General features: G+C 37.8%; 1 protein-coding gene and 1 long non-coding RNA gene across 4 annotated transcripts in view; both read left to right on the forward strand.

Annotated features, from left to right (window-relative positions):
- Positions 1–20,194: 20,194 nt before the first annotated feature.
- LOC149780945 (inositol monophosphatase 1-like) lies at positions 20,195–56,833 on the forward strand. 3 transcript variants are annotated; one of them, XM_089938047.1, is made up of 10 exons: positions 20,195–20,321; positions 21,967–22,059; positions 25,839–25,910; positions 31,764–31,897; positions 37,227–37,331; positions 41,005–41,050; positions 47,621–47,729; positions 48,924–49,029; positions 55,374–55,525; positions 56,433–56,833. In XM_089938047.1, exons 2-10 carry the CDS (start codon positions 21,997–21,999, stop codon positions 56,537–56,539), a joined length of 894 nt encoding a protein of 297 aa, XP_089794173.1. In that variant the 5' UTR covers positions 20,195–20,321; positions 21,967–21,996; the 3' UTR covers positions 56,540–56,833. The 3 variants fall into 3 exon arrangements, with proteins under 3 accessions (XP_089794173.1, XP_089794175.1, XP_089794174.1); XM_089938049.1 differs by lacking the exon at positions 25,839–25,910; XM_089938048.1 differs by lacking the exon at positions 20,195–20,321 and having other exon boundaries at positions 21,977–22,059; positions 25,839–25,875.
- A 13,016-nt stretch (positions 56,834–69,849) lies between these two features.
- Positions 69,850–72,089, forward strand: part of LOC149780946 (uncharacterized) — a 7,064-nt gene continuing 4,824 nt past the window's right edge. Inside the window, exons 1-3 of the long non-coding RNA XR_016415182.1 lie at positions 69,850–70,604; positions 71,127–71,199; positions 71,987–72,089. The exon at positions 71,987–72,089 is cut by the window's right edge and continues 59 nt beyond it. This is a non-coding gene — a long non-coding RNA (uncharacterized LOC149780946). The remainder of the gene's footprint in view (positions 70,605–71,126; positions 71,200–71,986) is intronic.

A 72,089-nucleotide genomic window follows, 5' to 3' on the forward strand; every position in this document is an offset into this window, starting at 1 on the left:
TTCTAAACTTGTGTCGGCTCCCGTGATTCTCTTTCTTCGTTCTACAAATCCATCATTGTTGTCTTTCTTTTCATCAGTTTCCAATATTTCAAACTTGGTAGGTTCGTCAGCTTCCCATACCACACAGGCATTGAGATGAGTGTTCTTGGCATCTATTCCGTACGTCAAGAGATTTTCCAGGTAGGCACGATAAGGGTAAGTATCCATGCTGCTACTGACCAGTTTGTTATTCAAGTACAAGTCCACTCCACTGAACAAGGAATGCATGAAATTGTTGACGGGAGCTACTGCTTCATCGTCTATAGCACCTCCAGTCTTATCTAGAATTTTGACTTTCAGGTACAAGTAACTGCTATTCAGATCGATGTAATCTTCGGGCTGTCCTTTGATTTCAAACTCGATGGGAGCGGAATCGGTCAGTGAGGAGACGGGGTGAAATTCCACCCACTGGGATTCTTGCATCGTAATCATCGTGGGGGGCATGGCAAACAGATCCAGTTCCGTCTTGGAACAAGCGCAAGATTCTCGGTGCATCATTTTTTTTTTGTTGTCTCTTTTCTCAATAATCGAAAACGTCTAAGTCTCGAACGGTTCTTCTTTTCTTGGCCTTTCTCGCTTGAAGTCTGGTGAAAGGGTGTTTTCTTCGTCGTCTCTTTCTGCCTTGTCCTTGCTGAATGCCTGACTCGGTAGCGTGCAGGGCATTTATAGGTGTTTCTCGTTGGCCTAAAATGTCTTTTCCCGTTTGCAGCAAGACATTTTTGCCTGCCCTAATGAAGGCTTCTTTAGGGTTTTGTTTGTCGATGATGACATTTTGGAGAAATTCTTTGCCTTGCGTCAGTGCCGCATCTTTCAAGGCGTGCAATCCGCGTGTCACCATCGGTTTCAACACCGGGGCCACCGAACGAAAGGCCGATTTTAACATGTCTCCTAAACCGTGTCCTCGCTGTCGAGCAACCCCTCGGTACACTGGATACATGACTTACTTACGAGTCGTGAGAGAACCGTTTTCGAAAATGGAGTTTCACCGTGACTTTTCCTTTGGTGAATGAAATATTTTGTCCCAGATCTCCTTTTATAGCAATGTTGACCGTGTCCAAATACGACTTACTGACAGGCAAATAGTGAGGATGGACAAATTCGCGGTGGACGTGGTAAGTGTTTCCACCTTCCTCGTCAGCGTTCGTGGCAGAATCCACTTTGAAAGGAATGACACGCAGTAACGGTACGGAGGTGTGTCCCACCACGTTGTACTCCACCACATCGGAATACACGAACATCAAATTCAGTCCTTGGTTCAGTTCTACCGGGGCACGAAATAACTTGCTAAAAGACTCGTTGTCGTAAACGATGGGTAATTCGTTTTTCTTGATCATGGTCTTTCTCATGTCCATGTCTCCGCCCAACATGTCATACAATTCAGGACAAAATAAAATGGACAGGATTTTACTCCGTTCAAATTTCATCAAGAAGCGACGAGCTGCTTTGTGGTACTCCATGGTGACATTTTTGTTGACATGCTCCAAAGCTTTCAGAAACATGACATTAAACCTGGAGGTTATGGTGCTGACCAAATGTTGACCACTAAAATAATAGCCTGGGGGAATGAACAAGTGATAGGTGGTGTACTTTTGATTTTGTGTACGGGTTTTCTTGTCATATTTGACATTGCTATCCATCCACTGTTGCATTTGCTCGTCATGAACTTCCACATCAAAAAAATTTTGATTGGGAAGGACATTGAGGACTTGGGTCGGGTGAATCATTTCTACTAAAGCCACTTCCCAATGGGCTTCGTGATCTAACTGGATGGCTTGAGGTAATTTGGCCGTGTAACAGCACAACGTGTTCTTGGGAAACACCTCCATGGAACTGTCACTGGGTAAGGTTAAGTAAAATTGGTTTTGGTGACTCATAATTCCAGAGTTCTGTGGCTGTCCGAAGGGTTAGTGGACGTCAGAGGCGTGTCCCCGCCCAAAATGGGGTTCTGGTTGTGATTGAAGTGGTGACTGGCACTGGCACTGGACACAAGGTTCCCGGGGTTCCCGTTCGAGGTGAATTTCAGGGAGGGATTAGGAAGCAGGTAACCGATGCAACTGCTCAATAAAATGGTCCACAATTGTTTGTCTCCTTGTTGCAAACTGAAATTGGCAATGGCTGCCCCGATGACACAATATACCACGAAGATTTGGCAGAAAAAGACGATTTGCGTTTTAGGCACACGTTCTCCACACCACACCCACAAGGGTTGTTTTTGTAAATCTTGCACAGAAGAACTAGGTGAAGGAGGAGTGGTCGACGTAGCTGCGTCTGCTGTGTGAAAGGGCATGATGGTCACTTCTTTTTATAGTCGATGACTTGCGAAGCGTCGATCCAAGAATCGAAACTGGGTGGATATCCTTTCCAACGTACTTTGACTTCTTTGACACGTCGTTTGCCCACTTTACGGGTTCTGCGTTCGAGAATGCTTTCGATGTCGTACACGTCGTCTTCTTTTTTGGTGACACGTTGTAACTCGGGCAAATAGAACGTTCCTTTGAGCACTTCTCCGTTCATGTCTTCCAATTTATAGACGGCAGGATGACGGCCATGCACTCGTCCAGTGACGCGAAACAATTCGGTCGTCCAGTTAGGTAAGTAACCTTTGTCGAAAGTGCGTTTGGTTTTGCCAATGCGCACCCAATCTCCTGCGGCCAACTCTCCACTTTTCTTGGGGACAGCCCTCGTCGGGGACGTACCAAACAGGCGCTCAAACACCAGCACTTCGTTGTCGGGAGTCACGTCTTGCGGGGCACGTCCGATGCTTCGATGGTAAGATTGGTTGTACGCTTGCACCAGGTGCGGTAAGATGTCGATGTACTTCAGAGTGTGGTGATTCTTAAAATATTTCCACATGCGTTCTTTCAAAGTGCGTTGAAAACGTTCCACGATGCTGGCTTTGGTTTCGGGATTCTCGGTGGTAAAAAAATGAATGTCACGTTTCTTTAATTCTTTTTGGAAAGCTTGGTTCAGAAATTCGGTGCCTTTGTCCGTTTGCCATCGAAGAGGGTGACGACCGCTTTGTTTCAACACCCGTTGCAGGGCTCGCACTAACTCGCTGCTCGATTTGGAAGTCAAGGGCACGACCCAGGCAAATTTGGAGAAGACGTCGATGACACAAAACAAATATTTGTAGCCACGATTGTAGCTGGCCAAATGAGAGACGTCGGCTAAATCGGCTTGCCATTGATGATCGATGCCTTCCACTCGGGTGCGACTTCTGGCAAACTTGCGTCGAATGGGTTTGTGTAAAGTGTAGGTAGCTTGTTCTTGTAACCATCGTTGCACTTGAGGTAAACGGAGATTTTTCAGTCGCGTTTTGGCAGCACGATACAATTTTTGAACTCCTGCGTAACCTGCAGGATGGGAGGGATCGTAGTAAATGCTGGCTAAGACTTTTTCCATTTTTTTTGTGTTGGTTGGTGTGTTAATAAGACACCCACTCTTGGAGGATGCTACTCTTTTTCTCTTGGGGTACTTTCTTGGATTGTAATGCTTTGCGTGTGCGGCCAGCAATAGGTGTCGAAGAGGAGAAGGATGTCTGAGCGGGGGATATCGGTTCTTGTTTCACTTCTGTCTTCACTTCTGTCTTCACTTTCTTTTTCTCTTGTGAGGAAGAAGGGGTGGCCATCATCTTTTTAATCCATCCAATTCTGGAGGTAGGTGGTGTTGTTAACTTGCGTACTTTTTCTGGTGGAGTTTGAAACCCTTCTTCTTCTTCTTCTTTTCCTTTTTCTGTCTTGGTCACTGGTGATGGTGCTGGTGATGGTGCTGGACTTTTCATCAAGGTCTTAAAATCTTTCAAAGTGGGTAGAGCTGTTTCGTCTAAAGCTTTCTGGTGAAAGAGTTGTAGTCGTTGCAAGAGTTGACCGTACTTTTGCGATTTTTCTGTTTCGGACAAATCTTGGCGATCCATCAAGGACTGCAATTCGTGTTGTAACTGGGACATTTCGCTCAAATTGGGATTGGGAGGTAAATGCGGGGTGCGTTGTTCTTGCCACCGATGGTATTCCATCCATCGTTTGTAAGGCACTAAAGCTAGTTTTCGTCCTTCCATGGGGTTGTCAGGGGTCGATTCTGAGATCTTGGGACTTCCGAAGGCCTTTTTATCTTGCTCCCACCAGTCCTCCCAACATGGTTCCCAAGACTCCTTTCAGTATGGGGCCTAACAAGAGAGGTAAAATGCCTCCACGTTGGACCAACATCTTCTTTTCTTGACGAATGGGAATTTTCTTTCGAACCATTTGGCGAAGAACGTGACGATGTTTGCTTAAGCATTGTTTCTGGTGTTTGGACAAAGGGATCGTGCCTTTCAAAACGTTCAAACAACATTCGCACACGGTATCGATGACCTCTTTGGAGGCCGTTTGAATGAGTTTTTTTCGTAGGGGTGGAGAAGCTTTGGACAGGACAGATAACAGGTCCCCATGTTTGGCTAAACGTGGTGGCAGTCCTTTCCTTTTCTTTCCTTGGGGTTTTCTGGAGGGTGACATCTTTGAGTCTTTAGGAGCACCTAAAAACACTGATACTCTACTCGGTCACAGGCCTTTTTTATACTGGAACGCGTCGCCACTGATTGTCTTTACGGCGTATCAGTTTGAGGACAGGCATGACACGTCGTGCAGGGGTACGTAACGGACTAAATCGAGCCAGTTCTTGCTTGGACAAATCCAGTAAACTTTGTAACATGCCCGATCTTTCATGGACTTTGATTTTGGGAGAAGGTACTTTGTGAGCAGCAGCCACTACCGCTAAATGGGAAGGTCCTGCCACTGGGGAAGTTCTTTTGGGGGTCATCAACGGAGAAGTTCTTGGTGTAATCAACGTCTCCAAGTACTCTTCAGTTCCTGGTGACATCAACGGAGAAGTGGACAAACGTGAGGCTGCCGGAGACGCAGTCACCGCTGTGGCAGGTCGTGGTTTGCGAGTGTAAGGTTGCGTCCTGGCCGAAGTGCCTCTCTTGCGACTAGTTTTCTTCTGTGGACTTTTCTTTTTCTGAGGACTTTTTCTCTGTTTCTTTTTCTGGGGGCTTCTTTTCTTTTTCCGGGGTGGTGGTGTCTGGTAAGAGGAGGGCCCTGCCACTGGAGAAGTAATTCTTCTTGGGGACCTGGTCTTTTTCTTTTTCTTCTTGGGGCTTCGTTGAACTTTTGTCTTGGGGATAACTTTGGGGGCATTAGGATCCCATCTTAAGAGTGAGCGAATGATGACCCCTCCTAGAGTACCGCTCCCTCCAGGTTTCAAAATGATTTGTTTTTTGGTTTGAGTGTCGATGCGGGGATCGGCCAGTTGGACCAAAGCGACTTTGTTTCGATCGAAAAAGCGTTGGGTTTGATGAGGAATCTGAATGATTCCTTGGAGTATTTGACGTGCCGTCACCGTGAACCATCGTAAGACTTCTTTGAGACTAGCTTCTAAGACACGAGCTCGTGTTTGTGGATCTTTTTCTCGACTGATGCCATACAAGGCACGAATCAATTTGACGGGAAGATGCGACTGAAGGGACGTCATGTTCACACTGTGTGAGACAGACGAAAAAGGGTCCGAGGTTTTTATAGATTTTTTTCATGGGAGGAGTGAAATGAAGTCGAGGACGGAGACGTGTACAGGACAGGCCCTCCGTCTTGGCACCAGTGGTGAAACAAGTGGGTACGAAATCGCAAATCCTCGGGGGTCGTAGGTTTCAAATCGACGAGTAAATAGGCGTGTGGCGTTTGAGTGGCATCGTCGTACGCCTGAGTCAGCCAAGGCGTTCCTAACTGTTTGGCTAAGACTTGCACTTGCGATTTATCTCGAGGGCTTTTAAACAAGACCACGTAATGCGCATTGAGACTGATGGTGCGATGGGCTTTACTTTGTTGAAACAAATTTTGGGTGATGTAAACGACACTGGCATTACGGTGATGCCCTTTGCGCGTGAACCACAATTTAATTTCTTCTTCGTCTTCTCCTAACATGTCGTCGAAAATGACCAAATGGGTTAGACGGGAGTCAGAGACGATGCCGTCGTCTTCTTTAGGAATGCCTTCCACAAACACGATGGAATCGCCTTGACTTTCTCGCAAGAGGCTGTACGCCGATTGCCACTCTTTGTAACACCACACGATCCGTTGAGGGGGCCGATCGATCAAATGATGTTTATGTTCGATCAAACGTTTGACGAATTCGGTTTTGCCTGAACCGCTAGGTCCAGCAATGAGCATGTTAAAGGGATGGCGAAGATACAAAGCCTCCCAACTGGCACGATCTAAGTGTTCGTCGATGACTTTGACAGTAGAGGAAGAGGGAGCAGAGACAGCAGAGGTAGCCATGGTGTGAGAAATGTCACTTGTGACACGAAAAAACAAACAAGACAAGAGTTTATATACTTTTTTTTTCAGAACACGTTTATTGAATGTTTCAAATATGAACACGAAAGACAAAAATGCATACAACCCAAATAGTGATGTACAGGAATAAAAAACACATCAAAACAATCAAAGTGGAATATAAACAAGTGTCTGTACAACATGTTTTGGGTAACGAAGATGTCCTAGGGACAGTGTGTAATGTTCTTACAGTCTCTACATGAGGTATTGTCACACAAGTGTCCTCCCGGACTGACCTTTCAGGCCTGTCCATGACAGTCCTGTCCTGAAGCGAGTGGTTGTTGTCGGTGACGGGTTCTTCTGGCACCGTCACTAACACAGGTTGAAAAGTAACTTTTTTCCTTGAACAACTCTTGTGCATACTGGGCCACTTCTTGGGTCCAAGCTTCAAAACCCCCTTTTTTCCAATCACGAACATCTGTCCAATGGGGATGTAAGTCACAAGCTACACACACATCGTCATACACGTCTTGGGTAGCTAAAAGTTGACGAATCTTTTTTTCCTGTTGAGGTCGAGAAGTATCCAGATGAAAACGCAAGGCTTTGAGCAAAAGGAGTTTTTCGTGACCATTTAAGGCCATGGAGGTGGTAAGTACAGATCGTAAAGAGTCCACAAAGAATCGGCTGGTAAACGAAATCCCAGAAAACAAGTCACTAAGACACACACCACTTGTCGTCCCAAATTGAATGGATACAGTTCTTGTAATAATCGATGGTAATGATCCACGGTTTGAATATGGTCATTGAGTTCCTTCCAGGGAATCTGTTGAATGATATGTGACATAATCCGTGGCATGGCAACTTGATTTTATAGTGTCTTTGTTTCGGAAGCAATAAAGGTAATTTCTAACCAAACACGTTCGTTCTCCAGTAGGGAATTTAAATGTTACATACTGTAACTGAAACGCCAGAGTTTGTCTAGATGTTTCGTCTTTTTCTAAGCAGATTCCATGTAACAAATGTTGGTAATCCTTTAACTCGTCTTCCTCAATACGTTGCAGTAAGTGAATCTCCAAGTAACCAAAATTACGTACGTCTAGCCCATCATCATTCATATACTGAAAGTATTCAACAAGGTCTGACCAGTGAAAAAATTTCTGACGAATCAGTCCTCTTATACCATTCAGGTACCAGTGGTTAAAGATCCGGTGACGTAACGGATGCAATTGTTCTTTACGTTTCACTTGTATTTTCACCAACTCTCGATAAATCCTTTCTCTCAACTCCTCAGGCAAGCCCAAAATGTTCTCTTGTAAAGTATCCATAAGTATATACACTGTTTTTGGAATCGCTGGGTGGTGTCCAATAGCCTCGTTTAACTTTGTGCCTAATGTAATATCCACTCATAATCAGTCTTCTTGTACTTTGGAACAGAGCATAATTTAAAAACGGTTCAATCACTTCGAGTTTGCGTTTCACTTGTATTTTGATCAGTTCTCGGTAAATGCGTTCTCTCAACTCCACAGGCAAAGCACGAATGTTCTCTAGCAAAGTATCCATGAACAGCTCAATCCGTACAATTCACAATCTTCTCCTAGAGCAAAAGTAATCCACATAGTAAGTAATTTCTGACCACTGCCATTCAGGGTAACGTCCAAGAATCTCACTGAACTCTTTTGATGTAAAAGGTCTAGAGTGATATAATAGGACGAATGCACACTTGATCCAAAGAAATCTAACACACTGGTTGACTTTTTTCACTTTCCTCTTGTGAATTTCACGGCACAAAAGTTCTACAGTGACCCATTGAGAGTTCACTCTGGCAAGTCCCTGCCAAACTTCCTTGTAAATCTTCTCTTGCAGTTCTTTAGGTAATGATTCAATATCGTTTTTGAAATCAAGTTTAAATACTGGTCTCGGTGATGTCCAACATTTGACTCCTAGCCAATCTGGTTTCTTCGTCAACGACATGGTAAGTTACTTCAATGTCTCGGTCCCACTAAGGGTAAGTAATGACAATTCGGTGACCATCGAGCATGTTCTACGTAGGCTGAATCTTGCGGTTCCCAGTGGTGAAGTGACACACCGCAACTGAAGCACTTGACTTTATCTCCTTCGCCCAAGTAGAAAAATCCGGCTCTGGCTAATTCTTCGGGGGTCGGTCCTCCCAGATACTTAGGCCATTTTCCTTTGAACGATTGAAGACGATTTTCAAAGTCGCAGTATTCCGACAAACGCACAGGAAACAAATATTCGTTTTTCACAGGTTCGTTTCGATGAGGGTTGGGTGACAGGAACAGGAGTTTGCTCAGGGCTGGATGACATCCGTAGGGGGGTAGACGTGAAGGTGAACATTCCCCTTTAAACCCGGTAAAATGTCTAAGAGGACGAGCGGCATCGCTTTCGCATCCCTCAGGTTTGACACGCACAGCATCACTTTCCATGACAGGGGCAGTGAGAACAAAGTTCCCATGATGCTTTACGGCATCGCTCAGGTCACAACGTGCAGCATCGTACCCATCGCAAGGCTCACAATCGCACTCGTCTGCAAACTCCGTTACGCAATTACAATGGTAACCACATGGACAATCGCAGTTTCCTTCCGGACATTTTCCGTCGCAATGCATGGGTCTTATCCATCCAATATTAGTCACACTAGAGGAAGATACAACTTTTTTACAATCCCCAAACTGGAACGATGTCTCTTTCAAAGTATTCATCTTGTTCGCTTGGTCTTGGTAGTCACAATGAACTATCGATCTTGCCTAGGGTTCCTTTTTATATACAGACCAATACCGACGTGACCGTACGGTAAGGTGAAATGATTGGGAAGTCGAACTCGCTTCTGGTATACAATTTGATAGATTTTTTCCAAGGGTCGACTGACGATGTGGTGAGTGGGTAAACGTACAATCTTGTTCGGTTGATAGGTGGTCACTTTAAAGTTTCCATCCTCTCCCGATTGCAAGGCTTCTTTCAATACCCCAAAGTTGACCACTCGACTGGTACGATAATTCAGAGTCAGTCCTTTCACTTTGCACGTCGTGTGCACTTCTCCTTGTTTGTCCCGGTATTCGTAGCCGTAATTTTTGGGACCGCCACTGACGAAACTTAGAATCTTGTCGTCGGGATGCTCGTCTGTCCAGGCTCCTAAACGGTCTCCTTCGATGTCAGGGTGATGTTGAATCGGGTGATGGATGTAAATGCAGCTGTCCGTGTCAAAGTACAGGACGCGTTCCCCTAAAAGTTCTAAAGCTTCGTACAATTTTAAGCGAGCATGGGCTGTCACGTAAGCCGCAATGATGACGTTTCCAAAAGGGTCGTCTTGTACAAAGTCCAGATCTTCTTCGTAATTGACCAAGATCAAATTCTCTCGAACGACGTCCACGTGTTTCATGTATTTGGTTTTGTCGTGAATCATCTGGAAGTAGCGGGAAGGTTCTGTCAAATATTCCGTCTTGGGTAAACACGGTCGTTGTGCCATTTTACCCCACAAGCAATTTAACATCACTTTGGCAAACGATCGCCTGCCTTCGTTTTTCTCGATGTGGTCTAAAGTGATGCCTTCTTGTGCGTAGTATTTCTCTTTGAATTGTATTTGGTCTTCGGGAGTGTGACACCAGGAAGGATAGCCGCTGGCTTCTTGCTTCAGTTTCAAAAAGGCATCCACGTAGTCGGCGAAAATGCCTTTCTGACTGGGGTCACCCTTGCTGTATTGTTGTGTCTTGGGAAAGTGGCAAATTTCGTACACTTCTAACAGTTGGTATCCCATGTCCAAAGCTTTGAACAATTCTACGCTGACCCAGGTTCCCGTCAAGGCCCGTTCTTCCTGGCTGTGCTGACAAGCTTGGTCTTGGTTGCACGTTTCGGCACAAGTACGGCACAAGGGAAACATCAGTTTGCCTTGACAATGGTGAGGTAAGACGGGATGGTATAGGTTCGTGGGAGGCAAAACTTTACACTTGATCAAGCCTTCGTACTGTCGAATATTTTTCAGGTCGATGTGTTCCGTCAGCAATTGTGGGTGCCCTACGGGAAAACGACAATATTTGCACACGTAGAGATACAGCGAACACACGTCCAAGTATTTGATTTCTTCTCCTTTCTCTTCGTCGGCTTGGTACAGCAAACAAGTGGCATTGGTCCTTCCTCCGTACAAACTATCCCTCGGGTTCAGCGGGTCCATGAACTGGTAACTTTCCACGGCACGTTTAAACTCGGGATCGGTTTTCATACGGTGATCGTACTCGTGTTCCCACATTTCCACCACTTGGTATCCTTGCTGTTCTAACTTTAGGCGTCGCTGACAAGTGTCCTGGTACAAGTCTTCCATGGTTCGTTGCAAAAACTGATTTTTAGTGCCACGGTCAGGGTAACAGACGGGACATCCGTGAAATAAGCAACCGTTAAACTCGTACACGATCTTGGGGTTTTCTAAGTCCCAGCCATCGACCGAATACGTTCCGATGGTCTTTTCGCCCCCTCCGTTGCGGGCATGCTGAATCCACTTGTCTTCCTTGTCGCACAAGTAATGTAACCAGCGTAAGGCTTTGACCGAGTATTGACGTTTGACAAAGTGGGTCGTTTGAGGGCTGATGACAGCCACGGTGTTTTCAGGCATGAATCGTTGTCGATACACTAAGGAACACGCTTTGGCAATGGTGCAAGCTTCTTTCAAAGGATCGACCCCTCCGTGTTCCATGAACAGTTCTCGAAATTTTCCACAGCAACGCCGTAAAATGTCCACGTCGGAACGACAATACTTTAGCATTTCTTCCTGAAAGTCGAAAGGGTCCGAAGCGTGAGCCTGGTACCAAGCGTAGAAAGCTTCTCGTTGTTCGGTACGCATGTTGTCGGGGTCGTAATAGTGAGCCTCGGGCAAATGGGGTAGAACGGCGTGTTGATTGGCTTCCGTATTGAAAAAGTGTGGAAAGTACCCTTTAACCATTTCTGTCATTCCAAACGTTTTAGGCATTCGACTCAAAGGCATGGCCAAATAGCTCATCGAATCTTTAAACTGTACTTGTCCCACTTGCATGAAAATGATTTTGGCTCCGTTCAAAGTCACTTTAGGACGCTCGGTGCCTTGTTCCGTATAGTACCTCAAAAGAAACTGTCCATCGTATCCGGAGAAATTGTGAGCCATCACCGTGGCATGACGATGACAATCTCCGTAACGTTCGATGTCCTCTTGGCTCCACGTCTTGTCGACGGGGTCTAAGACCCATTGGGCAAAATCGGCTAACGTGTTTGGCCCCCGAAAGATTTTTTCACGCCCTCCGGGAATCTTGCTGCAGTGAGGGCAATGACTGAAGATAGGTTCTTGAATGCACTTCTCGCACGCTCGATGAGCCACGCAGAAATTAGGAATGTGAATGCCGGTCTCTTGCATGCATTCGAAATCGAAAAAGATGAAATTGCCTTTCTTCTTGTGACCGTCCTCTTTCTCTGGTGGGGGTTGGTATTTTTGCACGTAACATTGGTGTTCCAAGTCCACGATGTGGTGACAAATGTGACATTTTTTCTTTCCTCGACATACGTGTGCCTTGGCAGCATTGGTACATATGACTTGTTCACACGTAGGGCACAATCTCAGGAGTTGACAAGCACATTTCTTCTGTGAACCTTGCGTTTTCAGATGTTGTTGGTAACAGGTAGGGCTGACAAACGTGCGCAGACAAGTGGAACAAGGCACTGGTTCTTCGCTCAGACAGGGTGAAGAGGCCAAACATCCTGAGCATTTCAATCCACAATGCTTGTGTTGCTCTCGATTGTTATAACCATGGTCACATTTCTCACAGTAATAACGGTATCCCAGGAATCCAGTGATAGTGGTAATCGTATCGAAATGGTCATCGTGATAATAGACATGAATGTATTTTCCATCCTTAAAGTCTTGCCCTCGAAACAATAGAGGTCCGCGCACTTCTTGAGGGTGCACTTTCAAGGTGTATCGTGGAGCTAGGACATCTTGCAATTTTTGCATCTCAGGAATGCCACAGGGTGTGTCTTTGGACAGTCCGGCTTGTTGTAACAGGAGTTCTGCTTCATTTCGTTGTTTGGCTCGGTCGGAACGTTGAATAGTGTCCCAGGTTCTTTTCCATTCTACCGTGTCGTTCTTGTTGGCATAGGTTCGTCCCACCACGATGGCACGGGCTAAGCACATCTGGTCATGAGGGTTGTCAATTCGGACGAGACTCTTTTTGGTGTTGCGAAGGTCGTCCACCAATAACATCTTTTTGTGTCCTGTCCCTTGAGGAGGAGAGACGTGGGTCATGTCCAGTGTGGCTTTACCATCGGTGATGTCAAACTGATCATTAGATTGTTGTACGTGTTGAATCTTGTCCATGACTTTGGAAGCAGTCAATTCTGCAGGGGTGCTAAACTCGATCCAAACAGGGGATTTCAAACCGTCGTGTTGTATGGAAAGTCTCAAGCGATCGTCTTCTTTGGGTTGACATTGTCGCTTGAGTGAGGTGAGCAAAGAATCCCACACCTCGGTGATGAACACTTCTGCTTTCTCTAACGGTACTTCAGCCTTGAAATCTTTAAACTTCACCGTGTATTTGTAAGCCGTGGTTCTAAATTTTCTAGAGGAGCGCTTTTCCGTCTCTCGAATGGAATAGTACTTTTCAGGGTTGACAAAGGGTGGTGGACTTGGTTTAGAGGGTTTGGATTCTGGTTCACTCATGTCCTCTTCAAAATCACTGGCATGAATTTGTGCCAAGATTTCAGCCCTGGTACGAGGCGATAGATCACGTTTCTGCCTCTTACTTCTTTCTTCTTCTTCTTTCTTCTCGAATGAATGGGATCGTTTCATCTTGAAAGCAAAAAGTCAAATGACTCAAGTTCAAACACCATAAGCTACTTTATAGTCATAGCAGACCAGCGTATATAAAAGGGTGTGTGTCTTGTCCTTTCACTATTCATTTCACTCTCAAGCCGAGCACAACGATGGAAGAGACTAACCAGATGGAACGTTTCGTCAGAGCTTTGCGAGGGATCATTAGAAAATTCTCTTCAGACCAGCCTACGGACTACTCTCCTTCCTTTCGAGATAAAAGTCAAGATACTTGCTATATCTGTCAGAAGAAAGGGCATTGGTCTTCAGAGTGTCCAGACCGTGAAAAAAGAACAAAAACAGGGACTAAAAAAGACAAAAGTCAAGATACCTGTTATTATTGTCAAGAAAAAGGACATTGGTCTCCAGATTGCCCAAAAAAGAAACAAGAGGAGTCAGAAGAAAAGAAGGATTCTTCAGAAGAAGAGAGGGATTCTTTAGAGGAAGAAGAGGAAGAAAAAAGACAATTCTATTTACAAGAGGCAAAGAAACAGGAGAAACAGGAGAAGAAGAAAAGAAGAAGGGAAGAAAATGAGGAAAAGACGGTGAAGAAATTTAAAAAACAGAGAGAGTAAACAAGGAGAAAGAAGAAGTCAATGAACTTTATATTAAAGTGTTGTGAATTGTCAATTGGATTGTAAAAAAATGGAGAAAAGAATAAATGAATGATATAAGGTAAGTGTCTTTGAGTTGTGATTTTAAAATAAGAACGTACACTCACGCACTCATACACAGACACGTACTATAAGGGTAAAATGGGTGGGGTTTATATTTTTTTGAGTTATTGGCAAATTGAAATTGTATTTCTTTTCGAGAAATGTGGGTGGCCCTGAAAAGGGCCTTTTTTCTTCATGGTGAAAGGGTGAGTTTAAGCAATCAACTTTAACTGCCTTATGCCTTTGCCACGGCCAAGGCCTACTTCTGGACTGCGTAATGTTGATAATGATTGGGTTGAAATCACTAAGGGTGGTACGGTAGGCTTAGTCACAGGGTTGACGTGTTTAGCTCGGGAAGGTCGTATTCTCTTCGGTCGTGATAAAGAAGTCTGATACATTTGTTTCAGACTTCTTAACTCCGCTAAAATGTCCAACAGTACCGTGACCGTTTGATTTTCACCCTCTTGTTTCTTTGCTGCTACTTCTTCTTGCTGTTGCTGCTGTTGTTTTTTTCTTACCTCTTCTTCTTGTTGCTGTTGCTGTAGGAGAAAAGCCTGTTCCGCTTCCTTTTGTCGTTGTATAAATTTCTCCAATTCTTCTTTTTGTCTCTGTCTAAAATTTTCCACTTGCGGTAATGAAGAAGGTAACGAAGGTTCCGGAACAAATTCTTGCGAGGAGAGAAAATCCACAAAATCCCAATTCACCTCTTCTGAAAGTAAGTCCGAGTTCCCTTGGGCAGTCTCCCCTGCTGGTGCACCCCAATGGATCGTTTTCTGAGTTTCCGTCATGTTGAATCACTGTCGCATAGATTGACTGCACACAAGCGCTAGCGAATCTATATAGACTACGTGACGTCACAGACTGCTCTCTTCGGATTGGATGCGGGCTGACTGAATTCTGTAACGCGTGTTCGGATTGGTGAATGAACTCAATCCGTTTCAATCCTTCCTGTCCCTATAAATAAGCACCGTTCACTGCATTGATTCACCTATTCTCGGAGCCTCAACATGTGGACCGACGTTGAATCTTCAACCCTTGTGTCTTCCATGATGTTCAGGACGGACATGCTCATGTATGTCCGATCCAAGTGGACCGTTGTCCACAGGACCAACAGCAGCCTGTGGATAAGAAGAGTCTATATAGAGAGACAAGGTTGCCTCAAGAGAACTCTGATGTATGGCCCTGCTGTAAGACGAAGTTTGAGGAAAAGAAGATGTCGCAAATGCCCTTTATGTTAAGGGCATATTAACATAAACCAAAGGCCCTTTTCCGGGCCAGCCATATTTCTCGAAAAGAGATAGTCTTTGAATTGCCTACCCTTTTTTTTAAAAAAAATTTAAAAAAAAAAATCCCATGTTAAATTCCCCTTGTCCGTAGAGTGACCCACGATTTATAGCCATGTTAAATTCCCCTTGTCCGTAAAGTGACCCACGATTTTTTGCCATGTTAATTCCCCTTGTCCGTAATCTAACCCACGATTTTTCGCCATGTTAAATTTCCATTGTCCGTAATCTGACCCAAGGGTGTTTTTAATGCTAATTCCCATTGTCCGTAAACTACCCCTATTCACTACTCAAAGATGTAGATAACCTTGATCTGATGATTGATTGATTGTTGATTTAGTGTGAGCGAGATGGCTAACACAAATGCTAACGTCCTTGTGTTTTTCGTAGGAAGCTTTTGGGGACAGAATAGTCAAGTCCCGAGTCTCAGAGAGACAGGATAGAAGTAGGCGGAGAATAAGCTTCGTTGAAAGAGAAATAGAGAATAGAAGTAGGCGGAGAACAAGCCTCGTTGAAGGAGAAGAAGAGAAGAAAGGAGGAGGAGAAAATATGACAAAAGGGGAAGAGGACAGGAAGAATCGGAGAACGCCGGAAGGAGGAAAGCAATTGGCGTAGTAAACTCAGATGAGTAGAAACCAAGTACAGGGTAAAGCCATCTCACACTAAAATCACGTGATGAAATAGGTTGTCACATGGTCGAGAGGAAGCAGATTGGTTGAGAACTTAATATCGTTTAATTTGTATTAAATTGTTATTCTTTTGGATTTCACCTTTGTGTTCTTAATAATTTAATTGTCGGTATTGCTGACTGGGGGCTAGGAGCTTTACCTCTCTCTATCACTAATTTCACTTCCTACAAAACGAGCCAGGGTGGGAATTCCACAGTAATTCAAATAAATATTGGGAGCACCCCACCCCAACGCATAACAGGGGGTCACATAGAACTTCACAATCTGGATGACATAATTATTTTCGGCAAAACTTTCGACGAGGAGCTAAGCCGTCTACAGGAAGTTTTCACTCGATTGCAACAGGCGGGCCTTAAACTTCAACCCTCCAAGTGTCACTTGTTTGCACACAAAGTGGCATTCTTAGGGCATATCGTGTCTGAAGAGGGGATTAAAACCGACCCTGAAAAAATCGAATCGGTGAAATCTTGGACTACACCAAGGAATGTGAAGGAGCTTCGCAGCTTCCTGGGGCTTTGTTCCTACTATAGGAGATTCGTAAAAGACTTTTCGTCAATCGCTAGTTGTTTACATAAACTGACAGGGTCATGAAGGGCGTTTAAATGGACTAAGGAGTGCGGAGAAGCGTTTGAAATGCTAAAGCTAAGTCAACAACAGCACCAATACTCACATACCCTGACATTTCAAAACAATTCATTTTGGATACTGATGTCAGTGAAAATGGAATCGGTGCAGTAATTTCCCAGGTTCACGAAGGTCGCGAAAAAGTCGTAGCGTATGGAAGTAGGACACTGTCAAAATCAGAGCGATCCTATTGCGTGACACGGAAAGAATTACTTGCTATAGTGTACTTTGTGAAACATTTCAAGACATACTTGTATGGGAAACGATTTCTCATTCGGACTGATCACAATGCATTGCGTTGGCTTATGACGTTAAAGGACCCAGAAGGTCAACTGGCTAGATGGCTTGAGATGCTGGCTCAGTTTGACTTTGAAATCATACACCGACCAGGACTGCGTCATCGAAATGCTGATGCATTATCAAGAAAGCCATGCCGACAATGCGGGAGACAAACGCATGTTGCACACATTGGAAACGACGACGAGAAAAACGCACTACAAACAGTTGCAGTAAGTACGTTGTTCCAGAACTCATAATAACGGTACGTATATATCGGCAGATATGGTATCAAAGCTGCTGAAATCTCAGCACGCCGATAATGACTTATCCATAGTTAGCCAGTGGGTGACTGATGGCGTAAGGCCATGCGGGAATGAAGTATCAGGCCAAAGCAATGAAATTAACAGTTTATGGGCTCAGTAGGACCAACTGAAGTTTCACAATAGATTATTGTGCCAGAGACACCAAACGTGTGATGGTAAAGCGGGACGTCATCCAGCTGTTGTCCCCTATGAGCTCAAGAAAAGTGTATTAAAATTTTCAAATGATAGTAAAACTGGAGGTCACCTAGGGATTTTAAAAACCCTTAATAAATTCAGGCAAGGATATTATTGGGTTGGACTACAACATGATGTTATGGACTGGTGTAGTACATGTGAAGTATGTGCAAGAAAAAAGTCCCCTGGCAAGAAGAGAAGAGCCCCGATGCAACTCTGCAAGTCAGGAAGTCCGATGGATAGAATAGCATTGGATATTATGGGACCGTTGCAAGAAACTTCACTTGGGAATAAATATATTCTGGTAATTGGAGACTGTTTTACTCAATGGACAGAGGCAGTTGCACTGCCTAACCTGCATGCCACAGCCATAGCTAGTGTACTTGTTGAAGAGATAATCTGTGGATTTGGCGTGCCCCGTCAAATTCATTCGGATAAAGGGACACAATTTGAATCTGAAATTTTCCAAGAAATGTGCAGATTACTGGGTATCGAAAAGACAAGGACAACTGCTTACCACCCACAGGGCGATGGAATGGCTGAAAGGTTCAACAGAATGCTCGCTGTGATGCTTTCTGCATATGTAAATGAACATCAGGATAACTGGGTAGTACTAATATTAGTACCCTTACTCGTACCTCGTGGACAGGGTACTAACATGAGCACATACGTGTTAATGGAGCAAGCCGGGTGTGATTCACACCCGGCGCTCTTTTAACCTAATAGTAACACTTTAAACATATTCCTTGCATATAATCCAATAAACTGAGTAGTCCTCTTATTTAATACCGGAAGTATCGAAAATCATTGTAGAAATAGTTGTAAAATCTCGTTTACCTTTTTTAGCCGATATTTTCGTTTAGATCGTCCGCCATATTATTTCAAATAATGATTACTTCCGTTCTCAGCCTCGTTTGTTTGTGTGCCATATAAGGACATTGACGCCTTATTTGGAAATGTAAACAAATCGTAGTAAAAATTTGGCGCCGTTTGGGTCAGAAATTCTGCGCATTAAAAGTAAATACGGTTTATCGGCAACTTTGAAACTCACCAACAAGCGATTATTCGCACTTGATTGATAATAATATAGCGTAGAATATCCAAAATATGGTTTGGCAAGCCTAAAGTAGAAAAGGGGTCACAGCGAGATTCTCGCGTTATCTGTCATGGCGGACAGTATAAGGTTAGAGTAACCATGCCAATTTATTTTATCGTGTAAGGGCTTAATAAATTCAAAATAAGCCAAACTTCTTTCACAACATGATTATACTTATGTAGTTGATTTCTACACTGTTTGTTTTTCTGACTTTAGTGATGAAATTTTTTGCTCCATTACATGATATTGGATCAGTTCGTAGCCACAACCACAACACAATCAAGTTGAGGCTACGACATCGTAGCTAGATAACTGGGATGAACACTTGCCATATTTAACAACGGCGTATCGCGCAGCTGTCCAAGAGTCTACAAATTTTACTACAAATTTCTTGATGCTTGGTAGGGAAGTGACCGTTCCACTCGATATTCAATTTGGACGGCCACCAGATACATATTCTCGAAATACCTGGGTTGAAAACCTTTCGGAAACGATGCGTTTAGCTCATTATTTTGCAAGGAACCACCTTAACCAAAGTATGTTACGCCAGAAGAGATTCTACGACAGTCGATTGAAATGGGAACAGTTCAAACCAGGTGATTTGGTTTGGGTTTACACTCCACAAAGGAAAACAGGACTGTCAAGTAAATTGCAGTCTTGGTGGAAGGGACCATTTCAAGTGGTTAAAAAACTCAGTGATGTGACATACCGCGTAAAGTGTGGATATAGGGGCAAATCGCAAGTGATTCACGTTGACAGAATTAAATCCTGTAAAATTCGAGATAACAACGATAATGGGGATATGCATCAGAGTGATGATGATATCGATGAGCATGACAATGCTAGCTATAATAATCTCGATGATACATCCAGAAATAAGGATCTACCTTGGCCGTACCCTATGGAAAGTACCGCATCAGAACACCCGTTACCAACGACCCAGAATGGACGCCAAAGGCGACGCCCCAGCTGGTGGAAAGAATATATGTTTTAGATAGAAACTTTAATTCCAAAATTCGTATGAGTTACTATAAACTTCAGTTGTGGAAATTTAAAAAGTAAAAAGTGCTGAAAGTGAATACCATTAAGTTAAAATAGGACTTATCTGAAATATTCGGCTGGATATACGGTGTGTGACTATACATTTAGAACTCTTGAATTATACAATAGAGCTTGCTTATGCTAAACCAAAAGAACTTTAATCGCAACGATTTTTCTTTTATAATATCTAGTCTTAATGAATATATTTTGAAGCTTTGAAAAAAATCTAAATATATTGCAATTTTAGTGCGAGGACACACTTAATCGGAGGCATGGGTAATTTGTAGCAAGGTATCTTTGCTGACTTTGTAAATAGTTCCCAAAGCTAGCCTGTTAAGTGATAGAGGTCACACAAGGTCAGTGTGTTTGTCAAATGGTGCCGTAAAATGGAGAGACGATCTGATAAGGACAGAGGCTGGCTGGTGCGTGTTCTTTAGGCAGTGATATTGTTATATGCTTCAGATGTAAGAGGTTAATGACCTTGTGATCTCGGAAAAGATTGTAATATGTCACTGTCAGGAAAAGTTATAGGGAGGATAGAAAAATCTGAGAAAATCTATAACTTAGGTGAGCATAAGAGAGTCCATTGTAAGATCTAGACCGGGTTGCATGCTACAATACCCCTCCCCTTCCCCCACTCCCCCGCCCCCCCCCCCCCAAAAAAAAAAAGATGGAAAAAAGGATTAGCGACACATTGAAACTGGTTTGAAGCTTTCATGGAATAGTTATGTTGGCAGTATGACAAATCGTATGACATAATGTGATTCTTTTATGGAAAAAGACGGAAAACAGAATATATATTATTAATTAAAAAAAAGAATTTTACTTGACGGGAAAAGCAGACTGTGTTCCGAATGCGTGAACCTTGTCAGGTGGGGTGCTTCGAAAAGAAAACGGAGGTTTCTACTAGACAACAATAACAGCAAGACAGGGCGTTAAAAATTGTCACCAACATTTACAAGTCTTTTCATCAAGTAATCTTGTAACCTTTTAATTTATTTTTCCCTGCAGATGTTGCAATAAAATTTGTTATATATATTTTGTTTTTAAGGGGATATAGTGCAGGATCTTGGTTATTCTTGTATAATGCTACAGTATAATCTATGTAACAATATGCACACATTTTTGGTGACCGGTACTAAATAGTCTTTGTTATTCATTAGTTTTCTCTTGTTACGATCATTAAAGAAAGAAAAAATATCCGACACTTTTGATATAGTCCTTCAAAATTTTATTAAGTTATCTTTACCGTTCTTTAATTTCAAGTTTAGCAAACATAACAGGTCCACTTGGAAAGGGTTTCTTCGTTAACTTGTGCCTTAAAATATATCCCGGATAGATGACACGTTTTCAGTAACTCTGTCAGATTGTACCAAATGGAATGGCACAACATAACTACTGAGTCTTTCTTAATATTTTTGAGACTTCTAAATAATTAAAGGTCAAATAATTTTATGTTTGACAAATGTATTGGCACTTCATTTGCAATGTTGCATTTAAGCCTTGGAGAACTCCATAGGATGCTGTCATTCAGAGAAAACAGTCTCCATATAGCAGCAGCTACGACAGTTTCATGTGCAAATGATTAACATGATTTTATATGGAAGTTAATGCCTGCTGTAAACTGAGATTAAATAGGTTCTCCTTTTTTAAGTTTTTTTTAAAAATGTGAATGAACATCATATTGATTGTATACTGTAATTCACCCTGAATGCATTCTGACCTTATGCAGAGACATCATTCATACAAAGTGCTGATATATATCTGTTAACTGCGAAGAAAGGATGTGTCTTCATATGGTGGCTATGTAAAGATGTAGTGAATTTTTCAAAGACCATGAACACGGCTGGCGTGTAACCACTGAAAGATTATCCATATGGCCACTGTTGAATACATTGTGGACGAGTGTGAAATACTATAAGATTGCATCAAATCAGCCAGTGAACATGGGCTAATTACCCATGAAATTAAGAGCATTGGTTAATAGAGGATGGGGGTGGATAACAACCTTTTAATGACATTATTACAGGTTAACCTCCCCCCCCCTTTTGATAACTAGTACTCTTAACTTCATTTATGACATGTGCCTGCAAATTGAAATATCACAACACTACCAGTTTTAACTCCAGTGATCTGACAGTGTGGCATTACATGTACATAGAGTGAAAGTAGACAACTAATTTAATTTTATGAAAGAATTAACTAAACATCTGATTTTCTGACAATTTCATTGTTAAGTCCCCAAACTGCAAACAACAAAGATCCTGATCTGCAGTAGCATAATACACTACAGATTAGGCATTTTTTGTCTGTTCTGTTACTCCTAACAAACTGCACGGAACCAGCTTTTCTGGCGCATTTTGTGACAGCAGACCTGGGTATGTGCAGTTTGCAGTTGGACTCATAAGCCAGTATGTATAGTACAGATATTGTGGCAGTCAAGTATATGACAGACCAGAATATTGGACATGACCAGCCGTATCATTGGTCAGTTGTCCACTTAGATCAGCTTGTCTTGGGGTTTGAGTACAGTGCAGTTTGCATTGGACTCATATTATAAGTGATTATACATGGTAACATACAGAGATAGATTAATTCTGACATGCTTTTACATTGCAGAAAAGGCCATAAAGAAATAGATTTTTCAAGATGGATCACAATTTACATGAGTACTATGAAACAGCTATTGCGGTGGCTAAGGAAGCTGGTGAGGTAGGGAAATTTTACTGCATTTGAGATAGCTTAATTTTTGTATAATTATATAATTTGTATTGTTTGTTAGTTTCTTCTCTTTAATTATACTTAGTCTGTGTATAATAGTATTATGGACTTAACCTTGTCCAAAATCAAGCACGTGACTAGCAGCTTTATTTTGGTTAACAAATAATACCTAGTTAATATTTCCCTATGAATGCAGGTTAAATATTATGATCTTTCTCAATAGAGGTGAATATATTCATTTGGGTCTTGGTCTAAGACATTGGTATTTCCCATGGAATAACTTACGGTACCTGACTCTACCACATTCTTTAGTATCATTTTAGTAACAGATTTTGTCTTGTTGACAGCTTAGAATATTCTAGAAATGAACTTGACATTCATCCTGGTTTTTCTTTTGTGTTTTTTTAATATATATATTATAATCTTGTTTACTTGAGAAATTACTCATTCTTGCTTTAACTTCTTTAGGCAGAATCAGTCTTATTCTTGTGTTCAGTACAGTACAACCTGTTAAGAGAGACAGCCTCTTCTGCCAGCACAAATGATCTCTCAAGACAGGTGGTCTCTTGTAACAGGTTTGTACAAAAAGACCAGTTTCCAAGGTCCAGTTTCAGAACAATTAAAAGAAACATAACCACAATCCCTGTACATATATTCTATTCTTTATTTAGTTCTTGCTAAAATAGTGTATGCATTCATCTAAAAACAAAATTATATAGCAATAAAGATAAATTTCTATCATTAAACATGAAACCACATTTACTTTTGAAGATCACATATATTAACATATGAAATCTTTTCCGATTTACTCCTTTATCTTTATAACAAACTAAATTTGTTTTACCAACATTTAAACTGCTTTTCTGCGAGTGGTCTGCTGTTTTTCACTTTTCTGTTACAATAATTATTTTCTCCAGCCTTAAAATTTGTCTCTTTTTAGTTGGAGGTTTGTCCTTTGTTCTTAAGATTCTAAGTGTTAACATTATTAATGATCAGTAGTAATATCGAATGTAAAGATGGTTTTGACTGGTTTGGGGACAATATGACAAATTTATACATGTGCATTGCATATCTAACAATTAATGGGGAAAAAAAGAAAGAATTATTTCATCCAGAAGCATAACCTTTTTCTCAGAGACAAAAGTCAACAGCTTCATTCAAAGAAGACATACAGGGATTAACTCTTTAAACAAAGTGTATGACCCGGTCGCACCAATTTGAATAGACGACAGGTTTGTGATTGGGATGCAGTAACTTAACATTGGTTGGGGGGGAACAAACATCACAAGTCTTGAACACTATCAACTGAATCCTGCAAACGATTCTCTATCAATTTGCTGGTTTAATAGACAATGACATTATTCACCCCCCAGGCAATAGTGATTAACTCTAAAGAGAAACAATATACACGACCACTATGTCAATTTCGGCACTACAATGGTAATTCATGACATGTAGATTAGCCTGGTTCATGGACTGTAGCATCTATCACCGGTAGCCGCAACCCTTTTTTTTTAAAATAAAATTTTATTATTCCTTTTATGTTTGTTTTAGATCAGAACAATTGTTACTAAGCAAGCGGTTGTTGTAACAATTGATTACATATAGATCAGTGGTGTCTATGTTCTTGTGATACAATCGTTCATAGGGATGCTGGGTCCTACTAATATATATGATCTACTATAAAATAAGGTCAGGAAGCAGGCTAAGTGCAGGAATAATTAGTCTGGTTCCCTGCTTCATATGCTGCCTGCATTGCTCTCCCCTATACGGATAGCAGAGAACAATGCAAGAAGCATACGAAGCAGGGAACCAGACTAGGGAATAATCTACATGTACTTAAGTCTGGTTTACAACAAAAACTAAACTATAAAATGTTATAAGGATAGCTACAATATATCAGACATTGGTAGCCAGCTTATTTTTTTAATTTTATTTTAGAACGGTATGAGCAGTCATTTTTACAGGGATTAAATAAAGGTCACTGGAGTTTATCCTCACTTTGGCGATGCAGTCGTTCATAACAGGGTCAAAATGCATATTTTGCCAAGACATCGTGGTCACTGGTCATGTTCAGCAGGTGGTCCTCACGACAGAGCATTTATATAATAAAATTGATCTGTGCATTTCCATTGTGATCAGAAATGACAGGTGGTCACTCATAGCAGTATTTATTGTATTTGATTTGGGTGAAATTATTGATTTAAATTATTATTCCTGGAAAATACAAAGTGTTCTTAAGTAATATTCGTGGACAGAAACATTAAAATGGAATAATTGTTGTTTCAGACAAGGACATCTTAGATTATATTATTGTGATTCATCAAAAGACTTGGCACATCTCCATGTCACAGGCACTCATGACACATCAACACATTTAGTGTTGGATCTTATTTCAAACATCACTGGAATTTAATTAAAACTTTATTCATTAGCACTGTTGATAGAACTTTTTGGACTCTTTTGGATATATATAGTGTTAATTTAGATATCCCTTCATTATGCACCTAATATTTTATATGCAGAGTGCATGTAAGCATATACCAGTGTATATCAAGGGAAGTTGTATTTATAATGCTCTTCTTCCAGCCTTGTCCAAAAAAATATATTCTTTTCCATTGCTTTTCATGGTTTCTTACATAGCAGATTGACACCAAACATTTATTCAAAAAGAATAAATATAAAAAAAGATAGGTTATAATGATTACGGATAATTTCGTTATGATTCAGTTCACTCATTGAGTAGTTTTGCCAGGAAGCCACCTAACCCCAGTTAGTTGTACTTGTATATTCATTCATCCTGCATTGTTTGTATTTCTAATTGAGTTATTTTCATCACAGTTCATGAAAGTCAAGCTTCAGAATATTGCAATCCTGCATACTAGAGCTGGGTGCCATGATCACTTTTGTACCCTGATATACTGTGGTATTTTTTAACTTACCACAATACATACCAAGGTATACAGCAATTATTAGGGACAACGAATTTCATATTCTGGGGCAGGGGTCTGACAGTGTTTATAATTTGTATCTGTCAAATGCTGGAGAAATATTTTGCTCTGATTTCTAGCAAAATAACTTATTTGGAGAAAATTTAATTATCTTGAGATGAAAGAAAATTAAATATCTTCTCTCAAAGGAAACTAACAGCCCCTCCCCATCCCTTCCAAAAAATTAAATGTTCAGTACCTTGTAGCAGAATTGAGAGCATGTTGATGAAACCAGGCAGTGTTGATACTCAAGCCTCTGGTTTACTAGCTACATTATTAATATAATAGACAAGGAACAGATCAGAAAAATATCTATCAGAGAGGGCCAGTAAACGTACAAGACAGTCAACAAATGAGAAAATATCTAGTGGATTTTAGAAATTATGTAAAGTTCAAATAGAATAAAAACAGCTCTGCTAAAAATCAAAGGAAAACTTAGTACTTAAAATATTAAAATATGCTATTAAATAACTAAAATGAAGGACATTTTTTAAAATCGAGAATTGGTCCATACTTTTGGATCTAGCCAGAATATCTTTCACAATATTCCAATTGGCCACTGCATGTGTGACACATGTGAAATATGTGATTAAAGGATTATAAATATGATTATTTTTATAATATTAAAAATTAATATATGACAAATACAATTGTTTTGTAAAAATGTTTATAATTTGTTGAATTGTTTTATCATGAGAAATGAAAACATGCTGTTAATATCATTCAAATCGTAACAAGATTACTTGGGAATTTCCTCATACATGTATTCCTTGCTTACAGAAACTACCAAAGTACCAGTCAAGTGAAAATTATTGTGGTATGCATTACCAGGAAAAATACTGTGGTATACCGGTAATATTGCATGCACCATTTTTTAGTACCAATTATTTTCATACAAATCTATTCAAGGTGTGTGTGTGTGTGTGTGTGTGTGTGTGTGTGTGTTTGTATTCATATGTTGTATTTCATGGTTAGAAGCAAACTTCAAAAACCTTGAAAAGCATAAAATTTCATTTTGACCTTAGAAACCTAAAATAATCCGTAAAAGACTAACAAAAACCTAAATTAAAAAAAAAAATCTAAAAATTTGAAAAAAATCATAAATACCTCTACCCTAACCATACAGAAATGCATTTTGTTGCTGTTTTTCGTTAGGCTTGCCTACCATGGAGATAATCTTGTAACATTTCTGTGGCTTGAATTCAAAATAATTTGGAACCTTAACAAAAATTGAAGTTTTAAAATTTAATTTCACTTTTAACCCTGTTATTTGAATTTGTAGATTCATTTTGAAGTTAAAATAAGAACATGAAAAGAATATTAAATCAGCAAGAAGAAGTGTTATAAATTAAGAACTCTCCATACATTAGATAAGACCTTTGTTATATTCTTCAGCTTTTGGCCCTGTCTTTTTTATTTTAACTCCATTATACAGGTCACTATTATCAAACAGTGTTTAAAAGCTTAATATTTCTTGTGTTTCATTAAAATTATGGACCAATTTAGTTATCATCTGACCATTATCATATCTTTTGGTCTACTGAGCAGTGCTGATGTACTTTATATTAAACAACATAGTCATGGTATGTTACATTTGGGAGAAAAAGTCGTTATCATTTATTTCTATATATAAAAACTTTAAAAATACTTATCCTATCTTTCTTGTAATATAATCCTGATTGTGACAAGTTTAAGATGTCCAATTTATAAACAAAGTTGTCTAATAATAATGCACGTTATGAGATAAAATCAGCATCTGTTATATGTTTATCATTCTTTTATTTTCAAAATATGTTATAAGATGGACAGTAAGCTGCCATTTTTGTTGCCTTCAAGTGTGATTTAACTGTGATATAAATTTGATGAATTCAGTGGTTTCATTTGAAGCAGACAATATTTTCACCATATATTGGTAAAGGAGTTGCTGCCTATTATTTGATAATTTTACAAACACACATTTAAAAGCTGTAATAAAAGTTGTCATATTATGTTGGAGATGATTAATCCACATTAGATTAGCACCTTCTTATATTTAGTATATATCAATCAACATGAAGAAGGGGCTTTATTTTTCCAATTCAGCAGCATTGAAAACTCCTGGCTGATACACAACTGAGTTTGCATGAAAGAAAACCATAAATGTTCAGTCTCTTTTCTTTAGCTCCCTATTGATCATGAACAGGCATGATCATCCACTAATAATTAGGCAAGACAGGTGCTTTCCTGACTTTTGACCAGAAAAAAAGTAAAAATAATAGATAAATTATGAAAGAGTTCTATAAATTGTGTAGTAGGGAGGGGCGACATGAAAAAGAAACACAATAAGACTGGATAGTGGATGTTTATTAACACAGTATGCAAATGATAGCAATGGCAATTAACATGTCAAACATTTACTTAGAGTTCAACCAAAATACAAGCACATGTGACATAAGATACAGCATGAATATAACACAAAAATTGTTAAATATATTGAAGATTTATTTAACTTGAGTGTTGCCTTCAATTTTGTTGGAAATAAATCAGTAATTTAATTAAAATATGTAACATTTACAGCGTACTGCATCTTCAGTCCAAAGCTTTGTTCACATCACAGTACATCTTCATAAGTTGATTATTTTTATTGTTGACATTAGTTTTTGTACAAATACTATTGTTTTAAAAATCAAGATTGCTTTTTTCCATGTTATTCTGTCACCTGGGAACTTGAATTTTCCAGTGCTTTTATTTTAACACATTGTTAAAATAGATATTTTATCAGCTAAGTATTTATAGATTATTTATTACATTCAACTTGGATGCGGTCAGTCGTAGGTTTGATCCCCGGACGAGTCATACCAAAGACTTATAAAAATGGTACTAACAGCTTCCTCGCTTGGCGCTCAGCATTAAGAGGTGAGTATTAGGACTGGTCAGCCTGGTGTCAGGATAATTTGACTGGGTGGGACATCATGCTAGATTTCTGCAGCATTATGCCCGAATGCTAGACATCATAATAAACTGCCACACTGCAGACATTGTAGCGATATGACTGAAAAATTATTAAAGCTATGTTAAAAATCTAAATCACACACATATTTTATTCAAAGAACTATGAACTTATTGCAGTGGTTCAGTGTTAATATATTAATGAATCTGATGGTTATGCATGATAAATGTTTTCTTCAAAATTGGGTAGAACCCATACGATATCAGGGGGGAAAAAACGCACCATAGGTATGAAGTATCTAAATGAAATATATACAAAATTCTATAACAGACAAAATATTTTCCAATATATGTTGTTTATTTTTCTATCGAGAAATAAACCCCGTTTAACTTGAGTTGGTGCACCAACACTAGTTCATTCTGTAGCGAGGTATACCTTCCAAAAAGGGTTTTGTCCCCTGGACCACCAGAGTGAGGTTTTGTCCACCTCTGCCCCTCCTCCTTGCTAATCTTTTCAACTTCTTCAGGCTTTGTATATTGTATCAAGTTTTACAGCTACTTGTGCCCAAACAAGAAATGTTTTTCTTTTTTTTATAATTATATTTTAAAAGAAAAATAAATATTTCAGATAATGCTTGCTACTTGTATGAAAGGTAACAAACAGCTGATTGAGAATTTTGTTCTGTTATTCTGATAGTGTACAAATTGTTCCGTAAACAAAAGAGATAAAAATGACGTGTTATTTTCTAATTGCTCAGTGGCTTCCTTTGCCTGTTTACTCAGTAAGAAGTCATTTGTAACTTTTCTTGGTGTTGTAAACATAATAGATCTTAATTAAACTGAAAAGAACACAGTCATACCTGTCCCTCACCTTTGCTAAGTGGACACTTAGTCACATTGGCCTATTTAATTTCCCCTGGCAAATTTTCTATATCATCATCCGGTGTCCTGTATGCTAAGGTCGTCTGTCTTCTACATTCATCCAGTGGTCATGTGTTTCTCTCTGCCTTAAGTTGTCACTAGCATATATCTTCAGTGACTGCTCAGTCGTTTGCTTCATGACAAAGGTATTGTTCAGATAAAGATAGACTTGTTGAGAGTAAGTCAAAGGTGTTAATATGTCAGATTCAAAAGTGTTTTTGTCATAAGGGTAGAGGGTTAAAGCAATTCATTTGCTGGATGGTGGGAAAAGTAGTTATGTTATCATAGCATAAATATGTTGCCTTTTGTGCTAATTTGACTAGTTTGTTCAATATCTTCATCTATTTACCTATGAATTAAAGATCTCACTGAAGAAAACAGACTTTGAGAAGAGATACAAACTACATCCTTTTACATTAGGGACAGGGTCATTCACTGTTGAAAACTTGTCTCCAACAGTAGGCTATGTTTCACTTCACAGTAGCCATATGTGGCTTTCTTTTGTTTTCTTTTCATCACAGGCTTCTCAGATACACTAACTGTCTTTTGATCACCATAACCGTTGGTTGCACCCTCCCTTTGGGGAGGTTGAGAACCATGATAGTGGGTTGCTCCCTCCCATCAGGGAGTTTGAACACTGCAATACATATTATGACTCTGGCAAAGTGTTGGCCCTTTCCATTACAGATGAGGTCTTCTCCATCTATTTCTCATTGACCTCATGGTATGGGGACAGGGACAGGACCAAGTTTCTCCCTCTTTCCCCTTCCTCCATCCCACCCTGTGCAGGATTTACAATCCATATACAGGATTGAGGCTAGGGATGGGGACCGTTTTGGTGTCCCCCCTACCCAATTATACCTATGAAACCTTATGGAATATGGGTCCTTCCACCTCAGGGACCTTGGTCCATTATGCCCCCATCGGCTAGTGGACCTTGCCATACCAGTTGAAGTGATGCTGCAGCTTGTGTCCCACCATCACCTCACCAAGTGGTTTCCTTTCGGAAGGCTACATGTGTTACATCATTGAGGGTAGTGAGATGTTCTCGTCTCCTCTCTGCACCTCCAGATCAACCAGGGCCTGCGACACATAGTATTCCTCTGTCCCTCCATCAAGGTACATGTTGATACCCAGCCACTCTCCTACTCAGAGTGTCGTTAAATATGAGGATGATGATGCTCTCTCCATCCTTTTTGACTCCAATGAGTTTGAGACAGAAGCTGTGGCAATGACACATTCTCTCAGTCCCACTCCCTCATCTCAGGTGGATGAGGAAGAAGAGGAGGTCTGGTCCTTTGATAAGGTGACAAACAAGGTTTACTGTTTGTTACCCACTGACTTGTGATATGCTAGGTGGAGAATCATCTGTGATTGGTACAGTAGGAAACATATTGGTCTTGTCTGCCCTTCTATAACTTCCTTTGCTGTTTTCCTTTTGTTCCTCTTTGAGACCAAGAGATGTTCAGTATCCACTGTCAAAGGCTATCAAGCTGCTTGTGTTCTTTGGTCATTAACGAAAGCACTGTATGAACCAATGAGTGAAGCTTCCTTTTTGGATCTTGCACTCCAAACTGTGTTCCTTCTCACCCTTGCCTCGGCGAGATGAAGTGAAATTCATACCTTGTCCATTGACTCAGGCTGTCTTATCCCCTTACCCATAGAGGTTCCCAGTTTCAGTGAATATGTACATGGGATGATCAAGATAGAGTTTTATGCCCCGTGTGTGCACTTCGCTTTTATCTTAATGTCTCCAAAGCAAAAAGAAAAGGTAGGAAATATCTCTTTCTCCCTGTTAAGGGCTCCGTAGACATTTCAGTTGCCACTGTCTTCCAGTGGATTGTCATGACAATCAAATGAGCCAATGTATCTCTCACCGATCGAAACTTCACCTTTATGAAACTTAAAGCCCACGAGGTTTGAGCTGTTGCTATCTCATGGGCCTACTTTGACCATCCCTCTCAGGAGGATATTATGAAAGCAGCTTTTGGGCTGTCCCATAATACCTTTTCCTCCTTTTACCTCCGCTTATTAGTACAACAGAGCACAGGAATTTTTTCACTGGGTCCATTGTTATGGCACAGCATGTTACTCAGAAAGACACAAAACATTCTATGAAGTGTACCTCTCCCTCTATGGTGAGTACTTTTAATTTCTCTGTTTTTGATCAGATTGACATCAGCCTTCCCACCTACCTGACAAATTCAGCTAAGCAATAGCAACAGGATAAGTAATTGCTGCTATTAAAATATAGCTTTTTGGGGAGTTAAACTAATTATAATTATGCAATACTTAACTGTTGCTATTGTGAATACTCTTCTCCCACCCAATTTTGATATCTTGCATAATTGTCGTCTGTGAAAACATTATCCTAGTCTCATAAAAATGTGCACTCTCCTCCTATTTGAAAAGACTTCATTTTATGAGGGTTACCTATTGCTTACGTACATAGCACATATATAATACCTCCTTGATAATCAGGAAGACTGATTTGAATGATAAAATGTGGCACAAAAATGTTAGAAAAGCAGAAAATTGCCAGAAAGTAATAAAAAAGTTATTGTACATATTTTGTCCATTATAATATCTTTTAAATGAAGTTAAAATCTCCCTGAATAGTGTTTGAGAAATATCATATGTATTCATATAAACTCCTAGACACTGAACACTCAAATATATGCACATGATATGAAAAGCATTATATATGTGACACTCACAGACAAACTTGGCATGCAGTAATCAAAGCAGAGGAAAGTTTTTAAAAAAATCTACATGCAAATTTTGCATGGAGTAGTGGCAGCTGTATCACTAATGTTGTGAATTCTTTCAGTTTATTAATGTTTGTATCTTTTTTAGGTGGTGAAAGATGGCTTTTATAAAGAAAAGAAGGTAGATACTAAAGCTTCCTTTGCAGACCTGGTTACAGAGACAGATCAAGCTGTGGAACATCTGATCATGTCCAGATTTTCTAGCAAGTTTCCAACACACAAGTATGTACTAATTGACATCAGTTGATAATGTCTCACAAAACTGTACATAGATCTCATAATGCTGTAAACATTGTCTTGTTTCTATGAGTTAGTGAGTTTTCTTGGAAATATTATAGTTTAGTTTTTTTTAATATTCTAGTTTAGTTTTCTTGGAAATATTCTAGTGGATAATCTGATTCCCTACTTTGTATGCTCAATGGGTTTCTGTACGAGGTCAGGTGAACATCCATGCCATATTGTGATGTGATCACACACAAAAATGGATGCATATGGAAAAAGTTCAATAATCAAATTGTGGCACATTTATTCCTTCAGTTTTCTGTTTATTAATGACACCATACAAACTTTATTAATGCTTTCAGTTTAATCTATTGCAGTTGTTATCTTGTGTTCAAGTTTAACCAGCAATTCAGTCATATTATTACAGTTCTAACTTATTATAATGCATTAGTCAGAGTCCATAACTGATGACCGCATTATATACTGAACTATACAGACCATGATATATCTGGAACCACAGTATAATGAGAATAGTATAATAAAGAGAACTGGTATAATGGGTAATATCAATTTTTTAAAATAATTGTATTTTGAAAAGGATGTCTGTGTGTGTGTGTGATTTGGATTTTTAACATAGATTTTAAAAAAATTCAGTCATATCGCTATGATCTCTGCAGTGTGGCAGTTTATAGTGATGTCTTGCACTGGGGCATCATGTCGCAAACATGTAGCATTATCCTGACACCACAGTCACATTATCCTGACACCAGACCGACCAGTCCTAACACTAACCTCTCAGTGATGAGTGCCAAGCAAGGCAGCTGTTAGTACCATTTTTGTAAGTCTTTGGTATGACTCAGCTGGGGATCGAACCCATGACCTCTCGCATCCAAGGCAGACGTACTAACCACTAGGCCACAGGAACGGTCACAAAAAGGAAGTGAAGATATAAGAATAAGTTTCATCTTGTTTTCTTTCAACCCTTACTGTTATACATTGGTATCATTTTAGTCATGGGGTTTGAAGTAGTGCTGCATTATAATCGGAGGTACATTATAATGGGGAAATATTGCACATTTCCCACTGTGTCATATATATAGTTCCTTCTGCAGTTGATTTCTTGATAAATTTTACATCAAAATTGAAAAGATGTTACTAGGGCACAGACTGGGTCCATGTTGTTTTGTTCTTGATCTCAGTTCCTAATGGGAGGAGGGAATTTTCACCTTGGACTGGGTACTAGCCCCAGGAAAAGAGACAACAACACAATAATGTCAGTAATACATAATTCAACTTTATGACTACAAAAGACAGAAGAGTGATAATATTATGGAAATTTGACCCAAAACTGAACATCTTTTCTCTGGTGAAGTGAATCTAAGTGGAAAGAATTATTCCTTCTTGCATCTTCTACAGGTAATGTCTTCTGTTGATCCATCAGAGTTTTGGGAACTTTGTGTGGTAACATGTCTACATGTCTTTTTGGCATGATCATCCAACTTTTTGCACATGGTTATGAGGAAGATCCCATGAAAATGGTGGAAAGTTCAGAGATCAAGGTTGCAGGATCTTACATTTATGCCTGATGAAGTTAAATAATTCTCCACTAAATTAAAACTTTTAATTTCTAAATTTTTATAGGCAATCAAAACCACATTTTAGTAAATTGTGTTTGACAAAAGAGAGAGAGAAAAAGTGGGAGAGCAAAAATAGCGCATGTAAGCAAAATATGGTCTCATTAATCAGTGCAGTTTGATTGGAACATACAAAATTAACATGATTGTCAGATAAATGGGTTTTATATCCCCATGCTTTAGCATTGAGGATAATAAGATCTGTCAGTCTCACTGACCATAAATTTATCTTTTTAACTGCTGGGTAGAAATTGACCACACTTGTTAGATAAATTGCCCATATAGATTACCTATATGCAGGACAGGTGAATACACGAACTACTGCTATTATTATTTTTTTTTAAAATACCTTTTGTCCCCCACATTGGAACAGTATTAAAAATCTGCTATATGTCCATCACACATTTGTGTACTCCTTGCAACTTCAAAGCTGTTTAAAATTAAGAAATGAAACAAAATTAAGAAATGAAACTTAATATATGTCAATATTAGAAGATGCATTGTATACCACACTGGGTATCCTATGTTCAGTGTCAATATCACTATTCAATATTTTCATTTTTCTGTTATATTTTTCAGATTCTCTATAGGTTTATCACATTTTCCCTTGTGCTATCTTCTTTAATTTTTCCAGAACACTTTCTTCTCAGTGTTTTGAGATTAAGGGACAAAATGTTGACATATTTATACATCTTTCTTAGAAGGTGTTTTGCATACCATTTACATTTTTATCATCAAGGTCAAGGTGATGGGTCAGAAATTTTGCATCACACTTTTGTTTGTTTTATAATTGTAGAGCTATTTGAGATAAGTGGATACAATTAGGAATACTTACATGATACATAATCTGCTGACCGTTACAATTTGACCATAAGCCTTCCTGAAATTGCCTTTAAATTATGAACTTAAACAATAATAGCAAAAAATAATGAAAATATGTGAGTTGCAGTTAAATTCAGATATTAGTTTGGTAGGGTTTAGTCTGGATCCAGGTATTCATATTAGCTTTAGTGGATTTGGTCAGAATTCAAGACTAACTTTAAATGAGTACTGCAAAATCTTTCATCTGCCCATGGTTTTCATGCAGATGTATGATTAGGCTTTTTCATGCAGCATGATCTAGATTTGTCATCCAACAAATGTAAACAATTGATGGCAAGAAGGACAGTGAACAATTGATGGCAAGAAGGACAATGAACAATTGATGGCAAAAAGGACAGTGAACAATTGATGGCAAAAAGGACAGTGAATAATTGATGGCAAAAAGGACAATGAACAACTGATGGCAAAAAGGACAATGAACAATTGATGGCAAAAAGGACAGTGAACAATAATAGATGGCAAAAAGGACAGTGAACAATTGATGGCAAAAAGGACAATGAACAATTGATGGCAAAAAGAACAATGAATTGATGGCAAAAAGGACAGTGAACAATTAATGGCAAAAAGGACAGCGAACAATTGATGGCAAAAATGACAGTGAACAATTGATGGCAAAAAGGACAATGAACAATTGATGGCTTAAAGAACAATGAACAATTGATGGCAAAAAGAACAATGAACAGTTGATGGCAAAAAGAACAATAACAATTGATGGCAAAAAGGACAGTGAACAATTGATGGCAAAAAGAACAATGAACAATTGATGGCAAAAAGGACAATGAACAATTGATGGCAAAAAGGACAATGAACAATTGAAACAAAAAAAAACAATGAACAATTGATGGCTGAATCAGCATCTTAAAGGAAAATTCACATTATTCAAAAAAGCAGGAAGGGCAACAGTTATCCAAGGTGCATTAATTGGACATTGTGTCATGCTTATTCAAGTATTGCTTACAGCAGGATAAATAATGACCATCACACTGTGAAATGTAAAAAACCAACAAGATTTGCATAAGCTTTAGAGATCTAGCAAGAAACCATTGACATCCATGGAGTTTGAAACTGCTAACTGGAGGTCACTAAGGTCTGTGTGTACTTGATGAACCTTCTAATTGAACTTCTGGATCAGATTACACAACTGAACTTTTCAAATGCATGTTTTCCAATTTGACAATAGCAGCTGGTGATATTTTGTTACTCTTTATCAATGGAAGGCATGTCACGTAGCTGTATTTAGGGTGTTATCATCAGGGTCAGGTTTCACTGTCTTATTCCTTCTTTGTAGCTTTAAAGCTGTCTGAGATTAAGGGATTAAACTTGGAATAGGTGTACATAATTGTTTTGTTGCACAGTGTTATCTTCAGAGTCATAGATTAATACCATAGTATATCTAATTTTTGTGCAGTTCCAATTTTGGGGATTTTATTATTAACCCAAACCATGAATTTAAAGACCCAACAAAAAATTAGCCACATATGATAAGAAGCCCCACAAAGACACACCACATATGCTGACACAAGCTGTTCCATTGGCATGAAACCTGTGGCCTTTATGTCACATGTCTTGCATGCTAACTCCTGAACCACAGACTTCTCGAGGTACAGTATTTATTTTCATATGTGAAAATATTCATTTTGGAAAATTGAACAGAGCATGTCTTTCAGTCATGACTAGCACACTTCATAAAACAAGATATAAGAACATATTAAAATTTATTCTGTTTAATCCTTTTTTTGCAGGATACATTTCCAAGAGTGCAAATTATAAACAGATACCTAATTCTTAGTCTAATTATTATACATCCACAAGACAAGTTCTCAGATTGTTATGTAATGATTATAGTAGGTCATGCTTGTTATTTTCTGAAGTGTCATTACTTCCCTTGTGTTACTCAGAGAAAAAAAGTGAATCTGATTACATACTTATTTTATCCATTAATATTACCATTAATAATGGATTGTTCTTATGTTGTTTCTGAATAGACAAACAACATACAGTGCACAAGCAGATGCTAGAACATATAAATGTTCATTGTACAAGACTGGGCAGAGTCCAAAGATTCATATCTTTGGCTTAGTGGATTTTATCCTACAAGGAATGCATTTCTGTTACTCAGAATATTTTATTATTCAAATAATAAGGCACTATCTTTGTTGAACGGTTATCAGGGGTAATTGCATAAATATTTTCTTCAATATGCTTTAAGATTTGTTTTATTAATTCTTTGTTAAAAGATGAAGAGGAAATTTTTATTTACAGTTAGGAATTGTCATATCATAGTGTGATAAAAAATATTGAACAGAAGTAAAAACAAGTCTTCTGATGTCAAACAAATTTAGGCTTTTTTTCAGCCCTCATTATCCCTAACCCTATTCCGTATGATTCAAACAAGAAACATAAATGTTTTATGAAAAGTTTATTAAAATTGTTTGTAAAATCTCACAGTTATTAAGATTTGAATTTTATATATCATAGTAATTTTTCTCAATTTCTCAGATGGGCACACTTCTATCTGGCCACTTGTGTATGTAATAATTTACATCATATTGGTGACCATGTTAGTTAGCAGTCCATTGTAATCTCTGTTATGAGACAGGTGATTTACAGAAACAATCCTTTGCAGAGGAGTCAGTTAGTCCCATGAAAAGTGTGTAATAAAATAAATTTGCATCAACGAAACTGACTTTTACACGCAGTTCATTTTGGAATCCATACATTTATATGTAAAAGATTGTGGCCATGTAATAACTGAGTGAAATTACCTGGTCAGTTTCAGTTTTATTTTGTATACTTTTTTCCCATCAAAATAGGTTTATAGGAGAAGAGACAGTTGCTGGAGGAAAGAAATGTGAGTTCACAGATGACCCAACCTGGATTGTTGACCCAATAGATGGAACCATGAACTTTGTTCATGGGTATGTTTATGAATAAATTAAAATTTGAAGTAATAACTGAAATTCTTTGCATGAAGTTATTATGATGATTTTAATTGCCAATAAGAAATGAATTATGAACTTTGCTTTTTTCTTTTATAGATTTACTGCTAGTACCTACCAAGTCATTCTTTGGTGACTCACTCTGGGTATCATTATGACTGAATGGGCATCATTATAGAATGACTTACTCTTGGCATCATTATGACTCATTCTGACCATCATTATAATATGACTCAATATGAGATATCTATTATATGACTCACTATGAGGACCATTATAAGATTACTCGCTTCAAGTATCATGATAATATGACTTTCTATGAGTATCATTATAATATAACTCTGAGTTTAATTATGATAAGATTCATTGTAATAAAGTTCACTGTTTGCATTATTATATTATAACTCATTATGGGCATCTGTATAATATGAATCAATATAGGAGTGTTTGATGATAACTCACAACGGGCATAATTATGATATGATGTCATTGATTTTATTTTACATTGGATTCAATAGGATTGTTACCCTAGATATGATGTTTTAATAGTATCCAGGTGTTTCAAATACTTTGCAAAAGATATATCTTGGATGATGTCAACTTTTGAAAAAAGAAATTAAATTTGTATTTCACAGTTCTTGAAATAATCCTACATCAGCACTTTGTATGCAGAACATGAATACAATTGTCTTGAAAATTACCAACATGCAGGTCTGAATATTTTCTTAATTTTGCCAGCTTCAAACGATCCAGAGAGGATTAATGCAGCTGGTCATAAACCAGAAGAGCTTATGTGATGGCCTGTTATTCATCCATCCATCTGTTGGCCATCTGTCCATGTATGATTGTTATTGCAACTTCTAAACTGCTGGGAGGATTGCCAAGAGACTGTACACACACATTCATCCAAAGGTAGTTTGTTGCAAATAAAATTGTGCCCTTCAGACATCCAATACAGTTGTCACAGTCAATGGCCTTCTTGAAAATCTTGTTTCTTCTGTAAATACATTACCTCACAAATCTATCCCTCCCATACTACTTTTAGTAAAAGGGAGCTAAAAGTTGTCTCTTGATTCATGTGGCAGTTGGGCAGAGTGATCTCCCCATAGTTATAAAGTCTTACTACTTCTTCTCATATGAAACGGCATGCATTCTCTCAAGAGAGATCTTGCAAGCCACTTTCAACTTGGAAGCATACCATTCTCAGTTGGAGGTGTTCTTTCACCTCAAAGGAATGTATACTACATCTCTTTTTCCAACCTTTCTCTTTTCCTTATGCTGACAAAGTTCTACCTTTCAATTTGCTAACACTTTGTTGTCTTTGCATCTTTTAGAGCACTTTTTCACTTGAATGGGTAGCTGATACGTCTCCACAGGATAGGTTTGGACTGCAATATTTGTATGAATCCAAGGTTTGTATTGCAGAACCCCGTTATATCTGTATAACTCCATCATTTCTGGTACCTATAGGTGAGTGTTCTTTACCAAGGCATTCCTAGTGCTCTGGCACCATGTTTCTATGATTTACATGTATAGACCCCATCAATGAGTCTTCCTAAAGGAAGTTTATCATTATCTTTTAAATTATTTTATACCTGGACATTTCTTACCTTTATTAGTTTGTCTGCTATCGCTGATTTATTTACCTAGGCAGTCTTAAAAGTCCAGACACCATGCTTCAATGATTCTACCTGTCCATGCCATCCTTGATCATTTCAATAGGTCATATTGGCATTAAGTTCGCCTGCTATCACCTTTTTCCAGGTAACCTTCATTTGGTTTAGCTCTGTGCCCTCTCTGTATTCAAACAAGACAGGTGTCTATGGCCTTATAATTTATTTTCATCATATTTACCTATATAAAGTCGGCTCGACTTAAATGCATATCGCTTAATTGCTTAGATCACTTAAGTGCATAGCAAAAGTATGGTCCCGTTTTTCTTTGTAAATATACATGAATTCCGCTTAAATGCATCCTCCGTTTATATGCATAGCTTGGGTCCGGTCCCAAGGCTATGCATATAAGTAGAGTTGACTGTACTTCATTGCTTATTAGACTGCCTGTTATGAATTGCCATCCCAACTGTAAGTTTTAGCTCTGCACTGACATTGCATTCAAAATGACAGGTGCTGAGCTCCACATTTTCATATGTTCTGCTGTTTTATCTTACATGTTAGAACCATGGGCCAGCAACAGAAACATACTTCAAAGGATGATGACATCATCAGTCTGTATGCTGCTCTTTCCTTAGTGCAAGATTTTCTGGCAGACAGGTGCGATAAGTTTACTCTTCACCCTTCAGCTGTGAAGCACTGGAAATTGACACGATTGGAGACTGTTCTGGCACCCTTGTCACCACCACTAGACTGTTAATTATTGGTGAATCCTATCAGCCTTCTCAGACTCCATTTCTATTGTGGAACAGCAAGAGAAAGAGCTAACAGCCAGCCATCCATTCCATTTCTGTTGTGGAACAGTGAGGGAAAGAGCTAACAAACAGCCATCGATTCCATCTCACTCAGCAGATACACGAACAGGTTATGTGGATGAAACATCCCATAACCTCTTTCAACCTTACAATTCAGATGATATCCCCCCCCACCATGCAAATGGCCTTTTTCCATTGTGACTAGCCTAGGCCCTATACTAGGTGTTATGAGGGACTAAAACAACCATTATTTTTAGACTCAATCACAGCAGCCAACCCCCAGTATGTCAAACCAGAGTTATGCCAACATGTGCAGGGACCAGTCTAACCCATATTCCACCTTGAGACACTCTTTAGTCATGATGTCATGGTCAGTTCCTCATGCTTCAGCAGATGTCACTTCACAAATCTCTTGTCACTTTGCCATGAAAAGATACTCCTTAATCAGTGACTGTCTTCAAGTCACAATTTCTAATTTGGGGCATTCTACGGGTTTCGTGAGTGGCAGACCTCAGCACTCTTCACCTGCTAAGTCCAAGGCATTATGGGAGCCCACAGCCTCATTTCATACCACCAAGGACAATGATGTTTGTTCTCAATGGATGTCATCAATTTTAGACTACATGATGTCATGGGAAGATCCAGTCTTCTGGGCCTCCATTGAAGAAGTTTTCCATCTGTTACTGCTGGAGTTCAGCCCTTCTCCTCCCACACCGGCAACCACCTGGACCAAGGATCCAGCATCAGATTCTGTTGATTTTATAACAAGGAAGGCGGAACCCAACTTCAAGTTGTTTCTGCAGTCAGGGAGGGTTACAGACATTCTGACCTGTATTTACCATCAATTACAGGATCCCAGCATCAGAGTTTTTTATAACAACAGCACTTCCCTTCCAACTTCTGTCAGTGGTCCTACTTTTGCTACATGACAGTCTTTCATTTATAACCCCAGTAGTTTACTGTGATATAGCCACTTTGTATTGTATACATGTTGAATTTTAAATCATTGATGTATTTTTAATAAATGATTCACTGAAATGTTTATTAAACTTTGATGCATTGTACACAATCATGTTACAGTAATGTTCAATAATCATAGAAATTATATGTGTACTGAGTGAAACAGTCTGCCACATGAGCTGTATTACATGTATTATTTTTCAGTCTCTGATATAAATATCTTATTTTATGAATATTCCTGTAATGTAAATCATTTATTTTCAGGATTCCACATGTATCAATATCCATCGCCCTGGCAATTAACAAAGAGGTAAACCAAGAAAATAACCAAATAGTTGTTTATCATTTCATTGATACAAAGCTCATCTCTCACTTATGGAAACCTTGAGGTATCTATAAAGTGACTTGTATGATCCCTATTTACTTCATGTAGTGAACAAAAAATTTGTTTCACTTTTTGGAACTTTTTAGAATTATAACCAGTTAGCTCATTAAAATTTTAGTTCCTCTTACCATCTTTGACACATTTATGTCTAATTTAAGCTTTGATATCACAAAATCAATTCAGACATTGAAACCTCACAAGACCATAACCTTGGTACACAAAGTACTTTCAGTTTGAATCACTGTTCTTTCTAGATTTTTATTGTTTAAATTCAGCAATTTGATATGAACATCATTGAAGAGGAACCTGTCTACACAGAATTCCAAAGTTTTCTGTCCCATTTGAATATCATATAACTAAAATTTAAGTAGACTTGTGTCCAGTGAGTGGTTTTAAAAACCTAACACCATGCACAGTAAATTAAAGCTGACATAGAAACATGTTTAGGTGCAATGAAATATTGTAATTACCACAGATACATAATTTAAACATTGTACACATGTGTGTGTGAGTGTCAGATGCTGTTACAGGCACAATGGTCATAATATCCTTCCACCATTCCTTTAACTAGATATCCAAATAATGGGGTTGATTTTAACTAGATATCCAAATAATGGGGTTGATTTTAACGAGATATCCAAATAATGGGGTTGATTTTATCTAGATATCCGAATAATGGGGTTGATTTTAACTAGATATCCGAATAATGGGGTTGATTTTAGTTTGAAAGTACACAACCAGGCTTTACATCTCTTGTGAATCTCATGGAAGATTGCTTGCTTTGCATGGATATTTTCACTTACTAAACCTTAGAGGCAAGTTATTACCAAAGCAAGCTGTGACAAACAAATTGTGACAGTGTAGGCATTACAATATTCTCAAAGTACACAGTCATATGAAATTTCAAAATATATTAATTGTTTGGATATTTTGAAATTTCATATGGCTGTGTACTTTGAGAATATTGTAATGCCTACACTGTCACAATTTGTTTCTGTATGTCAGAATTAGGGTATTGTTTTGTTATTGCAAATTTATTTCTCAAAATATTCATCTTCAACAGTTGTCAGTGTCAGTTTTTCTAATAGCGACAAGAAATAAATGTTCATCCAAGTAGTTAAAAGACTTGTAAATGTATGTTAACTTTATCCACATTGACAGACATGTAGACAAGGGCCATCACAAGTTTGTGCTTGATGAAACAGTGTCATGGGCATGCATTCCCTTCAGCATCCACGTCCCTGTACTTCCCTCCCCGAAACAAATACAGAAGACTCTGCAAAATGCCCCTGCAGCTTGGCATTCTGTGTGGTCACCCATATCACCCACCTCATACAATGGCCCTGGAGCAAACAACTTTGCTATGTCTTGCCGACATTCACTGGTGTTCCAAATACCCAGAGTAGAACCTGAAAGAAGAAAAATGGCATCCACAAATTAACATCACAGACCTGGACAAACTTTGTAGATGCAGTGTGGGTAAGGAAGAAGCCTATTGGTTTTAGGTTCCATAGGTCAAGGTCAGGGTCACTTTGACAGACAGAAGAAAATGGTTTTTCTACTGTTACTGGATTAAACTTTTAGAATTTGAGGTATAAACCTCAAACATCACAGTCATGGTTAGTCTAATAAGAAAATGGTTTCTACACAGTAAGTTTCATTAAGACCACATACCTTGACATAATATCAAGGTCATTGAGACCTGTTAGTCAATAATCTTCAGAATCAACCATGACCTGTTTAGACTAGTGCCAATATAGCGTACTATATATATAATATACCATTCATGGTTCTCTTGTCCCACATATGTTCTTGGGTTGAAGTGGGTGGGTGAATAAGGAATATCCCACAAGAATGATAGGCAAGGAGATTAAAGGTCCCAATGAGCAAATTCTGTATGGTTACAGGTTTGGAACTGACAATATAATCAAATATTGCTGGAGATGAATTGACATCAGCATAGTAGGTAAAGATGTGTACCATAGAATGTAAATATCACAACTGGTCTGAAGTTCAAAGGCCAAGGTCACAGAAACATAAATCATGTGTCGGGTGATGGGCATTAGATTTTTTGTTACCAGATTGACTAGAAGACTTGGTGTATTCTGGTAGATGATGGAGCCTGGCAGCAAAAATCATGTTCACACTGTGATTTGGGGGTTTTTTTGGTAGTAAATTGCTAGAAGCTGTATGAATTATCATCAGTTTCCATTCATTTATTGTTATCAGGAATTTGTCACTTGTTAGCATTGGAATAGATTGGTTAAATGGTAGAGATCAAAGTTACAGTGGATTTTGAATTATGTGTTTCAAGAGCTACAGAGACATCATTGGCAGCGTGATATTAAATGTATAGATTTTATATTAAAATTGAAAACTGCCAAAATGAAAACATATTAGATACACAAGATATATTTTGTTCTAGAGGGCAGCTTACAATTAGGGTAATAAAGAAACCTCAGTCAAAGGTTACAATCATGGTAAGGCTTATAATATAATAATGATTTTTACACTAACTTGAATTAAAGACCGCATGCACAGATGCTCTAGGGCACATAGGTGCATGATTCACAAAATATTTGTACAAATTCACACACTTCGAGAACAGTGCTATGCAAGAACTCCCACAAATTAGTTTTAAGTTGCTCATATAAAAATGTACTCTGTCCAGTATAGAACTTTTATTTAACTGGTGATCCATGAAGTGAATGTCACAGTATAAATCATGGTGTGGGTAGAGGCATCATAGCATTGTCTTTTTTTCTGGTAGACAGCTCTTGACACATCTAAATACTTTACCTTGACATGGAATGGCTGTTAAACTAAACTTAATTGGCATATTGGGCCCTAGAACAAGCATTCTGTTGTAGTTTGAATCTTGCATTTGTGAAGGTAGTTTACCTAGAAAACTCAAAATGGCTGACTCCAAACATTGGTTCATCATCAGATGACAATTTATTTCAGCAAATACTGGCTGATGATAGCAATTAGGACAATGTTTTTTAGAGTCTTGAAGTATATCAGTCTGGAGGAGCTGGGGGAGTGGAAATGACGTGATTTTGAACCCAAAACTGATGGTCAGTATGAGTCTGTGTACATGCTAAATGGACAAATCAGGTGAAATGCTGGTCTACAATCAGTTCAGCAGTATTTCTAAATATATAAAAACCCAGATTACCAAGATGAATTAAAACAAGTGCAATTTAAAAGTAGAGTGCAATTTTCAATTCTTTTCTCAGTTTAACCTGAGGGATCTTATACTGCAAAAATTTATAACCCATAAAAAGTTGAGGTACATTGAATAAGTGAGAATCTAAAAAGAAATTAAAAAGTAAGGATCAGAATTATTCCATCTCAGAAAGCAAACTCCAGTACTGATGGACCATAATGCAGCATTATGGAACAGATAAGATATTTGGCACAGTAGTCAGCAAAGCACTGATTCAAGAAAATTAAATTTTGGTAGACCTCATATTAGTGATAGATCTGTTGTTGGAGATATCCACGAAAGAACAAGGCAGAATACCAATGTGATGTGAAAAATTGTACAAAACAGTCATAAAGAACAGTTTCACAACTTGTTCAAGGTGGCTAAGCTATCAGTACATATGCCCCTTCAGACAGCAGACTGTGAAATGGGATTCTCAGCACAGAACAATATTCATATACAAATAAGGAACAGATTAAGCTTAGAAATAATCAAGAGATTAATGCTTATACAGCTTGAAGAGAAATCTTTTTGAGAATTTTGATTTGAGTATAGCTCTAACAGAGTGGAGAATAATGAAAGAGAGATGGACATTTCATTATTATGAAAATAATGAACTAGGGGTATTTTCACCCCACCTCACCGTTTTTTTGTTCTGCTACCGCTTATTTGGAGGCCCCCCCCCCTTTAGATAACATTCTAGCAGCATCTTTGGAGATACCTTGATTTTGTTTATAAATATAAAAATGGTGTTCAGTATTTGCAGCAACTTGTGGTTGTAGGGTTAACTTGGATGATTTGCAGTTTATTAAGTTGGTAAATCTAATGATTTATTATAAATTCAGATGATAAACTTATTTGAAGAATAGCATTGTTTGGTGCATGGTTGAAATATGATCATTGAGTGAGTGGGCTGTTGTTTGTCCTGGCTCGAACAACAGTTGTAAACAATGCATTGAAGGGAAACATAAAGAGGACTTAGTTCTAGTAACTGCATTCTGTAAAGTTCAATCCAAATTAGATTAACAATTAGTTATTTAAGAACTGACATCTTTCAAAAGTAGCATTCTAGCAATACAAAACAGGGACTGATTATTTACATATTTGAAATGGAAATTAGCAAATAGAAACTTATAACATCATTATTCATTTAAACATAAAATGGATTTGACAGTTGTTTCTTCAAGAATATAACATGGCTTATTAGATTAACAGTAGAGACTAATTTATATTGGTGATAAAACATGGTATTTATTTAAAATCTGTGGCAAGAAATTGGTGAGGGAGGTGTACAAATTAGGGTACTATACCATGACTTATTTTTATCTATTTTATAATGAAGGGTGTTGAAGAAAGGGGTTCCCTATATGTGGAAACATCTTGATTTATATAACACCAAATTAGAAAAGTATGTTTTGACTAAATGTCATGCTTCCCAAATCTTTGAATTTTTTTTCTTTTATGTCAGTTTCTTAGTAATTTTGGTTGGATAATCTTGGTTTATACAACCTGATGGGTAAAATGTTACATCACCATAAGTAGGACAGTTTGATCTACTTATTTGGTACTTTTTATCACTTTATCATTTAAGTTAATATGTCAATGTGTCTTTTTGGGTGTAACACATTCCACATAAAGTAGGTCATTATGATCAATACTTCATGCTATTTTGACTTTTGGCAGTTACAAGTACACTGTTGGTCAGTGTTTTGCAGCTTTTATTGCAAGCATTACATGGGTGAGTTCAACACCATTCTGGCAAAGGTAGATCACTTGGTTTGTTATTGAGTCTGCTGTGGTGGAAGCACATCACTTTAATCCTTGGTGTCTGTACATCCACCTATCGGTTTGTCTGCCCAGACCATAAATAAACATCAATGCTCAAAAGTTTTTCTAAACTTCTTGCTTCAATACAGTTTTGTCCCACCTTACTCAGTACTGGACTTCTCAATTAAGTTTAATTCAAATTGTATATTTTGCTACATTGATCAGTTGCATCCATTTAGCTCTGTTGCTTATTTCTTGTAAACATCAATTCATTAACCATGCAGATTCTTGTCATTTTTGCTAGAAATAGGTGTAGGAAGCACATTTTTAGGGTTACCTCTGTGTCCAAATACTTCTGCTTCTGAGATATTTTTGTTTAGTTGGATTCCTAGTTATATTAAAGACATTGTTTTGGATTGGCTATTTCACTCACATGTACCACATTTTAAGAATTGCACTTTTTTATTGGACCCATCGTTTTCCTGTCCTGGCCAATTTTTACTCCAAATCTCACAATTGTCCTGCTTTTTGCCAAGATTCACGTGTCTGTGTGAAGTTCAGAGTAGTCTGCTTTAGTTCTCCAGCCAAAAAGTCTAAAACTGAGACACAAACTTTGGTTCCAAAATGCAGTAATTTTTTGCCTAAAAAAATTGGTTCTCAAAACTTATTTTCCCCACTGTATTTTATTATGTGGGTAGAAAGTCCACATTATATTTTTTTTAATTGTAGAGCAACATCTGTCTATTTTTCTCTAATACCATCAGCTATGGTGTATCATAAATGATGTTGATGATACAGAGCTCGGAATTAGGGCACAACTTCTTGTCTTGTGAATGTGGCACGCAGGGTTAACGAGTTAGGGAAAAATTCACAGTAGCTCAGTTGACGGAGCTTCTGACTCAATCCAGTGGTCTTGGGCTTGAGACTGCCCCGTGCTTGCTAGGGTCAGCTGCTTTGGTGTGCCCTTGGGAAGGACGCTTAGCTTTCATTTCATGAGCATAATAAAGACAGGAAAGTTCTGAAAATGTCCTTAAAACTAAACCAACACGTTGTGGTTTTGTGTCAGTTTGTAAATATAAATGGGTGCAGCTAGGAAACTGACATTACTTATCATTAGATGGAACTGTGATTTATTTCATATCAGTATTGGCATTTGTAATACAGTAAAACCTGTCTTGTGAGACCACTGCTATGAAAGACCACCTGTCTTGAGAGACCAGGATCTCCTTGCACAGATTTATTGGTTATATGGTGTTATGATCTGTCACAAGAGACCACCTGTCTTAAGAGACCATTATTTTTTGGCAGAAGGGGTGGTCTTTCAAGACAAGTTCTACTGTATTGTTATCCCCCCTCCAAAAAACAAAAAAAAAAACAAAAATAATTCCATCAAATACATGTAATTGGCTAATTTATTTAGTATTGAACACATTATGTCTGTTGTTAGTAGGTATTGTATTAAACACTGGACAAAATTAAGGTGTATTTAATGTTGAAAAATGATCATGTATTTGTTTCAGATAGTGGTAGGAATAGTCCATTGTCCTATACTAGACACAATGTACACTTCTATGAAAGGTCAAGGGGCAATGTGCAATGGTACAAAGATTTCTGTCTCAAAAATTTCAGGTAACTATAGCCAAGTCTTACATGAATAAGGCTTGATTTTGATTATTTAAATTTCAGTACATTCTTTATTCACCTGTCTGATTCATGAGGTTAGTAGTCTTTGTAATGAATTATTTGATAGTTATACATGGTTTGTACTAGGACGAAAAATCCTTAAATTTGAGGTGTTTCTTTGAAAACACCTTGAATTAAAAAAAAGATGGTTTATACCTTAAAATGTCATTGAATTTGTTGATAAATCCTTGAATTTATCTGAGAAATACAAAATGCTAAAATTCTTTTGTATATCATTTTTTAAATTCAAGATTTTTGTTAAACTTTTTTCTTCCAACAAATATTTGAATATACAAGATAAAGCAAAATTAGATGGATTAAATTAAACCTGACACCCAATGGAGTATTGTCTTTTTGGTGAAGCGGCACACACTAATTATATCTTCAAAATGATTTAGTAAGGAATCTGACCCCTCTAGGAATGAGCTTATGTTTGGGTACAGTTAAAACTTTAAGAGGAAGGTCACTCACAAATTAGAAAATGTTACAACGCATAATGTAAAAGAAATTAGAATTTATGTCTTTGTATGAAATCATAAATCCATATGATAAAATATAAATAAATGCAATACATATATTGAATTCAGGAGATTGTTTTCTAAGCTAAGTCCTTGTATGCCATTTTGGAAAACTTTTACAAGAAGTGTAACAAACATTCATGAAATCTAAAATAAAATCTTTCTGCAATATAATAATAAGTGAGGCAGTTACATTTTCCTAATTAATTTTTTTCTTTTCCAAATAAAATGGCTTCTCAATACGAATATACAGTATGTACTCACTTAAAAGACAAGACCAGCTGCCAACAACTGCACACACCCCAATCTGCCATCACATAATGCACCAGAATAGCTGGGTCTTTGCACTTTTTTAGGAAAATCAGTAGAAGAAACAAACTAGTCCTTGATCTGCCGGTGCACTACGATAAGGCAGATCAGGATCTATGTTTGCAGTTGGACTCAACCTATAATATATACAGTACATGCAATGTAAGCATCCATCTATGCCTGGACAATATTATAGACAAAATATTTTAGCACTGCATCAGGAGGTATTATAATACACTTGTGAACAATGACTCTTCTGTCTAAATGTAACATTACAAGGTCACAACATTATACATTTCTTTTCTTTCTCCAGATCTTTCTCAATCTGTGGTTATAATAGAAGGAGGTAATGCTCGGAGTGGAAATGAAGCTAAAACTAAATCTAATAATCATTTGAAAATCATCCAGTCATCACATGGGTAAGGTTACACTTATCATCTGGTATATCAGCCAGGGATACAGAATTATATTACAACAGCATTTTTATCATTAGCACTGAAATTTTTATTAATCTTTCAGAGTTTTTATATTGTCGAATTTTTAATCTGAGGATGTTTGACCACACAAATATCTATTGGTGTTTGTGATGGCTAAAATAGCTAAATATGAACAGGTAGTTTTGTGGGTCCTGGGTAGAAAGTGATCTAAATTGCTCACTTTTACAGATCGCTGCCATCTCACCTCTGCATAGGTTCGAGTCTTGGGCTCGACCAGTGTGGGTATGTGAGAATGCTTGCCAGTTGCTTTCCATGCATTGGTGGTTCTTTGTGGGGTTTCCCTGTTTCTTCCTCCACCAGTTATACTGGCCACATTGTATAGCCTATCTGGTGCTGAAAAATGAAAAATGGTGTTCAACTCCATCACAACAACAGGTAGTTTGAAAGATAATTCATTTCAAAGAAAGAATACATTTGCCAATTGAAACTTGCAAGGTCTTATTATAAAATGTGCTTTTACTGCCCACCTCTAGTGTAAAGTACAGTCAAGTAAAAATAATTACCAATGAGACTCAGTTTTAGTAAGAAAGATGAAGAAATAAATAATTCATCACTAAACTGATGAATTATTTGTTTGTAAAGGAAACATAATTCAGAGAAAGAGAGAAATATGAAGTAAAACATTTATGAATAATGGATGAAGACTAAATTTAAATGGGGGTTAAATCTTAAATAGAAAATTCCATAGTTCAGCCCTTTTCTGGCTAACCAGTTATTTTAGCCTGTCACTGTTTTATTAGGGTCAAATTTGGCAACTAGTTATGTAATTTTTGCATGTACCTTTATATTACTTTTCAAAAGAGCTGTTAATTTTCTTATGGTGTGACAAGCAGGACTTTATCCCCATGATCAGGTAAACGTTTTAAAAATTCTTTTATCAAGGTTGATTGATTGGCTTTGAACAGCACATCAGGCTTTGAACAGCATATCAGCAAATTAAAAAAGTATTTAGTGCCAAGGCAGTGGTAATAAAATGCATTTCTCAGAAACATGTCTTAACAGCTGACTTAGGCTGGTCTATGCAGGTTTTGAACCTTCAGCTCGCTGATTTTGAGACACACTAACCACTGAGCCACTGTCATTCCCATTTCTTACCAGACTTATGTCATCTAATTGCTTTAGTATAATAAAGTGACAGGGTCAGATGTAAGGTTTTGATATATTTTAGGGCTTTATCTGATTGAAACTTTGATCCTTTTTAATTTGTAAATTGATTCAACATTGAACAGGTTTATTAGAGACTCCATTTAGTATGTACACATTGGGGAAAGTGGGTTGAAGTTTATATACATGTGCATATGGGGGTGAAGGAGTAAGACCAAGTAGTACATACACACATAATAACACAAACTATATTATAGCTACTGTGAGTAAAACCTACATGCATTAGTCAAAAACAAGCAGCCTGTAGTAATTGCACACCATCCTGTTTGTACCCCTTAATTATTTCATTCACTAATTTATAATTTCACACTTGTCACCAGGGGGTCCATAACACTCTAAACATATTGGAGTTTCAAACCAAATGGAAGTTCTCCATATAAACAAGCGGACAGACTGCTCACTGTCCATTTCTGGTTTCCAGACCACTCCATACTTTTGTTCTCTGGCATACACATAGGATATGTATCTGCAAAAGTGCCAATGGAATCTTCCTTTCATATGTACTGTCCATCACTTTCAAACTGATTAAGAAATGACCATGCTCAATATGTGGCATTTATCATGCATCCCAAGCATCAAATGCCACAACAAAACTGAATTGGCAGCTGAGAACATTGCCACTGATCACATTGTTTGAACTATGCAAGTATGAAGTTTGGGGGTGGGTGTGATAAGCAAAAGGTTACATACACACAAAAGGGGGGGGGGTAGATAAAAGCACACTATGCAACCAGGGGTGGGGGGTAAAATGGCTGATTTTTTTGTGCACATGCTGAATGGATGACCCCAATTCACTATTGTTTACGGACCTTCCAGAAATATTGTATGTGTTTGGTTTTTTTAGTTTTTCGTTTTTTGTTTAGGCAAGATGATTAAATTTGTACGGTTATTTATCAGGTTAACTGCTTATTTATATAAAAGTTTCAGTTTGACCTCAAGATCACCAATATTAGGCAGTTGGATCTTAAATATCCATTTTCAATTTGTCATTATCTTGCTCAGGGGTAAATTTTTGTAGGCAAGGTGGGTCCTGACATTTGACTAATGGGATCACGTTATTTAAAGAAAATCAGGAAATGCTTTTATTTTATGCAAAGCAGTGAATTACTTGAGTTTCTAATTAAAATAATATTGATATTTCACTGTAGTGAAAAAATAGTTATTTTTTCACTACAGGAACTACTTTTTGGGGTCAGAACATACTTACCTCCCTTTGATTTTCTGTCAGTGAACTACTGTTTCCTTATATACATGTCATTGTCTTATTTATAATCCCCATCTGTTATCCTTGAAACTTGTAGTTTGTTATTCTGGAAATATCAGTTAATTTTTGTCAATCTGATGTGGAACTAATTTTGTGCGTAGGTACACAGCACATCATAACATGTACGGTAAACAGCTGACATTACCGTAAGAAATCTGCTAATTCACTGCGTTACAAACTTTAGGTAGCCAACGTATGTGAGCATAAAATGAAAAGAATATTTGCTTGAAACGAGTGAATAATGGATACATTTCATCTCGTGGGTGAAAAACTGTAGTATTTTCACCCATTCGATGAAATATATGTTATTCACTCATTTCAAGCAAATATCTTCTGTGTAATCATTTTAAATAGGTAATAGGTGTGACTTAAAAATAGGAAATATCACCAACTGCTGTGATTGACAATTTAAGTTTGGCTTGTTTCAAATGAAAAATGTCTCTAGTTTTGGCAGTTTTCACTGCAAAACTTGAACACTCGCTTTTTTCTGTGGATTCTATCAAAAATATGTAACATGGGATGTGCTGTAAGAAATAGCACTACCGATGTTTAATGTCATTATTGTAATTTAAGCTAAATTATTTGTCATGTTGTTTGGGCACATGAATCCTAACTATATAACAGAATGTATCGTCACATAATTTTTGGTAATGCCCATGCCACATATTTAGAGAAAGCATTAGTATTTGCTTTGTCTGTCCATCTCGTGTCCATTTAGTCCCATACATTGACTTTTGGATTTGACTATAATTTTAGAAGGCCTTTATGGATCAAAAACAAATTTGGTATGGATATTTATCTGAAGATATAGGTGAAATTTGATTTTTATCAATTTCCAATTGGGGAAAAGATGGATAGATTTATGATCCTTGGTAGCTTTAAATTTTACAACACATTGAAAGCTTCCTCCAGTAATGCACCATACTGGCAAGGTCAGCTGTGTAATATGGACACAATTACAGTTCTTGTTGAGTACATCCCCATTATATAATATGGAAGCATTTAAAGTTTTTGTTGAGTATATCCCCATTATGTACTATGAATGCTTTTCAAGTTCTTGTTGAGTGCATCCCCATTATGTACTCTGGATGCTTTTCAAGTTCTTCTTGAGTACATCCCCATTATGTACTATGAATGCTTTTCAAGTTCTTGTTGAGTACATCCCCATTATGTACTATGGATGCTTTTCAAGTTCTTGCATGCAGCCCAATTATGTACTATGGATGTTTATCAAGTTCTTGAGTGCATCCCCATCATATACTATGGATGCTTTTCAAGTTCTTGTTGAGTACATCCCCATTATGTGCTATGGATGCTTTTCAAGTTCTTGAGTTCATCCCCATTATATACTGTGGATGATTTTCAAATTTTTGAGTGCTTTCCCATCATGTACTATGGATGTTTTTCAAGTTCTTGAGTGCATCCCCATTATGTACTTTGGACGCTTTTCAGCTTCTTGTTGGGTACATTCCCATCATGTACTCTGGATGTTTTTCAAGTTGTTGAGTGCATCCCCATCGTATACTATGGATGCTTTTCAAGTTCTGCAGTGGATCCCTGTTATATACTATGGATGCTTTTCAAGTTCTTGTTGAGTACATCCCCATCATGTATTCTGAATGCTTTTCAAGTTCTTGAGTGCATCTGCATTGTGTACTATAGATGCTTTTCAAATTCTTGAGTACATCCCCATCATGTACTCTCGATGCTTTTCAAGTTCTTGAGTGCATCCGCATTGTGTACTATGGATGCTTTTCAAATTCTTGAGTACATCCCCATCATGTACTCTGGATGCTTTTCAAGTTCTTGAGTGCATCCACATTGTGTACTATGGATGCTTTTCAAATTCTTGAGCGCATCCCCATCATGTACTATGGATGCTTTTCAAGTTCTTGTTGAGTAAACCCCCATTATGTACTATGGATATTTTTCAAGCTCTTGTTGAATACATCCCCATTATGTACTATAATGCTTTTCAAGTTCTTGATTCATCCCCATCATGTACTGTGGATGTTTTTCAAGTTCTTGAGTGCATCTCCATTATGTACTATGGACGCTTTTCAAGTTCTTAAGTGCAATCCCAATATGTACTATGGATGTTTTTCAAGTTCTTGTCGAGTTCAGCCTCATTATGTACTATGGATGTTTTTCAAGTTCTTGAGTGCATCCCCATTTTGTACTTTGGACGTTTTTCATGTTCTTGGTGAGTACATCCCCATTATGTACTATGGATGCTTTTCAAGTTCTTGATTGCATCCCCTTCATGTACTGTGGATGCTTTTCAAGTTCTTGTTGAGTACATCCCCATCATGTACTCTGGATGCTTTTGAAGTTCTTGTTAAGTACACCCACTTTATGTAATATGGTTGCAGTTTTTGTTGAGTACATATCCATTTTGTGATATGGATGCAGTTCAGGTTCTTGTTGAGTACAGCTCCATTGTGTACTATAGATGCTTTTCAAGTTCTCGTTGAGTACATCCCCATTATGTACTATGGATGCTTTTCAAGTTCTTGTTGAGTACAGCCCGTTATGTGATACAGATGTATTTCAAGTTCTTGTTGAATATAGTCCCACTATGTGATATGGATGCATTTCAAGTTCTTATTAAGTACACCCACTTGATGTAATATGGTTGCAGTTTTTTTTTGAGTACATCTCTATTTTGTGATATGGATGCAGTTCATTTTCTTGTTGAGTACAGCACCATTATGTGCTATGGATGCTTTTCAAGTTCTCGTTGAGTACATCTCCATTATATGACATGGATGCTTTTCAAGTTCTTGTTGAGTACAGCCCCATTATATGAAACAGATGCATTTCAAGTTCTTGTTGAGTATAGTCACACTTTGTTATATGGATGCATTTCAAGTTTTTGTTGAGTGCATCTCCATTTTGTGATATGGATACAGTTCAGGTTCTTGTTGAGTACAGCTCCATTATGTACTGTGGATGCTTTTCAAGTGCTTGTTGAGTACAGTCCCATTATGTGATATGGATGCATTTCTAGTTCTTGTTGAGTACAGTCACACTATGTAATATGGATGCATTTCAAGTTCTTGCTGTATATATCTCCATTATTTGATATGGATACATTTCAAGTTTTTGTTGAGTGCATCTCCATTTTGTGATATGGATGCATTTCAACTTCTTGTTCAGTACATCCCCATTATGTACTATGGATGCTTTTCAAGTTCTTGTCGAGTACATCCCAATCATGTACTATGGATGCTTTCCAAGTTCTTCAGTGCATCCCATTGTGTACTATGGATGCATTTCAAGTGTTTGTTGAGTACATCTCCATTATGTGATATGGATGCATTTCAAGTTCTTGTTGAGTACATCCCCATTTTCTGATATGGATGCAGTTCATGTTTCTGTTGAGTACATCTCCATTATGTACTATGGATGCTTTTCAAGTTCTTGTTGAGTACAGCCACATTATGTGATATGGATGCATTTCAAGTTCTTGTTGAGTACAGTCCCACTATGTGATATGGATGCTTGTCAAGTTCTTGTTGAGTGCATCCCCATTATTTACTATGGATGCATTTCAAGTTCTTGTCGAGTGCATCCTCATTATGTACACTGGATGCTTTTCAAGTTCTTGTGGAGTGCATCCACAACATGTACTGTGGATGCTTTTCAAGTTCTTGAGTGCATCCCCATTATTTACTATGGATGCTTTTCAAGTTCTTGTTGAGTGCAGCCCTATTATGTGATATGGATGCTTTTCAAGTTCTTGTTGAGTGCAGCCCCATTGTGTGATATGGATGCTTTTCAAGTTCTTGTTGAGAATGAACCCACTAAATTTCATCAAGCATCATTGTTATTTTAGCATCCGAGCATATGGGTCTGCAGCAATCGATATGTGTCTTGTGGCAAGAGGTCAGGGGGAGGCTTACATTGAGTATGGAATCCATATCTGGGACATTGCGGCTGGGATTCTAATTGTGCAGGAAGCTGGAGGAGTTGTTGTAGATCCCAAAGGTAAGGTCAGATAATTTTGGTTTAATTTTTACAGCATCACAAATGCAAGATAGGGTTTTCATTGTGCAGGGATCTGAAAGCTGTATGGTCTGTTGTAGATCCCAGAGGCAAGTAAATGTGATCTTGATTAAATTGGTTTTACATCACTTTTGCATCTAACTGAGGACAGTAAGTTAGTTAACTACCTTTACAACACTTTGAGCATAATATGTTAAGTACTTGTAATTACATTTTTGTGAATACATTCAGTTCTGTGTACTTGGGACAGAAAGTTTTAACATAATTTATCATTAAAAATGTTATCATACAAGTTTTTATGAATAATAGTGACCAGAAATTTGGAAACTTTCATGCTTGGTAATATTTTGGATTTCATGCTACTTTCCAATTCATTTTAGGGGAAATAAGAAAAGGAATTCTGAAAGGAAGATTTCTAAACAAATTACAGTCAATTATTAGATTTATATAGATATGAAAATGGAAAATTCAGCTTGAAGAACTAAGAAACAAGAAAATATAAGGAATGCTTGAAGTTTCCAAAGTAAGCAAGCTGAAGGTGGAAAATGATATAGACATTTCCGGCAAACAATCATTACATTTTATTTACATGAGTGTCTGGTCAATTTTCTGCAACAATGTAGCATGTAACAGCAAACTGAGCCTTGTCAGGGGAGGTAATACAGACAGTAATTGTAGACAAATCTACCCCAATTAATGTTAACAGTAAATTTAGGAATTCTTTTGAGGTAAATTTTACCGGAAAAACTGGCTTCTAATCTACACATAATGTTATATAAAAAAATATTTTTTAAATATATTTTGATGATTTTGTCCAGAATTTACCTTTGGTGAGACTGGGACCTGGTTATTGACAATGAACATGATGCTTTTTTAAACTTTTTTGCAGGTGGTCCAGTTGATCTTGTTAGTAGACGAGTTTTGTGTGCCTCCAGCAAGGCCATAGTGGGCCAGATATCTGCTATTGTGGAACATATAGACCTAGAGAGGGACTAGACACCATTTTACAGACTACAAGTTATCTCTAACTAATGTGAAATTGTTTTCATAGGTACTTAGAGTCATGGATGTTTCTGGATGTCTTTGTCTGTCAAGTTGGTTGACCTTTTGTAGGGTCTTCAAGTTTGTATTTCAGAACAATTACAAAACAAAAATAATGTATCCTTAGTATGTAACTTGTGGAATCATAAATGCCACATTCATAAGGTGACCTTGTAAATGGACAAGTTATTAATATTTGTATTATTGTGATTAATACTTGTGTACTGTAAAACAAAAGCTGTATTCATACACTTGTGTATGTTGTATATGTTCTACACATTTAGTGAGAGAACTTTATTTTTCCTTTTATAATGAATTTACGTATTACATACACACAGGTGTTAAAATGACATGCTGTATGAATTTACCCACTATCTGTGCACATCACTCCTATTTAAGTAGATCACCAGGTGGCTGAGTGGACTAATGTGCTTTCCTTTACAGATCACATACATCTCACTTCTCTCCATGTAGGTTTGAGTCTCAGACTTGGCCAGTGTGGTATATGAGAAAGCTTGCCAGTGGCTTCCTATGGGTTGGTGGTTCTTTCCCAGTTGTTCCTCCACCAGATATACTGGCCATCATGTATAGCCTATTATGTGCTGAACAATGGCATTAAGCCCATAACTACAATAAGTATTTAACTACTGCTTATACTGGCTGAAAAATGGAGTCCGACAGCAAACAAATCAGGTCTATCTTGTTTATTATACTGACTACTTCTGCAAATCTGCGCAGACCTAGATATGCTGGTGTATTATGCAACAACATATCTGGGTCTGTACAGTTTGCATTTGGACATGGTGAGAGTAAATATGGTGCTTACTAGTCGTTTTTGATGATGAACGCATCTTCGTCAGGTGCATTGCTAAATGTTCTATTTATTTTATACCATGTTACCTTTTATTAGTGCATATTTAATAGGTGCAAGTGCTATGCCAGATGAATTTAACTTGGAGTGGCAAACACTTCAAAGTTACAATCCAGTTCTGGAAACAAAATATTTATTATTTACATCCACAGCAGTTAAATCTTGTACATGTTGCATCCTTTTACAACATGCATCTGTTTACCTTGATTACCTTGTTAAGATTTCCATGCTTTCAGCATATATTTTTTTCTTTCTTTCATTAACTCCTTTTTAGCTTAGTAAGGGCTGCAGTTGGGGCATATATGCATCATCAACACAGGCCTAGTAACCACTTTTCCTTTAGAAAACTTATTAAACCCACCTACCTTACCCCAGAGATAAAAAAGAGAGGCAAAAATGAAACCAAATGATAACATAATTTAATTTAAATTTTCTGGAAATTTGTAAAATTTGCCATCAGGGCTGTTCCAGTAAAATATATATCCCCCCCCAGGGACGGCACTTCAAAACAACTTCTGTAGGAGGTTGTGTTTCGAACTATTTTGATTCTGACAGTGGAAGGTTGGTTAAGAAAATCAATTCTGTTGTGGGTTGTGCTAACAAAATGAGAAAGCGCTGATGGGGTCGTCAGAAAGAAGGGGAAAAAAAAATGAATATATATTTAAAATCGCATCTAACCCCCCTCCTAGCGGTCTAACGTGAATAAAACATTGGGTCAGAAAATGATGCCAGTACATGAGAGTGCATGTAATTTGTACGAATTCGTGTACTTTTAAAGCAGTGATACACGTTCGGCAAATTACGTCAACGCTGCAGATATAAAAAATGTGCTTTGCGCAGTATGCAATTTTTATTAAACTTTTAACTTTAAAAGTGCATTTCGCGACGTAATTCGCGCTGCCACTGCTGTCTCACAGCGCTTGATGCGACATCCAGATATCTGGATACTTCAGTTCGACATGAATGGCTGTTAAACTAAATCTAATTCGTTCATTGGCCCTGGAACAAGCATTTTATGGAGTTTTAGCCTTACTTTCATCGTGGAAGTTTTACAAATGCATGTTTCCAATAAGGGCCACACAGGAAACCAAAATGGTTGAATTACAACACAGTTTGTCTTCAGACGACGTTTTCGTCGGCAAATACTGGCAGGTGATAGCTATGATGACAATGAATTTCATGTATATCGGTCTGTTGGACATTGGAAAAATGTCACTGGAAATACCAGTGTGTGATTTTGAGCCTAAAATTGATGTTGAGTGCGAGTCCGATGTACGTGTTGGATGGACAATATGCCGGTTATATTTATTAAATATACCCATGTCTAAACAAGCAGACTATGGGAATGTTGGACTTAAAACCCTAATACAGCATTATGGAAGAGAAAAATCTGGCATAAGAGGCAGCAAAACACTGATTCAAGGAAGTGAATCTTTGGCAGGGTTCATGTTAGTGAAAACTGACAGAGGTCTCGGAAACGCTTATAATCACATGTATTTGGACGCCAATTTTTTTTATTTAGGTGGGCGGTAAAATTCAAAGACTTGCCAGTCCTGCTTCAGTCACCTGCATAGTGGGAAAATGTGTTGATCAGTTAGCTGTGCTGATATTTACAATGACAGAATTTAGTGGTTGAAAGCCGCCCCCCCCTTGTCACCATGATAAGAGTACATCAAAAGAGCGTGCTGCAATAGCTGGGCGGCAAGATCAAAGGCTTTGACTGGCAGCTGGGTGAGAAAATCTACTGATATTTACAGTGCTTGAATTCAGAGGCAGAAATACCCAGAGATGTACATGTGGTCATTTATAACAGTACATCAAATAAACAATGTTTAGCTTTCATTCTTGTGTTCATTTCCGAGTGTAACAGAATAAACAGTGCACGTGACCTCGGAATCATGACATGTTGAGACACAGACTTGAATGAGTAATTTGGGGTTCAACGGCAAACTGACGAAAATTGTGAGATTCAGGAGAGGGCTAAAGTTGCTAGAACTGATAGTTTGAAAGGGACAGTAGCCAAGTGTAAGAAAGTGTGTGATGCCTAGCTTAGTGCTTTGAATAAGACCTTCCTTGGATCGAAAAAATTCAGACTCACTCTGATGGACAACAAGAGCTATGTCAGTGTTTTAAATAATGCAGAAATTAAACTCTAATGCAACCAATAGTTCTTATAATTGGCATAGTTTTCTGAGAGGGGACTGCAACTTTTCCTGATGGGACTCATATTTTTACCAAAATGGGAACCATGGACTCTTAGTTTTAAAATCCTAACGAGACCTCTGGTTCAAAACTTTTCTTTTTGGGACAGAGATATCCAAGAGAGAATACCCATGGGGCCATACATGTGAAATGTTGAAAATTGCAAAACCATAAAGAACAGTAACTTGTTCAAGCTAGTTATGCATATGCATTTCAGACAGCAGGCAATAAAAGGAGTTCACAGTCAGAATAATATTTGTACACCGAGGAGGAGGATCATATTAAATTCAGAAACAATTAACAGATTAATGCTCATAGGGAACATCAGAGAATCCCCATACAACATAATTAAGTGTGTTTAGATCTCAAGTTGGCAGAACCACTGTGGCAACAAAAGAATAAAAAGACAAACTTTTATATCATGCAGATGTATGACCAAATGATGTACATGCTCTCAATGTGCAAAAATTAAATGACATTAAACATAAGAGACTGACTGATCTGTGTAAACTCAAAGCAAGATGGATAAAATTTGTCCTGTTTGTGTTCGGTTCTTCCTGTGTATATTTTGATCATGGTGGTATTTTCTGCAGACCTTTTGGCACTTAGTTCCAAGCCATCATTTGGTATTTGTATTACAAAATGGGTAACTAAAAAAGTCTATTATCTAGTACAATATATTTTTAAGCAGTATCATTAACTGATGATGAAATTGATGAAAAAATACTTATGTTATTCTGATATATGGATTCTTTACTACACTACTAATCTGTTCATCCTGATTCTTTTTTTTAACCATCTCCTTTAGTCTTACTGGTACCAGTGCTTTTAATAAAATTGTAACTTCTATTTTCTTGCAATCTAAATATTTGTAATGATGTGTTATTGTCAAAAGGTAAAATGTGCTTAGTGTTGTAAAATCTAAAACTATTAGCAAGGGACTAAAGTAAAAAGTGAACAGAAATTATTGCCATATTACAGTGCTGTTAGAAACAACGGAATAGTTGTACAAGATGTATTGTGCACAAAGTTGTAGAACTAGCGCTCATATTGTCACCACATATTCTACTTAAATAATTATATTATTTCTGTATATTCCTATCAGTATTTTCCCAGTGGTAGTAATTTTCTGATCTGATGTTTATTTCTTGCGCAATTTTTACACATCAAGAATTCTCACCGTATCATTAAAAAACAATGTAATCTACACTAGATTGAGTTGTTTGAGAAGAAATTAATTTTTTTAACCCAAAAATCACTGAAGCTACGACTTCTTGCATTAAAGTCTCACATTAAATAACATTTGAAGTAGCCACGATAGTAGTTTAGGATGCAACTGTACCAATTTCACCTTTGGTATATCCAAATCTTGAATGTGATGGAGGAACATAGCTCCAAAATAAACACATCAGTTTTAGAACCTGTTTATGGACTATGAATCAAGTATCCGAGTCCAACTGAATTGTTAGAATTTTTTAATGTTTTTGACAACATCATAATTAGCTGTCAAATATGGAGTAAGCCTATGGTCTTTATGCCATCCCAACCAAGACCTCACCACAACCACGTGACCATGCCCAATGACATCACAGTAATAATCGCTGTACAACTAGAGATAACATCTCTTCGAGAATTTTGATTTCAGTAGAACCGTAACAGAGTGGAACAGAAAGAAAGAGTGACAGATATTTAAGTGTTAGGGAGATATTTAACAATGCCACCACTTCCTCATTGGAGATCACGCACACACAGAACTTAGAGTACATCCTGAAATCCTGGCAGCATCACTGCAGGGGAGATAACTTGACTATTCGATTTTATTGGTCTCTGGTTATCCCATGGTATTTCTGTTACTCGAACATTATATTACAGTGTGTCCATTCAGAATGGTCGAAAAAGGCTTACAACCATTGAGAGTTGTTTAAGGACTCTCATTACTACAGATGTGAAAGAACAAGAACCATACTATAAATCAGTGAAGATAAATAGAGTATATATGGGTTTGACTGTCCCTGATTGGTTTATAATGAAAGTAAGATTTTAGTAAAAACAATCTTTTGAGAGAGCAGCAGAGAGGGTGAACAGCCTCTAATTGGTTCACTCTCCGTTTCACAAAATAAGCCTTCCTGGAAAATCGCAGGAAAAAACAAACAAATCGCGATTGTCTCAGTACCCGGTATGAGGCAACCCTGTCAACTAACTTAATAAACTCTAATTGACTTACCCAGCCTATCGCTAAGTTTTTCTGATCGAAAAATCGCAGCGATCGCGTCGGTGCCAAGTTGGAGACAGCGCCCTCTCTGCTGCTATTATCCAAAAATTGTATCAAGACCGACTCTGTATCGTGTTCGAGGATCATGCAAGTTTATTGTTATAAATCCATGTGGGGTTAACTGAGCCTGACTAAATAAATTTCTAAACTTAATTATGTCCATATCACCGCTAGACCAGGTCTGATGAATATTTCGTAACTTGTGAGTATTGACTCCGTTAAACACAGCGAGAATATTACAATTATCCCTGATCACTTTAGGAATTTGTGTGTACCGCTGGGTTACATAAATCACATCTGTGTTTCTATGTCTACCTCTGGAAAATATCCGAGCTGGATTGGACTGTTTGTCCAGCATTACATCATCGTACACGACTAAACTGTTGATAAACCCATCAATATCATCAATACTTGGTGCTTCATCGATAACAGTGTTAAATTCAACGACATCGTCTCCGTTTTCATTTAACGATTTTGCATTTTCATTAAAATCCTTAAGTACAGCATAGCACCGCTGGTCATCTACAGACGGAGCAATCAGGTACAACTTATCCCACTTGAGCCATCTCATTATCAAATTAAGTAACAGTTGTGTCTTACCGCTTCTTGATGGACCTATGATAATCATACGGACAGAATTTGGCAGCGCTGCATGATGTTTGACTGGTTCTTGTTTTCTTGTCGCTGGGAAATCAATTACATTCATGTTATAGAAATATAATACATAATATGGATTTATATTGTGTGAAATGCAGGGCACGTACCCCAACAAGTGATCTAACAATTATTACAACAAAAAATAACAGATCAGCAGTTACAGGTAAGTGTGAACGATGCGGTACAAAGAAATTTAAATTTATTCCCGCACAGTCAAAGCCAGATAATGTTTATTAAAAAAAAAACGAGGAAGTGATATTGCAGCAAAATTAGGAAAATTACCAGGGACTCCATGGGCTAAATACCCAGGAGAAAAACATCTCCCAAGATATAATTAGTGTGGTCCTGGAACCAGACTTGATAATCAAGACCAACCAAAACCAGGTGAGTATCCAATAAACCCTATTGATAAAGCGTGTCATGTTCATGATGTAGCTTATTAAAAGTAAAGATCTGCAGCATAGACATATCGCAGATGTAAAATTAATTCATGCGCTAAATTCCATTACAAATAAATCTTTCAAGGAATCATTAGCTAATTGTTTAGTAAGATCTGCAATGAAGGGTAAACTAGTGCTAGGTGCTGGTAATTAATCAACCGATTATTATTATAATGGAATCGATTTATTATTCCCCAAGAGGATACTGGAAAGGTAGAGCAGCGATTAGTAAACTCGCCGAAGCAGCAGGTGTCGAACGTTCTACTGCTGAAGCGTGGTTAGCCCGACAGGCAATATGGCAAAAATATCTACCACCGCCTAAAACAATACTGTATGCACATTTTGATGTCAGCGTTCCTAATGAAGTTCATCAGGCTGATATTTTATTTTTACCACATGATATTATACGTCGTAAAACGTACAAATACGCGTTAACTGTCGGTGATGTTGCAAGTAGATACAAAGAAGCAGAGCCGTTGTCAACAAAGACAGCAACCGAGGTAGCTTCTGCGTTTAAACGAATTTATCAACGTGGTAGTCTACGATGGCCACAGCTGTTACAAGTTGATTCTAGCAAAGAATTTCAGGGTGCAGTATCATCTTTAATGAAAAAAAAAACAAAAAAAAACTTCATCATCAGACGAGGACATACTGCAATTCATCGTGATCAGGCAATCGTTGAACGATTTAATCGAACACTTGCTGAGCGGTTATTTGCATATCAATACGCGAAGGAATTCATTCAAGACAAGAGATCTCGTGAATGGGTTGGAAGATTACCAAGTGTGACAGCTGCGCTAAATAATGAAATAACTCGAACAACTGCGTTGAAACCCGTTAATGCAATCAAAAGCGCGCGTATAACAATACAATGAAGTGATTTTTCAAAACAACCGGTGCTGGGCAATGTGACTGTAAGATATTTATATGAACCTGGTGAACTTGAAGGCGGTGAAAAAAGAGTGACTGATCCCGTCTGGAGTATCAAGACACACAAAATTTCCAGCGTGGTAAGATCCGCTGGTAGACCTGCAATCTACAGATTAGATTCCACTGCTCCTCAACGTTGATTTACACGTGAACAATTGCAAGTAATTCCCGAAGACACACAATTACCACCGCGATCACTTAACTAGCACAAGGGTGCCAGCACCCCTACGTCGATTACATTCAAGACAGGTCAGCATCACATTTTCTCGTGTATGACCGCGACTAGTATCTTTTCTATCCACGGTAAATTGTTTTGGATTATTACTCGAATACTGCCATAACATTACACAATTACAGCTCGCACAATGATCATTCTGCTGTTGTTTCAGCGCGTTGATAAATTCAACGTCAAGATCAAAATCGCGTTTATTTTTTATTTTTTTTGTCACATTGTTTATAACCTGCTAATTATCTTCTTACTATATCGTTGTCAGTATCATCATTGATCACTGGCGCGTCCATGACAATTCTCCGCAGCTGAGATATTCTTCTAACTGCCAAATAAACTAAGTTTGACCGTTCGATACGATCATCAACAATCCAAACAACTGTATCAGAGATAGTTAATCCTTGAGATGAATGTATCGTCATCGCGTATCCTAGCGTCCACGGAGATTTATCCAACGATAATGCATTCTCGACAACACTGACAGGAACCAAAACAATATCATTCAACACCAGATTCTGTTTCTCAGTTTGTCCGGGTATGTCAACGTCGATATTCTGTCGCCGTGTATCAGTTGGTCTATAACAGAACGGAGTTGGTAACGCTGAAAATTTCTCCTTATGTAACTGAAATAACTTCCGTTGAAGTGTATCCCTAACTATCTTTCTACTTGCTACTATCAAATCATTTGGTTTCCACGTTTCCCAAAAGTCGTTCATAGAAGTTTCCGAAATTATTTTACTCGCTATTTCACATTGAATTTTGTTCGGTTGTAGTCTGATTAATTTTTTAAATCCTCTTAATTCTGCATCAAGTGATCTATGATCATCGGTTATTTATTCATAGTAATATACAAAATCCTTTAGCCAATGATGAGGAGATGGTCCAACAAACGGTGGTGGTTGACCGTGATCGCCGCACATTATCACAGCTGTATTTTTCAAAAACAGCCAATCGAGAAACATTTTTAATATATCTAGCAACACTGTACATATTTCGTCCCAAATGATGATACCAGGAAAATATATCTCTCCCATTCGATCAGGAGTCTATGCATTACCCTTTTATCTGAAAAAGCTATGATAAGTACATGATTGCACTCCTCGTTGTTTCATTTCTCGTGCAAGTCTATGTGTTGTTGTTAGCACAATCATGTCATCGCAATTCTGTCGAAATAATTCAATAACTCGTGTTGTCTTACCACAACCTTCCGGTCCGCTTAAATATACGGTTTTGTGTCGGGATACTGGATCATACACGGACGCCGCGATAATTCTGATATCTGATTATTTTTATAATAAATATCTTTAACCGCAACATCCGCGGATTCACAAAAATTATGTAACGTTTCTTCTTTTATTCTCCACGAACCCCATAATGCATCAGTACTCGTAAACCGAGCCAGTAATTCTGAATATTTACCATCGATATAAAATGAATCCGTGGCAACTCTGACTGCGGTGCGAGGAAATTTGTTCATCATCGATAACAGGTTTATAAACACATAAGCGAGCATTGAAGATCTTAAATGAGTATACTGAGGAGATTCTCCATCAATGTAACTAACAATTGTACCCAACTTTTCCCGTCAGACAAGTAAGCGTCTTCCCGATTACAAAATATATTTCTCGGTGATGCATCAGCGACCACGAATTTATATTCGGTGGGATCCATAATCAATCTTGCACAATGCCGTTGATGATCATATGAGCCACCCTGAGTAAATTTACCGATTATTTTTCTACCGAGATCTTTTGCAATGCTTTCTTGGGTGGTATTTTTCGCAAAAATGTCTAATCGCGCATCAAAGTCGCCAGCGTCAGCAGGATAAGGGAGCTGTTCAGGTGTAGATAACCAAAATTCGGTCTGCTTCCGATACGATATAATTGCCTCGCTGACCGTCAGCGATATTAATATTTTCCTGTCAAGCATATATCGTAATAACACTATTGGTACCCAGCGTTTTTCTGAAAAATGTCTGCCAAACCAAATATAACAGCACGGATGAAGATCCTTAGCGAATTCGAAAGACAACACATGAGCGAATCCAGTTAGATCAAAATCGGGTAACTATCCGTTTTTGGCAACTCTTGTCATCTCGTTCATGGGATGTCCAAACCGCGCAAAATACTTATGACATTCTCCGTAACCAAGAAAACTCCCCGGATAACACGCGATCATGTCAACGGATATCATATCGTCACGATCATACTTGGTCTTCCAGAAACCGCCATGCCCGTATTCGACACAACTAGCTTGAACATCCTCGAGAAATCGAGTTCGTGTTGGTTTCCACGAATTTCTGTTGAAAATCTTTCCGCGAGTTTTCTCATTGTTTCATGAAGAGATTCTCGACGATATAAATCACCGTTAGGTCGTATAAATTGATCATATCCTTCATCAGAACATTTAAATAACCATACTGACACAGGATCGCTTTTACTTAACGCGTGAATAAAATCAAACATATTTCCCCCAGAGTTCTCTGGGGAGTAAAATCTTACAGTACGATTCCGTGGAAATATTGTGACTGCGCTGGTCCAGGCGTGCGCATTATGATCAATAATTTCAATTGGCGATCCCTTTGACTTATTATTTGGTTCATATAAAATCTCTCCGGTTAACGTTTTTACTACTTTCGGAAATTTTAATTTACTTGATAACTCGGCAACATCATTTATTGTAGCTCCGGTATCCTTGACCGATTCGGCCCATTTGTTTATCCGCGAACGTCGCTGATTAGTTAACCCGTTTCCACGTATCGCATTTGTAAAATGTACGATTACTCGTTCGGCTACACTATTCAACCTTGAAAATCTCACTGGTGCAAGATCATTGATGTTCGGTGTATCATTTAGCTGATAAATTCCATAAATAACCGCGATCACAGGGTACGCTGGAACGTAATATGGTCTGGCAATATCACTCAGCGTTCCATTAGCAAGGAAAGGGTCACTTTTGTCACGGATAATTCACGTAGCGGAATCTGCTAACACAATAAACTTTATTCTGAAAAAATATTTCTGATTATCAAGGTAATCAATAATCGTTTTCGCACGTGTATCGTTCATTGTAGCATCAATGACGTCATCGCGTACAATTTTGAATGTAGACCATGTGTGAAATGCTCCATCATCCCGAAAGGACTCAATTACGAAATCAGTGCAAGTGGTTGATGGTAGGATCTTCAATTCCTTATAACAAATTCTGCGTTAATGAATTCAGCGGTCAACATTTACAAAGCGTTCGACGAGGATGTCTTGGTCCACAACCGTGTTTAAGATGTGGTGTTGGAGTTAGAGATAAAACACAGCTGTGCGCGCGTTGGGGTGGTAAGAGATAAAGAGAATTGAAGCGGTATTATGACAAAAAAATAACACCCTTGACTCTGTCAAGGTCATTGATAAGGTTATAATAACTCCTGAATACTATATAGCCAGATTTGAAGATAAGTTATCATTTAGACAAATAATATTACATATAAATGGAGCAAAAAGAATTTGTCCCACATCCCATCATCAAGAATTACGAAACATCTTGTGATAGTGCAATCAGACACTGTCGGCTGAAGAAACCAGTTGGTGTAGTTAATAATACTGGTTATCTTAAATTTAAAAGTAGGGAAAAAACTTAGTACAATCATAGATTTGTATTCGAGGTTTTTTTAAGGGAAGATCAAAGACGGTCTTGTGATCGATCATATTGATGGAAAAAAACTTAATAATAATTTATCTAACCTGTAAGCTATCACACAGAGTAAGAATTCTGCACGGGGGAATACCGGAAGATGTAAAAAAAAAAAAGGTTCCTAGAGTCGTTAAATCTTTAAATACAGAAACCGGTGAAGAGATAATATTTCAGTCAATGAACGCGGCTGGCAAGTATTTCGGTATTAATCAGCGTTCAGTCCAACAGGTTGCAGAGAAGATAACCAGATCAGCGTTTTCATACTTGTATGAAAACTGGATATCGTTCTCTTATGTCCCAATAGTGTTAGATACAGATAACGGAGATAACTCTGCCGCGGATGTGCAAAACAATTTATAGAGTTCTCTCCGCTGACTTTCAGAAGATTGCACAATAAACACCATTTCTTATTATCCAGAAAATAAATAAAATCTGACTTGTTAAGTAGAACTAAATTCAAGTTGTATTATCTTTTTTGCCAACCAAAAGTAACTGTTTCTAAAACATATGTTTCGTGACGCATTGGTGATTAACCGTCTCCTAGTTACTAAGTTTGTTCTTAATTCAGACACGAGTACAAACCTTGATGATGCCATGTCTATCTTGAGTAGGGTCGCAGACTAGATTTCCTCAACCTCATCATCAGTTATATCCTCGGCATCTGGTTCATCTGCGAGTCACACATCATCTGCATCGGTATCGGAGGAACACAGGCGCTTGTTTAGTAGAACAATGGTATATAATTTCAAGAAACCCCTCTTTTTTGCACTGTTTAATTCCACGAGCTACATCATTGTCATCACGGTGTTTCGTCTTTCTGTCTGTCATCCTAAGTTGTTGATGCCACGAAGATTTTAAAATTGAATTTTAACTTAATTTTATGCAACCGTACAATTTAATCAATTTAATTAAGTTAGCAGATTCAACAGCCAATAAACTGAATTAAATGCTGTGAGAAAAACAATGAAACTATTAACGCCGACTAATTTAAATATTTGCCTATCCGTAACTTGCTAATGTCCTATTGCTACTGTGTAAAAAATATAATATCCGCTAAACTTTTATTGAAATGTTATGATTCATAGAATGTGTTTCCGTACACATAAGCCCTGTAATATTCATAGAAGCCTAGTGTATCAAATAGGTCTTCTTTTAATAGGAGAGTACACGAATATCACCATGAAATGTTATTGATTTCTGTGAGGGGGCAAATTTCTTTCGATCTATGAAGAACACATTAGTTGAGACCAGAGAACAATTAATTAGATTTATGGAGACAGGCGCTTGTTAAATCGCTATACTGCAAGAATTTCTAAATATCTGGTCGGGGACAGTAGTGAGCCTAATTTCAATTTTGTTTATATAGCAGCCAGACGGACTATTAGGGACACGGTTAAAATTCGATTTCATAGTGCAACTGTCAGAATTGAAAATTTCCATAAACCGTTAGTCGCAACGTATGAGGTCAAACTGACCCCAGATTTGGCGCCTAGGTTATAAAAGGCGGCAAATACATTTCATCCTTGGTTACGCTAAATAAGGGGCGTGTTTCCCACACTAAATTTCCTAGTTTTAATATCACCACATCGAAAAAATCTAATTAGTCTAAGCTTTGCTGAAAGAGTAAACGTACGTGGACTCCGAGAGGAATTTGAAAGATATTCTCCTTCGTAAAACACTTGTCCAAGGGACCAGAGGACTGAAAGTTCAACGGTCACAATTTGGTTGTAGGAGCGAGAAAAATACAAGGTATGTGCGTCAAAATTTCCTGAAATTTGTTTGTGCCAATATAATATTTTGCTTGAATTATTTGATAATATGTGCATGAATTTAGTTGTTTAAATTCGTAAAACAATTCTCTTGATATGAATATAACTGTGTTGAGTTTATATATATATATATATATATATATATATATATATATATATGTGTGTGTGTGTGTGTGTGTGTGTGTGTGTGTGTGTGTGTGTGTGTGTGAATTCGTACAATAATCTTCTTTATATAAGATTGTCGAATTGTTCGAATTTGTCGTCCTGTTTGTATATGAATTTGGTATTCTAAGAATTTATGTATAACCTTTATATAAGTTGACGAATTGTTTGAATTTGTCGTCTTGTTTATATGGGAATTGGGTATTCTAAGAATTCATGTATAACCTTTATTAATATGAGTTACGGGAATCCGTTTGAATTCACCGATCTTAAATGATTTCACGTATGATAAAGACTTGAATGTGTGTATTCGCTGAAATAGCGTAATTACGATCTGTAATGAATTTCAATCATTCATTTGTGTAATTGACACGAGACTGGAACCGTTCTAGCCATTAGGAAGTACATTAATTTTATGGAACTAGGATTGTTTCGGTCTGCCATGCTTGGCCCGACTAAATAGCCTTTGGTATCTGTTTGAATGCCGATAGTAAGAACTGATAACGAGAAGGGGGGGGTGATCTATTCCCAGTAGGATAGCCGACGGAAAATTTAGGTCGTTTTTGTTTGTTTTATAAGGGGAAAATAGCTCTTCCGATGTATCCTCAAATGTACCGAAGCACCGACGCATTCAATTAGCTGTGTATCTACATGCTTACATAACCACCTACCCACACAAAGAAAGAGGACCGAGGGAGGCGAAGCAGTAGAAAGGATGGAGAGAATAAAGAAAAAGGAAGGAAAGAAAGTGCGAAAGGACAGAGAACAGCTACAGTGAAATTGGTGGGAACCAGAGCTAAGCAGGTTATGCAATTGTACAGGGCAACGACTTCGATTGTTCACTCGATCGTATGGTGACTAATTCTATCAGTAAAACAGATCGGCTATTTTTATAAATATATTTGTTGTTTTTTTAAAAATTCGGTGAAAGATTTATTCCAAAGAAGTGTATCTTCCTAATGTATTGTATTATCTCCAGTGTTTATGTAATTGATTAAATTTCGATTCTTTTCGTACGGGGGCTCGTGTCATTCTGTTCTATATATCTGCTCAGATCTCTATTTATTCCACCTATAAGTTTACTCGATTCGGGCAATAACACAGAGGGCAATCATCTCCTAGATGACGAGAACCGAATAAAGCGGACACCTTGAAAGAAGGTACAATCCGCCAATCAACACACACCCCTTACTAGTGAGGGGCGTACCTTTACAATTTCCCCCAAAATGTAATGACCTAGGCATCATCTTTTGTTATATGACAAAAACCCACTTCATCTTTTTCTGTTCATTTAGACTTGTCACATGTTCTTTTTATTTTGCACAGAGATTAAATCCATATAGGGCGAGAAGTGGTAGGACTGATAACAATTTGGTCAGGATTGATGGAAGAAGAAAAGGTACCCTTCATTATATCACTGTTTATCACTATTTTATAAAGTTGCTTTATTTCTGTTTTTGTTTTGTTTTTGCCATATTCAGCACCCACTACAACACTTATGAATGGAAAAATACATTTCATACAATGCATCTAACAGAACGTGTACACACAGATACTCACACACAAATAGATTATCCCATACATATAATCAATAAATAGCCTTTATTGTCTTGATGTGACACCAACACCACAGCACATCAACATTCAAGTTAACCACTAGAACAAGGCACAATGTTTGTGGCTTTTTTAATATTCTGTACTAGTATTATTTTGAATATAAAATAAGTACCCCAACTATTGTATTGACTGTCTGCGTGATGTGTGTCTGTCTTACGGTCCACAAATGTTACTATGTGTTTGTTTCTCCCCTGTTTTGTTGTTGTTGTTGTTGTTCTGATTTGTCTTTTCGTTAGTGTGTTTGACGATTTACAAATGTACTTTGTTAAATTCTGACGAAATGCCTACATTTCAAATTTACACAAATGGAATTTATCACATTTTTCACACACAAATGCAACAGAGAATATGAAACCTAAGTATGAGTTATATATACATGCATATTTATTTCTACTTGATTTTTTGTCCAACAGGAACGTGTGGGCATCTATGTCTCACAAACACATACCTAGCTGCTTCACTCATGCAACAGAAACTTATATAAAGTTTCAGAAAATATTGCTCATTTTTATGTTCTGATTCTAGTCACCAAAACAAGTAAACTGCGGTGATACATATTTCTATTTTAGGTCGCACTATGACTCGATCTTTTGTTTGTCTGAGTTCCATTACTTCTACTGCTATTCCATCTCCGGAAGAAAGGAGAATCCTATGTAAAAATGGCCTTGGGGA

This window comes from Sinohyriopsis cumingii, chromosome 16, assembly GCF_028554795.1.
Source record: "Sinohyriopsis cumingii isolate HCF-2022 chromosome 16, ASM2855479v2, whole genome shotgun sequence".
Classification (NCBI taxonomy): Eukaryota; Metazoa; Mollusca; class Bivalvia; order Unionida; family Unionidae; genus Sinohyriopsis; species Sinohyriopsis cumingii.

Bases quoted from the DNA above. Each gene is read 5' to 3' on its own strand.
- LOC149780945 (XM_089938047.1), top strand. From the start codon at position 21,997: ATGGATCACAATTTACATGAGTACTATGAAACAGCTATTGCGGTGGCT. The intron at 25,911-31,763 runs GTAATATTGCAT...TATCTTTTTTAG, and splicing joins AAAAATACTGTGGTATACCG to GTGGTGAAAGATGGCTTTTA. The intron at 31,898-37,226 runs GTATGTACTAAT...CCATCAAAATAG, and splicing joins AGCAAGTTTCCAACACACAA to GTTTATAGGAGAAGAGACAG.